Source organism: Erinaceus europaeus, chromosome 3 (assembly GCF_950295315.1).
Source record: "Erinaceus europaeus chromosome 3, mEriEur2.1, whole genome shotgun sequence".
Taxonomy (NCBI): Eukaryota; Metazoa; Chordata; class Mammalia; order Eulipotyphla; family Erinaceidae; genus Erinaceus; species Erinaceus europaeus.
The window spans coordinates 62,728,231-62,799,282 of record NC_080164.1 but is presented as its reverse complement, the minus strand read 5'-3'; the positions used below and the strand labels follow the sequence as shown (position 1 = coordinate 62,799,282).

General features: G+C 44.7%; 2 protein-coding genes across 4 annotated transcripts; one reads left to right on the top strand and one right to left on the bottom strand.

Annotated features, from left to right (window-relative positions):
* The first annotated feature begins 26,411 nt into the window (after window positions 1-26,411).
* On the top strand, window positions 26,412-36,427 carry GPAT2 (glycerol-3-phosphate acyltransferase 2, mitochondrial). Its single transcript, XM_007529879.2, has 21 exons — window positions 26,412-26,531; window positions 26,674-26,787; window positions 27,520-27,593; window positions 28,013-28,117; window positions 28,317-28,445; window positions 30,817-30,916; window positions 31,276-31,409; window positions 31,709-31,808; window positions 31,903-32,115; window positions 32,429-32,548; window positions 32,716-32,798; window positions 33,083-33,201; window positions 33,887-33,957; window positions 34,030-34,288; window positions 34,362-34,510; window positions 34,642-34,719; window positions 35,176-35,307; window positions 35,386-35,506; window positions 35,614-35,679; window positions 35,888-35,943; window positions 36,200-36,427. Exons 1-21 carry the CDS (start codon window positions 26,469-26,471, stop codon window positions 36,314-36,316), a joined length of 2,403 nt encoding a protein of 800 aa, XP_007529941.1. The 5' UTR covers window positions 26,412-26,468; the 3' UTR covers window positions 36,317-36,427.
* Window positions 36,428-36,594: 167 nt separating this feature from the next.
* Window positions 36,595-55,862, bottom strand: LOC103119570 (fumarylacetoacetate hydrolase domain-containing protein 2A). Of its 3 annotated transcripts, XM_060187293.1 has the most exons (9): window positions 55,732-55,862; window positions 54,461-54,553; window positions 44,753-45,000; window positions 41,955-42,171; window positions 38,601-38,660; window positions 38,253-38,415; window positions 37,126-37,234; window positions 36,955-37,042; window positions 36,595-36,837 (listed from the first exon to the last, which is right to left on the bottom strand). In XM_060187293.1, the coding sequence occupies exons 3-9, from the start codon at window positions 44,992-44,994 to the stop codon at window positions 36,775-36,777; spliced, it is 942 nt and encodes a 313-aa protein (XP_060043276.1). In that variant the 5' UTR covers window positions 44,995-45,000; window positions 54,461-54,553; window positions 55,732-55,862; the 3' UTR covers window positions 36,595-36,774. The 3 variants fall into 3 exon arrangements, with proteins under 3 accessions (XP_060043276.1, XP_060043277.1, XP_016046701.1); XM_060187294.1 differs by lacking the exon at window positions 54,461-54,553 and having other exon boundaries at window positions 55,732-55,756; XM_016191215.2 differs by lacking the exons at window positions 54,461-54,553; window positions 55,732-55,862 and adding an exon at window positions 47,698-47,855.
* Window positions 55,863-71,052: the final 15,190 nt, after the last annotated feature.

Sequence of the window (71,052 nt, the reverse complement as noted above, 5' to 3'; positions counted from 1 at the left end):
CTTCACCACTTGTGAAGTGACCCCCCTGCAGGTGGGGAGCCAGGGGATTGAACTGGCATCCTTATGTTGGTCCTTGTGCTTCGCGTTATGTTCACTTAACCCATTGTGCTACCATCCAACCCCCTAAATAACCATTTTTAATAGCTGAGTATTATTTCATGGTATGTATATACACCACAACTTGCTCAACCACTCATCGGTTGTTGGATACCTGTGTTGCTCCCAGGTTTTGGATATTACAAATTGTGCTGCTATGAACATAGGTATACACAAATCTTTTTGGATGGGTGTATTTGGTTCCTTAGGATATATCCCTAGGAGGGGAATTGCAGGGTCATAGGGTAGGTCCTTGTGTAGGAGGTAATGCCACTTTCATCTCCATCTTTACAAAATAAAGGTCCTGGGGGACAGGCAGAGACCTCCCTCCAGACTCCTCACAGCATGACGGAGTGGTGGCCCACAGTACCTGAAATCCCCTCCTTCATCCCCCCAGGCTGGGCATTGCTGGGAAGACAGGGACTCTGGGAAGGCAGTGAGTGGCATCCCCTCCCCAGGTATGGACACAATGGAGCAGGGAGTTGCTTCTGACAGCTGTGCTGATAATCCATCACTGCTAATAGCATGTTTAGCTTGGCCGACTTCTCTGTTTGCCTGTGCCTCCCACAGACCTGGAGCTGGGAGTCTCTCAGCTCCCACTAAGGACAGCTGCAGCACAGAGATGTCCCCATTCCCCAGCCTTGGGATGTGACCCAGACCCCTGACTTTTTGGGCAACCACCTGTAATTTGATGTCTCATCTCCCTCCAGCCTATGGAGCTCTGTCCTGAGGAAGTAGATGCGGGGGCTCTGTTCCTTGACTCTGGGGAAGTGGAAGGTTCTCCTGTTGCCAGAGACCTGGCATCTGTCCCTCTGAGCTCCCTGGATTGAAGAATCTTTTGCCCCACACAGCACCAATGTGAAGGAAGATTATTAGTCTGAAAGACCTCTCTCTCTTTATGTGTGTGTGTAGAGCTGAAGCCCTCAACATGTGCACTTTCACCACTCCCAGGGCTGATTTTATCATGCTATAAAGAGAGAGAAAGAGACACCAAAGCACTGGAGCCTCTCCTGGTGCCATGGTACTCCCAGGCGATGCTTGAACCTGTGCCTTGCACATGCCAAGACAGGTGCCATACTTGGTAAGCTATCTCTCCAGTCCTGAGTGGTCTCCTGCATGGAACAGGCTTTCTGGAGTAGCAGGATAGGGCACACCTTTAGATCACATTTCCATCCCTTCCTCTCACCTTCTCCCTGCCAACCCACCATGGCACATATCCTACATTCACATTTAGCTTATGTGCCAGCCCTCCTGAGCTCTACTTACCAGATCAATAGAAGCCCAGCTGACTCTTAGGGGCTGCTTCTTCCCTGCCCTTTCTCTAGCTTCAGGGTTTTGCTGATCTCTTCAGAGTGGCCTGGCTGACAGTTTAGGAGAAGTCCCTTCAGGCTGACTGTGCCTACTACTCTTTGCCTGGTGCCCCAAACTACATTGTGGCCCTGGATCCCTTGCTTCTGGGCTGAGTTCCTCCCTGACAAAAGGTTTCTTCTTTGGTAGTCTGTGGCCCTCTGCTGGGCTGCTTCTCTGTGACCCACTGGGCCAGCAGTATGAGCTCTACAGCGGGTAGCAGATGACTGCTGGAGGCAGAGAAGTCTTGTCTGTCTACCCATCTCCCATCTTAGTAGGCTCTCACTTGATGATGTTGTTTATTGTTTATCACATGATCACCACCAGAGTGTCCCCTCCAGAAGGGTGGAGACATGGCCACCTCTAGTAGTCTCTCTAACACTTTGACGCTTGTGTGGTCCAGGTGAGGTGCTCACTCACCATCTGCTCACAGACTAAACATGTATGATTTTGTTGTCTCCTTCCCTTTTTTTTTTTTCTTTTGCCTACAGGGTTATCACTGGGGTTTGGTGCCTGCACTATGAATCCACTGCTCCTGGCAGCTATCTTTTTTCCATTGTTGTTGGTGGTGTTGCTGTTTCTGTTATTGTTGTTGTTGATGCTGTTATTGCTGTTGGATAGAATGGAGAAAAATTGATAGAGGAGGGGAAAACAGAGAGGGAGAGAGAAAGATAGACACCTGCAGACCTGCTTCCTGCTTGTGAAGCAACTTCCCTACAGGTGAGGAGCCAGGGGGCTTGAAGTGGGATCCTTGTGTGGGTCCTTGCACTTCACACTATGTGTGCTTAACTATTGCCAGGCCCCCAAGTTTGTCTTCTGTTGCCCCTTAACGTCATTTTGCAAAGAATCTTCCCAGGTTGCCATTTTTCTTGGCCACACAATAAATATTCTGCTTTAGTGACATCTCATTCTCTCCCTTGCAGAGCATTTTTGGCTGATTCCAGGGATTTTTTTTTTTACTAGTATAAATAATGTTGCTATAAACAGTTGTACACATATAGTTATTTTTTCCTTTGCAATTATATCTTTGGGAGGAATTCCAAACAGTGGGATTACTGGGTCAAAAAGCAGGGCATATTTATGGCCCTGGATATGGTGGGACTGAGTAACTCTCAGCCCCAAGGTTTGCTTCTGACAGACGCCCACAAAACTCTTTCTCTATGGCACCTGGGTCAGCCCTGGTGCTCAGAGAGGCTGTGGCGGTGGTACTGGTAGGGGACCTTAAGAAGGCAAGTCAGGGGTGTGGTGTGGGGGAAAGATAAGCATCATTATAGGAAATGGATCTGAGAAGAGATACCAGAGTGGTAATGAACTGGTCTTATAGCCCTGAGGCCTCAGAGTTCTGAGGTTCAATCCCTAGCATTGCCACGTGCCAGAATAAAGCAGTGCTCTGGTGATATTTTCTCTGCACATGTGTGTGTGTGTGTGTGTGTGTGTGTGTGTCTTTCCCTTATAAGAACATATAATTAAAAAAAAAAAAACCAACAACAAAATAGGTCTGAGAGTCAAGTATCTCCTAACATGCCCTGTGTGGCTTCTGACCTTTCTCTTGCCTCAGCTCCCTGAATCTCAAGGAATGTATGGTCTGGGGAAGGGCATTAGTCTTTCTGGGCCCCAACCCATAACCTGCTCCCTGTTGGAGTGGATGGTAGCCAGTGTGTGCCCTCCAAGGCAATCCATCCCTGTTTGGGGTATCTGTGTGGGGTTTGTATGGGGTTTACTCACAGTGTAGTCAGTTGATGCCTGCATTTAAGGACATCTCTCAGACTCTACCCTGTGAAGGAATCAGAGTCAGTAGTCTTACATTGCTAATAATATTGGGCTGGGAGGTCCAAGACATAGCTCATTCACCTGGTAGAGCAGCACGAGGACCTGGGTTTAGGCCCAGCACCACATGGAGATATCATGGATGGTACCAGAAGCTCTGCAGACACTGCAGCAGTGCTGGGGTATTTCTTCTTTCTCTGCCAATCTTTCACTGTCTCAAATAAAAAGAAGAAAAAAGATTGTTGTGGGAGCAGTGGAATCATTTATGTGTAAGATCTGCATGCTATAAGAGAGAGAGAGAGAGAGAGAGAGAGAGAGAGAGAGAGAGAGAGAGAGAAGAGACTGGGAGAGAAAGAAAGAGGACGGAAAAGAAAATTGTGTTGGAGGAGGAGAGGGCAGGTGGTTCCTAAGTGTGGGCCGACACCCCGTAGGCAGCAGGCGAGTTGAAGCTCCCATGTCCCCAGGCTCTCTCCAAAGCAGGCAGCAGGCTCTCTCTCTCTCCAACTCCTTCCCAGCACTTTAGAATTCCAGGTCTCTAGAGGCCAGTAGTTCTGGAAAGCAGTGCAGAAAGGGCACAGAGCTGAGGAGTTGTCATCCTGTCTCTGACACTGACTATACAATATGGCCCTTTGCCTCTCAGTTCTCACACTTGGTGCTGACACACTCAACAACCAGACACTCGGATGACTGAGCTGATACAGCATGAGTCACGTGGGGTAAGAGATCTGATGGAGCCTGCTTCTGCCTTCCAATCCCAGCCCCTGGCCTAGTGCTAGAGCCCCTTTAGGGTTAGAGATGCCAGCCCCCCCCCCCCCAGTAGCCTTCTCCCCTCCCTACCTCTCTTCAGCTTTCCCTTCCTCTCCTCTTGCTCCCCTCTGTTTTACAAAGACAGGGAGATTTTTCTAGCTGATGAGGGGAACAATGGCTGTGGGGGATGAGTGGGTTGTGTGATTTTCCTGGACAGACAGGCATGAGAGGAAGAATAAATTATTCTGTCTAAAATCTCAGAGATGAGCTCCTTTCCAGAGCTGGCAGTGATGGCTTCATGTCTGGCAGGGAAGGCAGGAGATAGGGTAAGCCATTCCCAGGAGAAGGAGCTAGGCAGGGCAGGCCTATCTCATGAGGCTCTACGGGAGTGTCCACGATAAAGGCAACTTTTCATGTTTGCCCAGGAACCGTCCTTACAAAGAGCTGTGATATGTACAAGTGTCACAAGAATCCAGAGGCAGTCAGGTGGGTAGACACCAGTCGGTCCACTTTATAGGTAAGGTAACTAAGGTCCTAAGGGGTTCCTTGACTTTTCCAGGACAAGGAATTAGTTAGCAATAGAGCCAGGACTTGAACCCAAGCCTCTGGATCCTCCAGTTCATATTTGCCTGGCATTTCTGCTTGAAACATGGCAGCTGTTTTGGAAGATGAAGGCAAGGAGAGACTGCCAAAGTAAACAGCTGCTGCACTTTATGTTTCGAAGCTGAATTTGTCAGTGAGCCCACCTATCCCCTGCTCCCTCCCCATTCCACCTTTAGGAGTGTGTCTGTCTTTCATGTTGGAGGAGAGGAAAAGCTGAATTGAGGAAAAAGCTGTCCTAGTGGCACCCCAAGTCCCAGCGGCAGGTTTGAACTCACTGGGATTCACAGGGAAGCTATAGCAATCTGTTTGGGACTCTTAGATCTTAGTCATTACAGCAAAGACTCATCTAACAACAGCTACAAGATGGACTCTCCCCACAAATATTTACCTCCTCTCCCAGAAACATTTCATTTATATTGTGGGAGTTCCTGAAACAAAGGGTTAGCAGGAAGGAAAGTGGGCAGGAATCTTTGGTGATAGCATGTTATAGTAGTCATGGAGGGGGGATTATTCACAAATGTCCAGTTCTCCTTTGTCTTAGACCCATTGGTGAATTGATTTCTCCATTTCAGTTCAGGCCTAGTGATTTGACTCGTTTTGATCAGTAAGATGTAAGTGAAAGCACTACATATGTGACTTCCAGGCAAAAGCTCTAAGAGTCCACATGTGGCTTAGCATGTTCTCTTTCCTTATCCCTGCAGTCCTGGACATACTTGAGATGAAACCTATAACATATTGAGTCAATGAGTAATTCTGATGTACAAAGCCTTCCCACTGACCCCTGGCAGTGAGTCATGTACAAGAAATAAACTTTATTACTTCAAACCATTGAAATTTAGAACCTGTTTGTTACTACTGCATAACTTAGATTATCCTGATGAATAAAGACACACTGGCTAGTATGAACCTTGAATCTGGACTTTAGAATTAGGACCTATGTTTTTCTAATGGGGTTGACTCATATTTTGTAAACCTGTCTGCTGTATTTTTCACTATGGGAATATATGTGAAAGCAAAAAAGAACATCGGATTTTGAGAAAGAAAAATAAACAGGTACACAGTAAAGGGAGAGAGTGGGAAAGGGAGAGAGATTCCCAGCACTCTATAAGATCTGAATGCATAAACATTATCTATACCTTTTACATTGTAACTTAAACCTCTATTCTAAACATGCTATCTGTTCTTGCTCTTTTTTTATTATGTAAGCTTCGACTTATTTAGGTTGCTTTTACCCATGAGTTCTAATACCAGTGATTCAGGACAAAACCCAATTTGCAAATGAAGATGCTGAGGGTCAGAGTGGTCAAATGATCTGTCTATAGTCAAAGAGTCATTGAGGGTAATTTTCACTTTCTTTCTTTCTTGGTGAATTAATTCAGCTAGTAAAGATAAATGTAAATTTTCTTTTCTTCCTTTCCCAAATCACTCTTTCCAAGTATACTTTCTCTATTAATGTGGTGGCATTTCACCAAATCTTACAAAAATGCATTTAGGGGCTAGAAAGTTGGTTGCTGGCAGGTTGAATGCCTTGCATAGATGAGACCCTGTGTTCCATCCTGACACCGCATAGAAAGAAAGACAAGGGAGTTGGTTGGTAGCACAGTGGGTTAAGCGCACGTGGTGCCAAGCGCAAGGACCTGAGTTGAGGATCCCGGTTTGAACCCCCGGCTCCCTACCTGCAGGGAAGTCACTTCACAAGCGATGAAGCAGGTCTGCAAGTGTCTATCCTTCTCTCCCTCTCTCTGCCTTCCCCTCCTCTCTCCATTTCTCTCTGTCCTATCCAACAACAATGGAAGAATAACAACAACAATAATAACCACAACAATAAAAGCAATAAGGGCAACAAAAGGGAATAAATAAATATTTTAAAGATCTTTAAAAAATGAAAGACAAAATGGAATAAATACTGAGGGATTCAGGCTTTCTCTCTCTCTCTTTCTCTGTCTCATATATATACAATTAAAATGGAATCATTAAAAAAAATCTGTTTCACTCATCACCCTTTCAAATTCCATCCCTACCTGGCCTATCCAGTAACATGTCAGGGAGAGAAGTGATGAATGATGTCAGATGTCAGACTCTTAAGGATTGAGATCAGAAAGCCCTCTAAATTGGGGAAGAGACCCAATCCTGATGGGAATCTTTCAAGCATCTGGTACAGCCCCTTTTGAGGCTCCCAGCATCCCTTCCAGGCAGCAAACTCCCCTGGGTAGCTATGCATGATGAGGAGTCTGGTCTTTGTTTAAGTTGAGAGCTGATTTCCCGTTGAGTCCTCCCACGGGCTCAGTACCTCTCCATTAATTCCTGGGGCAAATTGCTTTAACAGCCTTTCTGCCTCCCACAGTGGATCAGGAGGAGTGAGGTGTCTCCTGCAAGCTGTGGGTATAACTGCTCGACTCTCCCACCTGGGCCTTGACAGTCTCAATGACCAGCTCTGCAGAAGGCGGTCACAAATGTTATTTTTGACAAAGGAAGAAATCAAGAACCCAAAGACAGAGGACTAAAGACCTCCAGGGCATGGAGAGAAGCTAGAGGAAACAGAGACAGCCAGTAGGCAAGCTGGCAATTAAAGTTGGGAACTGAGTTTTCAATTAATAATCTCCACCAACAGCAGATAATTAACAGATTAGCAAGGCTGTTAGTAAGGCTGCTGCCAGCAGAGGGTTGGGGCAGGCACTTGTGGGGGAGAGAGGACTGGGCTGACTACTCCTTTCTTGTTCCTTGGGTATGAGATGAAGCACACTCTATCAAACTAAATCCCCATCCACTCTTTTCTCCTACAGATAAGATGCATTACTTTCTATCACTTGAAATCAAAAGAGCCTGCCCAGGTCCCCAAACTGGCACCCTGCCATACTGGGGACCCTTGAGCAGACCAGGCTCTTCTCTACCTTTGAGCCAGGGGGAGATGAGGCTGCTGATTCGAGGCATTAATTGAACTGTCATGCCACAGAGGGCAGAGGAAAACAACACTGAGTTTTCTCACCCCAAATCTGGTAGATTCAATGGCTCTTCCCCCTGTCTCCCCTCTGCCTTAAGGCCTACCAGCTGCTTTGTGGCCAGCTGCTATGGAGCACTGAGGATAAGGCCTCTACTGAGAATGGTAAATCAGGATTCTGAAAGAACCTCACCCCAGCCCCATCAACCTGTCCACAATGGTTTCCCGGCCTCTGGATTTATAACTGGTGGTGGTCATGGGAATCTATATGCTTAAGGCCCTATTGTCAGGTTTGGAGTTTTGATGAAAGATGTACTTTCCTGGTAGGAAGAAAAATGGCTTGGCCTCTCTTCTCTCTCTCTTTTCATCACTTGGCTCTACCTCTTGAGGTCTACATTTTAAAACAGAGACAGATAGAGTAAAGAAAGGGAAAGATATCACAGGACTGATACTTGGTGCGAGTTGGGCTCAAGCCTGGGTTATGTGATGGCAAAGTAGGCACCTTCCCAGGTAAGCTATCCCACTCAAGATTCTCTAGTCTTACCATTTAACCCAGTGTCCATTTTCCTCCCCAGTTTGCAAGGACGGATGGAAGATCAGCAGGAACCTAGTCATCCTCTCAGTAATGTGGTAGGGGAGTTCTACTATCCCCACATCACAGAAAAGGATTACATAGGATATGTTTTTTTAAAAAAATTTTTATTTTTACTTTATTGAGGAGATTAATGGTTTGCAGTCAACAGTAAAATAGAGTACTTTGTACATGTGTAGCATTTCTCAGTTTTCCATATTACAATTCAACTCCCCCTAGGTCCTCCTCTGCCATCATGTTCCAGAACCTGAGCTCCCCTCACCCCAGAGTCTTTTTCTTTTTCTTTCTTTATTGGGGGATTAATGTTTTATAAAACAATTAGTTAATTGTTTTATAGTTGACAGTAAATGCAATAGTTTGTACATGCATAACATTTCCCAGTTTTCCACATAACAATACAACCCCCACTAGGTCCTCTGACATCATGTTCCAGGACCTGAACCCTCCCCACCCACCCAACCCAGAGTCTTTTACTTTGGTGCAATACACCATTCTTTTTTTTTTTTTAATATTTATTTATTTCCTTTTTGTTGCCCTTGTTTTTATTGTTGTTGTAGTTATTATTGTTGTTGATGTCATCGTTGTTGCATAGGACAGAGAGAGAAATGGAGAGAGGAGGGGAAGACAGAGAGGGGGAGAGAAAGATAGACACCTGCAGACCTGCTTCACCACTTGTGAAGCGACCCCCCTGCAGGTGGGGAGCTGGAGGCTCGAACCAAGATCCTTACACCGGTCCTTGAGCTTCGCGCCATGTGCATTTATCCGTTGCGCTACTGTTCGACTCCCACAATACACCATTTTTAAAAATTGTATTGAGGGGGTTGGGTGGTAGCTGCAGCGGGTTAAGTGCATGTGGCGCAAAGCGCAAGGACCGGCCTAAGGATCCGGGTTTGAGCCCCCGGCTCCCTACCTGCAGGGTAGTCGCTTCACAGGTGGTGAAGCAGGTCTGCAGGTGTCTATCTTTCTCTCCCCCCTCTGTCTTCCCCTCCTCTCTCCATTTCTCTCTGTCTTATCGGACAACGAACGACATCAACAATAACAATAATAACTACAACAAGGCTACAACAACAAGGGCAACAAAAGGGGGGAAAAGATGGCTTCCAGGAGCAGTGGATTAATGGTGCAGGCACTGAGCCCCCATAAAAAATTAAAAAATTGTACTGAGGGCACCAGGTGGTAGCTGTATTGGATTAAGCGCACATGGTGTGAAGTGCAAAGACCTGTGTAAAGATCCTAGTTCAAGCCCCTGGCTCCCCACCTGCAGGGGGTTTGCTTCACAAGTGATAAAGCATGTCTGCAGGTGTCTATTCCACCCTTCCACTCCATCTTCCCCTCCTCTCTCAGTTTCTCTCTCCTATCCAACAACAACAACAAAATGGAGAAAATGGCCTCCAGGAGCATTGGATTCCTAGTGCCAGTACTGAGCCCCAGCAATAACCCTGGAGGAAAAAAATACTCTATTGATAAAGTTTTGTGTCAAGATATATATTAATATGATTATAAGTAACGTCAACGAATGGAAGCTTTACAGAACAGTCTATTATATTCTCACAACAAACCCAGGTCCCAGCTCCGTTTTGCAGCTCAGTAAAGTCAAAGCATGGAGTTTGCTGAGTCCAAAATGTTTTTGGTATTTTCCTCACTGTTGTAAAATAGCCACCATGGGTTCACATATCACACCCTCATCTAATGGTCAATAAGTCTGGAAAGGAGAGACTGAGAGAGGGTCTTATTTGTAAAGCAAACTCTCCCAGATGGAAAAGCAGAACCCCCCCTTACTTCACATTACCTTGGAATAGGTTACATGACTATTCAATTTTTTGCCACCAGGGTTCTCGCTGGGGCTTGGTGCACGCACTACAAATCCACTGCTCCAGCTGGCCATTTTTTCCATTTTATTGGCTAGGACAGAGAGAAACTTGGGGGGGGAGAGTTAGAGAAGGAGAGAGACACCTTCAGATCTGCTTCACCACTTGTGAAGTATCCCCCCTGCATATGGGGAGCTGGGGGTTTGAACCCGGATCTTTGTTTTGGTCCTTGAGCTTAACCAGGTGCACCATGGCCCGGCACCCCCAGGAACATATTTACATAGCATGATCACTTCACTCCTGGTAGACTCTTTTTTTACTTTTTTTAAGATGGAGGGTAAGAAAAGGAAGGAGGGAGGGAGGGAGGGAGGGAGGGAGAGAGAGAGACAGAGAAAGAGAGAGAGCGAGAGAGCGCAAGTGAGAAAGCAAGTGAGAGTGAGAGAGAGGCGCATAGGAGGGGCAAGGGTGCTGCTACAACTGTCACACAGTCATGCTCTCCAGACAGGGCATGTTGCCACCAGGCCAAATCAGGGCTGTATTGGCAAGATGTGCAGAGAGAGTGTCTGCCAGATGGGTTGCTGACAGAGATACTTGACTTGCCCAAGGTCTGATAATGACAAAAATTAAGATTAGAACTTCAGTTCTCTCTCCACTGATCTCAGTGGGAAGAACCTCTATGCCTGAATGTAGCACTTGCTGGGAGCATCTGCTGGAGTTTCAGAATTCTGTGCCATTGGGGTAACTAGTCCTTTATGCCAGTGATGGTTTTCCTGTGTCCTCTGCTGGAGACTGACCAGGAAGGGGTTCAGGGTGCAGTTCTGGTCAGTGAGATGGGACAGAAAAGTTGCTAGGGATTCTGGAATAAGCACCTTCTCTTGTCAGACATAGACAGGAAGAAGAGGGCCCTTTTGCTGGGCACTATCAAGCTTGAATGTGATGCCTGAAAGTAGGATCGTAAGAGAGGTGGTCTGAGAACAGAGCTAGCCCACTCAGAAGGGCAGCCTGGACCGTCAGAGGAACCCGGATGCTTGTGTTTTCGCTGCAGCACTGACCTAGCCAGTCCTGGGCTGTCCTACCTCAGGGCTTCTTTGCGAAGGAGACCAGTCTCCCTTTTTATTTAGCTCCCTTTGAGCTAGGCCTCCTGTTTCTTGCAACTGAAAGCACTCCAGCTAATCTACATGGTTCTCTTTGGTTTGATTTACCTTGCCAGTGGCTGGTGCAGGCCAGCACCAAGCAGCCCCACTGCAGGTGGGAGGAGCAGAGCTACATGTTCTCTGCCCCTACAGCTAGAGCTCAGCCTCGTGCAGCTCATTACATAACTTCACTGCCCACCACTGTCACAAACAGGCCAACAACTTTGCTCAAAACCCCAGGCAAGCAGGGTGGAATGGTTAGGAGGGGGACGTCGTGGAGGCTGCATAAAGGAAGGTTATTCCCAACCCTCAGGACCCCCTCAAGCTCCTGAACAGGGTTCCATCCAGTTCAGCACCACCCTCTACCCCTCCCCCAAATGCCAGTAGTTATCCAACAGCTACCTATGGATTGGGTGGGAGTAGAAAGTCTGGTGGCTAATTGCTGGAGCATCCCCAGGTCCTGGGGCTGACCCAGAAGGGTTTCTGTAAAAGGAGTGTCACTATTCCGTCTCCACAGCTTGCCTGGTGCTGGATGAATAGCCCAGCTAAGTACTTTCCTGGCAACTGATTATATAGATTTTCTTCCACATGGGCTCTCTCTTGCAATGACCCAGGACCCCAAGAGGGCCCTCTGCCCAGCAATTTATGTTGAGAACACTCTGAGCATGCTGGTCTCTTAACTCTCTGGGAAAGAGACTCTGGTGGGGAGAAGGGCCTCGAGGGAGGCATTTCTTGTGGCACTCTTTCTTGGAAGAAATGCTAGAGGGCCTGAATACTTTCTTTCCCCAGGCTCCCCACTACTGGCTGCCAAATGAGGCCTGCAGATTACAGATTTGATCAGATTATTCCTCTGCCCCCTGACTCTGATGGTGCCTGCTGTCCCTAGGATTTCTGCCTGAGGCAGCAACTAAATGTTCTGCCGTTCCAGCTTCATGTCACTGAGCTTTTGCTTGCACCATTTCTGTGCCAGAACCCTCAGGTGGGAATCCCATGTGTGACTATCAGAGCCATAGAGATTCATTCAGCCCTGGCTATGTGACACTTTCTGGGTGAAAGAGGGTCAGAACTGGGCCTTTTGTTTATCGTCTGGGAAAGGGACTCCTCTGAGTTTGTTATTTGGAGAGTATACATCTGGCATGACTTGGGACTATCTCTGTCACTCAAGGGGATAAATATAAGAATGGAAACAAGCCAGAAGAAAGCAGATTCTGAAGACATCAACAATAATGTCATAATTTGAACATCTGAATCCACCTATACATGAAACTTACTTCGAACTTTTCAGTTGAATCAATAAATTCTGTTTTAAAAGAACATTTTGAGTGTGACTTTCTGTTGTTTACAAATAAAATTCATTTCTAACATAAATTCATTTCTAACATGGACCTGGGTCTAAGTCTCTAGTAGGCAGAATTTTTAAAATATTTATTTAGGCACAATTTTATTCATATTGCTAAATTCCAAAAGGGGTGTAGTTTGACTAATCTCAATGTGAACACTAATATAGCATTTACTAGATAAGATACACTTTTAATAAGTAAGATTACAAATTGAGCGTACATGTGTATCTTTAATTTTGTTTCATTTTTTGACTAATAGTGAGATACATGATTGTAAGATTACAGGATATAGTTCCCTATCAAATTCACCACCAAGGGGCTGTGTCGCCACCCTTCCACCTCCTAAAGATAACCACCATGGTTCTCACAAGTCTTAGAAACAGTTTGTTGGCTTCTGTTCCCCCCTCCATGTTCATGTGTAGTCAATCTCTAGATTCCATGTACGAGTAAACCATCTAGTAGTTGTCTTTCATCTCTTTACTTATTTTATTAAGCATAACCACCTTCAGTTCCATCCATTTCATTCCAAAGAACACAGTATCATCTTTTTGGATTGCAGAGTAGTATTCCATGAAATGTATATTCCATAGCTTCTTTAGCCAGTTATCTGTTGATGGGCATTTAGGCTGTTTGCACTCTTTGGTTAATACAGCTATAAACATAGAAGTATATGTTCCTTCAATTTGTGCTTGAATATCCACTGGATAAATGTCTAAAAGCGGTATTGCTGGATTATAAGGTAGTTCCATTTTTATATGTTTAAGAACTCTCCATACGGTCTCCAAAGGGGCTGCTTCCGTTCCCACCAGCAATGTGTAGCACAGCTTTTTTTCCCTCGACCTCTCCAACACCTGTCATTTCCTGTTTGTTGATATAGGCCATTCTCACGAGTGTGAGACAATCTCAGTGTAGTCCTAATGTAGATTTTTCTAATAAGTGGAGCATTTTTCAAATGTCTGTGGGCCTCTTTAGAAAACTATTTAGTTCCTTTGCCCACTTTTTTTTTTGTTGAGCTGTATCAAGTCTTTATAAATGTTTGATATCAGTTGCTTGTCCTATGTATGATATGCAAATATCTTTGCCCACTTATGGGTTGCCTGGTTATCCTTGTGTAGTTTGCTTTTGATGTGTATTTCATCTCCCTTAGCTACTTACTTATTCTCTATGGTGTGGATCATTTCTACTTTTCTTTCTACTTTCCCTGACACTGGGGGTGCTTCCAACTACTTTTACTTCCCAGTCCACTACTAAGACCTACAGTGAATATCCTGACACACATATCCTGTGGACCTGTGTTAATTTCTTTTGTTTTTAGACCTGGAAGTGGAACCACAGGGTTGTACAGAATATGTTCTACTGACTCAAGTATCCCCATATTAACTGTTCTGGTTACCTTCCCAATAAGTAGTTCTTACCATCACCCCCACATCACCCTGTATTCAGCTTCATGTGGCCCATCTATCAGATACTACTGTGTAACCAGTTACCAGACTTAGTGGTTTAACACTTTCCCCCTCTCTTTTTGTGGACACAGCTCAGCTGAGACCTCTGCTCAGGCTGTAGTCAAGGTGTTGGCCCAGTCTATAGTCTCATCAGATCTGTTTCCAAGTAACCTCAGGTTGTTGGCAGAATTCATCTCCTTGTGGTTATAGAATCAAGGTGACTTAATTTCGTATTTCTTCATTCATCCATCCATTAATGGATACTTGGCTTGCTTTCACCTTTTGACATCAGGGATAAAGTTGCTAAGAACATGGTTTACAAGAATTTCTTTTGAGATTCTGCTTTCATTTATTTTGGGTATCTGCTTGGAATTGGATATGCTTAAATTTTTGGAAACAACTGTAATATTTCCCATAGTGGTTGTATTATTTTGTATTCTAACCAACAGTATGCAAGCCTTCCAATTTCCTCATATCCTTACAACACCTATAGTTTTCTATTTTCCTGATCGAACTATGCTAACGGGCACAAGGTGCTATCTCACTTTTTCATTTTGCATTTTCTAATGATTAGTAGTGTTAAACATTTCAGGCACTTCTATATGACTTGTCTTTTTTTGTGAAACAGTTGTTCAGGTATCTTACAGTAATTTTCATTTTTCTAGTAATAATTTTGGTCATTTCCTTTGTCTTACTCTTGCAAAACTGCTCATAATCCTCTATTTCTTAGTACAAATTCCTTGTATAATACTACTGATTGAAATTTTAGACTTTTGATTCTGTCATGCTACTTGAAACTGATAGGTTTGCTTTGGACATAATCAAGCTACCCCCTTTTTAGTGACAATTATGGTATATACTTTGAAGCTTTATCTGAGTCTCAAAGGTATTTCACTCCATTATTTCTTTGTTTTTTTTTAAATTTTATTTGTAAAATAGAAAGTATGGACAAAACCATAGAATAAGAGGGGTGAAATTCCACACAATTATCACCACCAGAGTTCTGCATCCCATCCCATCCATTGGAAGCTTCCCTATTCTTCATCTCCCTGGGAGCATGGACCCAGGGCCATTATGGGGTGCAGAAGGTGGGAGGTCTGGCTTCTGTATTTGCTTTTCCTATGGACATGGGCATTGATAGGTTGATCCATACTCTCAGCCTGTCCCTATCTTTCCCTATTGGGGCAGAGTTCTGGAGAGGTGGAGTTCCAGGCTACACTGGTGGAGTTGTTTGCTAGGGTGAGTCAGGATAACATCGTGGTAGCATCTGCAACTTGGTATTTGGGACATGTATTTTTTAGCTTCCTCCTTTCTTGTGGGACTTGGTTCAATAGTTCTTCTAAGGTGGGGTTGATTGTGGCAAATTCCTTTAGTTCTTGAATATTTGAGAAAAACCTTTATTTCTCCCTCATATTTGAAGGGTAATTTTGCAGGATACAATATTCATGGCTGGAATTCCCTCTTCTTTAGAACTCTGAATATGTCATTCTGCTCTCTCCTGGCTTCTAGAGTTAGTAAAGAGAAATCTGATGAAAGTATTATAGCTCTGCCTTTGTATGTAACTTCTTTCCTTTCCCTAGCAGCCAGAAAATTTTTTTCCTTATCATTCTCTTTTGATAGTTTTACAATAATGTGCCTTGGCATTGGTCTTTTTGTATTTATAAATCTGGGTGATCATTCTGCCTCTTCGATGAGAATGTTCTGATGGCTTCCAAAGTGAGGGAAGTTCTCAGCTAAAATTGCTCTGACAATGGACTCTGGGTCTTTGGCCTTGTCCTTCTCTGCAGATATAGGTATCACTCTTATATTAGATCTTTTGATGGAGTCTGCAATTTCACAGAGTTGCTTCAGTCTTTCTAAACCATTCCTCTCCCTCATCTTTGAATTGAAAGAGTGGTCCAACTGTATCTTCTGGACTGAAGATTATTTCTTCTGAATGTGTGGATCTATTTGCTAAGCCTTCTATCTGGGCAGAGATTGCAGTTAGGGTGTCTTTTACTCCCTGGAGTTCTGACTGAAGTTCTTTCAAGAACTTACTAATGTCTGTTATAAGTTCATCTCTCATGCATTTAATTCCATAGTAACATGCACTTTTAATTCTTGCTTAAATTCTTGGGATAGCCCTTATAATGAGCTCTGTGTAGTCCATCTCAGAGAGTCTCTCTGAATCTGTAATTCCATGAATTTCCTGTTTCATTTCTGTCTGGCTGATACAGCATAGTTGGCTGTTTAGTTCCGTTTCTCTGTTTGCGCATTTTTGTGCTGGTTATTGATTGCCAGCAGGTGGTGCTGTTGTGATCGCTAGGTTTTTCTTGCTTGTATGATTTGCTGCGTGTGGGCCGGTGTGTGTGTGTGAGAGGGAGGTGGTTGTTTTAGGCTGTCTTGCAGTCACAAATGCCGTTTTATGTTGTGTCTTTACCTTGAATTCAGAAGGCTAAAGCTCCCAAGTCAAAGACTGAGAGGTTTTAAGCTCCTGTCTTTTTTCTACTGGTTCTAGGAACAATGTTGCTTGCTGTGCTTAAAGTGAAATCACCAAGATGGCGCGGCTCAGCTCCATCGCTCAAAGCTGATTTGACTTTGTTCTTCAACCCACACCACACCCCTTTCCGCTCCAACTGCACACGAGCACCCCACAGGAGGCTGCAGAACTTTCAGTTGTAGATTATGACTTCAGTTGGGTCTCTCATTGTACTTATTTGTTGTTTTGAGAGGAGAGGTGATTTGGTCCCAGTTATTCCATGGTACACCTCCCGGAAGTCCTCCACTCCATTAATTCTTTGTCTATTGATGTTACACTTTGGTTATTCACATTGACTCTTCAATCCACCATTTGAGCACCCACTTTGTATAGGACTATGCTTCTTTCTTTCTAAATGAGTCAGAATATTGCCAATGACTCTTTCTCCAATGGCTTGTGAGACACTTAAAAAAAATCATGTATTAGGGGGCTGAGCGATGGCACACCAGTTCAAAACACACATTGCCATGAGTAAGGATCCAGGTTCAAGTCACCAGTTTCCACTTGCACAGGGTAACTTCATGTGTTGAATCAGTGCTGCAGGTGTCACTCTTTCTCTCTATTTCTCCTTCTTCTCTCAATTTCTCTCTGTCCTGTCAAGTAAATAAACATTTAAGGAGTCAGGCAACTGGTTCACCCAGTAGAGCACATATATTACAATGCACAGTTTTTTCTTTTTAACTCTAATTACATTGACCATAGGATAAGAGGGTACAATTTCACACAGTTCCCACCACCAGAGTACCGTATCCCATCCCCTTCCTTGAAAGCTTTCCTATTCTTTTTTTTTTTAAATTTATTTTTATTGGATAGAGACAGCCAGAAATTGAGAGGAATGGGGAGATACGGAAGAGACACAGAGATACCTGCATCCCTGCTTCACCACTCATGAAGCTTTCCCTCTGCAGGTGGGGACTGGGGGCTTGAACCCAGGACCTTGCACACTGTAACGTGTGCACTTAACCAGGTGCGCTACCACCTGGCCTTGAAAACTTTCCTATTCTTTATCTCTCTGGGAATATGGACACAGGATCACTATGAGGTGCAAAAGGTGGACGGTCTGGCTTCTGTAATTGCTTCTCCACTGAACATGGGTGTTGGCAGGTCGATCTATAATCCCAGCCTTTTTCTATCTTTCCCTAGTGGGGCAGAGATCTGGGGAGGTGGGGTTCCAGGGTACATTGGTGAGGTTGTCTGCCCAGGGAAGTCAGGTAGGCATCATGATAGCATCTGCAACTTGGTGTCTGAGAAGCACTGAGATATAAAGAAAAACAAATTGTTTAATAATATGGAACCTAAAGGCAAGAATATAACATGAAACTTGGGGGTCTCCATTTTGGAAAAAGCTTGTAGGTCTATTTTAGGTATATTCCAAGGGGCCCATGACTTTACTAGTTTTTTTTTTTTTTTTTTTTGCCCGAGTCTGACAGCAACATGCAGGTGGACCAAAGGTACTGTCTAGGGAGATGATGTCAGAATTGGAAACAGGACTAGAAAGCTGGACCAGGAAAGAAATTAGCTCCCAAATATGAGAAAAATATACAAATATTGTTACCTGTAAACCCCATCAATTTGATCTGGGGCTTATATTCTTTGCAGAAGCCTGTGTAACTTCTGCATCCCTGTAGGTCTGAGCTTGCTTTCTGTGGTCATAGCTAGGAACATTCTAGACTGCACTCATTGCTGGACTCATCTTCCTGAGTGGTAGAGTATTTTAGCCCAACTTCCCTTCAGAGAGTGGGGCAGTCCCTACCATTGTTGATGCACATTAAGGGCAAGGTCCTGTAGGGGTCCACAAAGGAGTCCATTATATTGTTCCTGATGGAGGTGACCAGTGACAGTGGAGAGAGGGATCTGTTAGAGATCTAGGCCTATCATGTCTCTGTGGGAATCCCAGGACTCCCTGACTAGAGTCCCAGGTGATGGGGTGGACTGCTAGTAATCAAAAGAACCATCATTAAAGTATGCTGGTCTCTTGCCCTTACCCAGCGTTTGTAGTCCTTACTTTGTCGGACAAGATTAGCCTTGAAGTGACTGAGGGAAGTGAAATAAGAAGTAGGTGAGGAGGGTATCTAGGTCTAATTAGAAACAATCTGATTAAATACTTTATTTATTTATTTTTTGTTCTACTTATTGGGTTACTGCAAACTATTGTGTACTTTTGCTTTAAGGTGTATATTTTCCACTTATGGATACTTATGCACATGTGCTCTGTCTCTTGGGCCCTGTTCCATATCTAGGTGCTGTGGCTTTGTGAGGAAGTGCACCGCCTGAAACAGACTTAAGGAGTCCTATGAGCTAGGAATGGTCTCACCAGAGTAGGAGCTGACGGGCTGACATTGAAGGACCCATATTTGAGCCCTCCCTCACATCCCATGAATGGTGAAGCAGGTCTGCAAGTGTCTATCTGCCTTTCTCCCTCTGTCTTCCTCTTCCCCTCTCAATTTCTATTTTTTCAAATTATACAGAAAGAAATGGGGGAAAAAAGGGGAAAAATGGCCCCCTAGTCACAGCACTGAGTCCAAAACAACCCCGGTGGCAATAATAATAAGCCTTTTAAAAATCATGTATTGTGGGCCATATGGTAGTGCACCAGGTTAAGTGCATATGGTGTGAAACACAGGGACTGGTACAAGGATACAAGTTCAAGCCCCTGGATCCCCACTTGCAGGGGATTGCTTCACAAGCAATGTAGCAGGTCTGTAGATGTCTATCTTTCTCTCTCCCTCTGTCTTCCTCTCCTGTTTCTCTCTGTCCTATCTAATAACAATAACAACACAACAGCAGCAGCAGCACCAACAATGGAAAAAAGAGGCCTCCAGAGCAAAAGATTCATAGTGCAGGCATTGAGACCTAGCAGTAACCCTGGAGGCAAAAATAAATAAATAAAATCATGTATTAAGTTACTCTTAATTTTTTAATTATATTTATTTATTGGATAGAAAAAGCCAGAAATAAAGAGAGGGGATGATAGAGAGGGAGAGACAGAGAGACACCTCCAGCCCTGCTTCACCACTCACAAAGCTTTCCCCTTGCAGGTGGGGACTGGTGGCTTGACCCTGGGTCCTTCAGAATTTTAGCATGTGCACTCAACCAGTACGCCACCACCTGGCCCCTATTAAGTTTCTCTATACCAAGGGATTCATCTCCAATTGGTTGCCCATCCTTTCACTCACACTGTACTAGCTTGTTTGATTGTTTTAAAACAAAGTTATTGAAACATGCCTGAATATCTGAAAGAGCAAGTTGCCTGTCCATTTCTTTACTCAGACATATTTACATATTTACTCAGACATAGATCTGTATTCATACATTTCGCATGAATTTTTTATAGTTGGAGCTTTTCAGATTTCTATGTAGTGGAATTTTTACTGGAATTACAAAGAAGTTATAAATTCATTTAGGTATAACTGATATCTTCATGTATTAGGCCACTCCTCCACAGAGCACAAGATGACTATACTTGGGGACTGTCTATAACTGCACTTAGCTCCTACCCAGGACCTTCTGGGTGATGCAGTCTGACCTGAGGCCAGTTAATCTTGGGTGGACAAAGATTTTTGTTTTTTTGTTTTGCCTAGATCAGGTTATCCATATTCAGTTTGCATTGCAACCAGCCTACAGGTCTTGTGCTGCTTTGCAATAGGAAAACTTCATGTTTTCTGTACATCACTCAAAGGCAAACATACCTGCCTTACCCTCTAGACCTCAGTGTTGAAAGATGCAGCATCAGGGCCCAAGTAAACTAGTAAGTGGATAAGTGGCCTTGTACAAGGACTGGGATTTGAGCCCCCAGTTCCCATGTGCAAGGGGGGTGGGGAACTCATTTATGAGTGCTAGAACAAGCTGTAGTTGCCTTTCTTTCCTTTTCTCTCCCTATGTCATAGGTCTCTGTCTTTATCATAAAAAGATAAATAAATGAACTTTTTAAAATGAAAAAAAATGACCGCCAGAAGCCATGGATTCATCATGCAGGCATCAAGCCCCAGCAATTAATCCTGGTAGAAAAAAAAAAGCACATCACTTCTCAGATATCGATCTGCAAGATGATGTTTAAACTACAATAAACAGTAAAAACAAAATACCTTTCCTCCAACGAATGCAACTGAGGAAAGAACTCAACTCGCTAGCTGATAAGCCAGGTCTCTGCCATGGTCCTCTCTGCAACTTTCTTGTCTGAAGCATCTGTCTCAGGGCTAATTCCAAGCATCAAATCTCCTTAAGGATAGGTGGGCCCTAGTAACAGCTGCAGAACTCAAATGCCTATACAGATGGTGTTCCCAGAACAAAGGGCATTGGGTAAATTCAAGCCTGTACTCTTAGGAGAACATAACTTCTACATGATAACATTTTTAAAACTTATATATACATATATTTTCTTTTTGAAAGAGCGAGAGAAATTGAGAGAAGTGGTTGAGAAAGAGAGGGAGAGAGTGAAAGAGAGACACTTGTAGACCTGCTTCACCACTTGTGAAGCATCCCTGTAATGGGGAGCAGGGGGCTTGAATCCAGGTTCTTGTGCATGGTAATATGTATGCTCAACCAAGTACACCACCGCTTGACCCCCAGAACTGCATTTTTGTTTTTCAGCTTCAGAATCTCAGGGTCCAGTTGTGGTCAGGGCACTGTGGTATAAAAGAAAGGTAACAATTAATGGTAAAATAGATTCTGTGGGTGCTGAAACGACATTGGAGACCTAAGTTAAATTGAGAGGACTCAGACTTAGGGCTTGGGTATATATTGACACAAAGAAGGCAGAGAGACAACTTTGCGCTGTGGGAAGAATGAGAACAGCCACATAAGCAATGGCAAGCCTGAGAAGGGGAAGGCAAATGCCTCTAGCCTTCTGCTGTTGGGTCCAGCCAGGCTCCCAGTTGTCTTTGTTCACTCAGTGCCACATGCTATAACTAGAATTCTCTGGCATGTCAAGTGGGGGCTCATTATGAAACAGAATAGAAACAGGGCTTTAACCCTTCCCTCCTAACTGTCCACACTCTGAGAATCACGACAGTTTCTGGTCACTTATTTCCCTCTAAGCTAAATTCAGAACTTTCCTGGAGAAATCACTGCATAAACCTTGCTGGTGACCTCTATTCTCCCCTCCTATACAGCCCTAGTGAACCCTAGCCTCCACTCTGAGTGTGCTTGTCAAGATACCTGTTCGAATGATATATCCTGAACCTGGGATAACTGACCATCCTTGAGTGGAAGGCTCTGCTGTTCACACAGGAAGCTTATATACTGACTGGAGGACTCAGCCTGATGATGAACCATTTGTTCACTGTTCACTCACCAGACAGTCCTGTCTGAGCACACATACTGCTCATGTGCTGACTCTTGCATTGGCTACATGCATGTCCTTGCCCATTAGTACTGTAAGGGGGGGGCTCCTCTTGGGGTCCTGCTGCCATGGGGCTGGGACCCCTGTGTTGCAATGGTAGGTTCTAAATAAAAACTGTTTTGGGCCAGCAAGATACCTCACCTGGGAGAGAGCCGGCCTTGCCACATGCACAGTGTATTCCCTTTGTTTCTGAAAAATACTTTATTTATTTTAGTGAGAGAAATACATAGAGAAAGATGAGAAAGAGGGAAAGAGAGAGTGTGTGTGTGCATGTGTGCACAAAGCAAGGGTCAGCTCTGGCTCATGGTGGGGCCAGGGATTAAATCTGGGACCTCAGACCCTTAGGCATGAAAGTCTTTGCATAATCATTATACTGTCTCCCTTGCCTCTCTCCACAACCCACCCCCCACAAATAAAAACAAAAATATCATGCCTAGGAATTAACTAGTCTTTTCTTTCTTTCTTTGCCTCTAGGGTTATTGCTGGGGTTCATTGCCCGCACTAGGAATCCACTGCTCCTGGAGGCCTTTTTCTCCATTTTGTTGTTATTGTTGTTTTTATTGTTGTTATTGCTGCTTTTGTTGGATCGGACAGAAGAGAAGCTGAGAGATAACAGGAAGACAGAGAGCAGGAAAGAAAAATAGACACCTGCAGACCTGCTTCACTGCTTATGAGCCAGCCCCCTGAGGAGGGGGGGAACGGGGGCTAGAATCAGGATCCTTGATCCTTATGTGGGTCCTTGAGCTTCGTGCCATGTGTGCTTAACCCACTGCACTACTACTCTTGTCAATTTCTATTGCATCATGGCCTTATAATTTGAGTTTGGTAGCAATTACATAGGTGGCGGAATGCAGGAACAGAGCACAGTCCTTCCCACCCTCATTTTATTATTAATATTTGCTGGTTCCTTCCTGGATATTGGAAACAGTCAAAAGATGAATGAAATAACTTGGACTTCTCTCATTTGCAGCTCAGTGCCAAGACAGGAGTTGATTAATCAACTAACCACAGGGACACTTTGGTTATTGAGCCAGCAAAACCCCAGACATTTATAAGTACAGCACATCCTTGACTATGAGCTAGAGTTCTAGTTAACAAAAGAAAAGACAATGAAGGGGAGAGCAGTAGCACAGGTTAAGCGCACATGGCGCAAAGCCCAAGGACCTGCGTAAGGATCCCAGTTCCACAAGTGGTGAAGCAGGTCTGCAGGTGTCTTTCTCTCCCCCTCTCTGTCTTCCCCTTCTCTCTCCATTTCTCTCCTATCCAACAACAACGACAGGCACCAAGCCCCAGCAACAACCTAGAGCGAAAAAAAAAGAAAAAGAAAAAGAAAAGACAATGGGGGGGCGTTTTGCAGGTAGCTCAGCGGGTTAAGCTCACATGGCCCAAAGCGCAAGGGCCTATGTAAGGATCCTGGCTCGAGCCCCCGGCTCCTACCTGCAGGGGTGGGGGGAGTCACTTCACATGTGGTGAAGCAGGTCTGCAGGTGTTTATCTTTCTCTCCCCGTCTTCCCCCTCTCGATTTCTCTCTGTCCTAGCCAACAACAACAGCAATGACAACGATAATAATTGCAACAATAGTGATAAACAACAAGGGCAACAAAAGGGGAAAACAGCCTCCAGGAGCAGTGGATTCATGGTGTCGGCCCTGAGACCCAGAGATAACCATGGAAGCAAAAAGAAAAAAAAAGATAGAAAGAAAAGACAATGGGGAGACCTGCCTTGTTTTCATATCCCGCACCTGGCTTCTGGTGGGCAAGGAGATTACTCTACCCTGTAGAGAGTCCACTTAAACGCGTGTGAGGACCCAGTCAGCAGTGCCACATGTTCCTTAACTAGAATTCTCTGGCATGTCAATGGGGGCTCATTATGAGACAGAATAGAAACAGGGCTTTAATCTTTCCCTCCTAACTGTCCACACTCTGAGAATCAAGACAATTTCTGGTCATTTATTTCCCATAGGAGAAACTGCACAGGGAAGCTTCACAAGTGGTGGTGCGGTGCATATTATCTTTCTTCTCTGTCTCTGAGATCAATAGGTAAAAGAGTCCATCTTCGTGAAACCCCAGCCAACCAAAAACTGGAACTGGTTTCTAATCATTCTGACTTTTCTAATTCACTCCCAGCTCATAATTTTTTCATATTCTAAGCTCTAGCTTGGTGGTGTGTGTACCCCAGCAACCTCTTCTACTGGATCTTGATGGCCACAAGTGCTTGTCTACCCTTCAGACAGCCCATTCCCCCAGACATTTCCAGGGGTTCTTAGGCACCTGGAGCTTACCTAAGGAAGTGAGCAGCACAGCAAGCAGCCCACCATACAGGCTCAGGGAGGCAGCACAGCCCTTCATACAGCAAGCACGCCAACACCAACACCTACACCTACCGCACAGCCGACTGTACAGGTCACATGGCCACGCAGTGCGTGGGGCGGGACTGGATTCCATGGGGCGTGGTTTCCGGCCCAGCGTGCATCCTTATTGGCTGTCACTACTGCCTTAAGAGGGGTGTGCACATGCGCCAGTCCATGCCTTCCGGCCTCCAGACTAGGTGCTGCTTTGGCGGGAATCGCTGGCGGGTGTGAGGTGAGACACTCAGGCTTGCCCTGGGGCTGGGTCGGGGGCACCAGGCCCAGGGTTATCCAGGAATCTTCCCACTTGGGGAGCTACTCCAGCCTTTTCTGGGAGATGATGCGTGTATGTATGGAGAGTTCTGAAGACCTCCTCTTCTTGGGTGGGTGGGCGGGGGTCGCTGAGGGCAAATGCTTCTTCCTCTGAGGAGGTGTGGGGATAGCACTGAGGAGCTTCACTTGGCTTTGACCTGGGCCTCCCGTGATCCCAGATCCTGAGGAGAGCTTCAGGGGAAGCCTTCCACCCCATTGAGGAAATGCTGGTGATTCTGCTGGGGGGAGAGAGGGCAGTTTCCAAAGGCCCCCCACCCCAGGGGCACTGGCGAGGGGGTTGTGAAACGGTCCTACCCAGCCTGTGGTTCTTCCTCGGGTCCAACATCTCAGAGAGCTGCAAACTCAGGGTGCGCCAAGGCCAGGCGGCAAGTGGCATGCGGGGGGGGGGGGGGGGGGGAGAAGGGAAGGCAGTGCAGCCGGCCTGAAAGGACAGTGGCTGCTGGACCCCGCCCGCCAGGCCCGGTGGGGTGCAAGCTAGAGATGGCCAGCCTTTTTTTTTTAACAACAGCAGCTGGAAACGCCAATGTTTTTATGTAACAAGCACTCCTGCTTTAAATGTTGGTCAAATGAATTCATCAAGTTTTAGAATACTGTATGGTTGAAGGAAATGTTAGCTTAGGATGTAAGTTTACCCCTTGGCGGGAGTGGGGGGAAGATCCAGGAAGAAGCTACAGACTGATAGGGAATCTCATTAGGTGGAATTGTGTGCTAGATATAATCCCAGAACTGACCTCTGAGTCACTTATACTGGGTAATGGGTTTAGTTGGTAATTAGGAATTACTCCTTGTTTTATACATAATCCATCTGCTCAGGGCTAGCAGAGATCTAGTAGAGTTAGTTTAAGAGGTTGATCTGAGACTGGGGAGTAGACACCACATTTGAAAGCTGGCAGGGCACCCCCAACTTGCAGCTTTGGTGTGCCAACTCTCTATGCCAAATGTCTATGAGTGGGGTTGTGGAAACATTTTCAAGAGCTTGTGCTCTGTAAGAATTACGATTTTTTGGTACAATTGAACTTCAAGGTTTTGTGTGCTAATCGAGGAGAGGAGAGACTGAGGAATTCTGGAAGAAGTTACAGTCAATACTATACAATTTTCTGGATCCCTCACTTGTGCAGGGCAGACCATTGGGCATACAGAATTGAGCCAGATGCAGATTTTGCCTTCAGGACACTTTCATATGATGTGGGGAAGTAAAAACCTTAGTTCTGGAAAAGGTTCCCTGTCCAGAACGGTTGGGTGGGGGAACCAAAGATGAGAAGAACAACATTAAAAGTGATGCGAGGTGTTAGGGACTTAGGCCCACAGACAGAATCTGGTGGGGTGATGGGGAGAGCTCCACATTGTGCATAGTGTACTAGAGGGAGGGATAAGAGAAATAACTGGGGCAACCTACCCATTAGGAACCTGGTGAGGAGTTTTTAGGGTCCAATTTGTGGGCTAGGAAGTGTTCAGTACTGCTTTATGGAAGATAGAGGGTTGACACTTACGGGCAATATTATGGTGGGAAGGAGACGGCTGGGGAGATAGCAAGTGAGATCTGCTGTGGTGATTGTTGTGTAAGAAGGAATTGATTATAGAAGTGCCTGTTTTGTCCCCAAGCAGCCAAATATTCCTTGGAAACAGGCCTGAGTAGTATTTCTCTCTGTGTTTTGATCCTTTACCCATCCCTCATTTAGTACCTGGTACCATATTCATTTAGTACCATATTCTTATACTGCTTGAGTGGATAAAGGGCCTTCCTCTATAGTGGAGAAGGACATTAAGCAAGACCTAGTGGCCTTTCATGTTTTTCTTATGCCTCCTTCCTGATAATCCAGTCTTATTCTTTCCCTCTTCATAGAGGAGTCTGAATGTCTAGTATAGCCCCCAGCTGGCCTGGGAGATGCAGGTGGGTGTTGATGGTAAGACAACCAATCACCTTCCTTTTAGCCTGGGAGAACCTCTGATCTGGACTTTGTGAGACCTGGGGGTAGGAATATAGGAGTCACCCTAGAAGCCCCTGATTGAGACTCAGAATTCAGTACCAATTCCATTCTTCAACTTCTCTCCAAGGCAGGTTCCTGTGAAGAGAGGAAAAGAGACAGAGGTGGTGGTTCTTCAGATCTTAGAGGTTATGGACATGGTGGTGGAAACCAAACTCAAAACTCAACAGAGAAGCAGCCAGAATGGCCGGGAGGTAATATGAGATTCTGAGAGTATTTAGTGCCTTCCTATCTCCACTGCCTATGTCCCTCATCCTATGTCCCTCATTTCTGGAGTCTCACTCCCTCTGCCAAAGACTGTGAGTCCCCTCATCTCTTCTTGTGGCCCTATTCCAGACAAGCCTGTGGTCCTCAGGCTTTGGGATGAAGCTGGAGGCTGTCACCCCATTCCTGGGGAAGTATCGCCCCTTTGTAGGCCGTTGCTGCCAGACCTGCACTCCGAAGAGCTGGGTGAGCTATTTTGACCCCTGAAGTGGCCTGCACTTTATATCTGATATAGGGACAGGGCCTACCCTGGAAATCTTGGGCAACTTAGACTTGAGAGCAATGGCTTTATGTCCTTTCAAACTCTGCTCTCCTCTGCCCATGCCTTTGCTCTTTGAGGAGAATGGATGCACTGGTTTTGATTGTATTGTTGGGTGGAGGCTGTCTCCTAGACCCAGAAAAGTTAGGTGGGGAAAGTGCAGAGGGGCCTGAGAGGAGTGTATAGTCCATAGTTTGGGGTCTGACTTTTCCTGCATGCTTTCTGCTGTTCAATTTTGAAGACACTTTCGGTTAAGCATTCCCCAGTATTCATTACATGTACACAGGTCTCTTGTGCATCCATGTCATGTGCTGGCGCTGTGAGGACCCAGGGTTTTGTTGGGTGTGCAAGTTAGTTATGTGCCATTTACTACTGACAGAGAAGTTCTTAGAGACAGTCTATGCTACTATTTTAAAGAGCAGTCTGCAGAGAAGGTTTTTTTTTTGTTTTTTTTTCATTTTGACCATGGAACCCATTTTCCTGAGTGAGCTTCAGGATCTGGGTCTGAACATCTTTTGGAAACACTGTGTTATAATCTTGACCCCTGCAAGTCTTGATAGTCCACTAGGCAAAGGCCACAGATGACAGAGCAGGGGTTTTCCTTTGCCAGTTTGCGAAGGGCCCCCAAAGACATTCTGTCCCTGCCCTCTCTTGAGCAGGAGTCCCTCTTCCACAGAAGCATAATGGACCTAGGCTTCTGCAATGTGATCATGGTGAAGGAGGAGAACACCAGGTAGTCAGAGGTGGGGGTGGGTAGCATGGGCAGGGCCCTTGGGTGATGGGCTGCTGGGACCCTATTATGCTGTGGTGTCATTTTCTTCTTTTGATATAAAAAGAAGGCACCCTGCTTTCTGATCTGTACCCATAGACAAAGGCAGGCTTGAAGCTTTTTGACAGCTTTCTACGTGAGCTCTGTAGAGTGCTCACTGTGTGTCATGCCCTGAAATTGTACCCCATGAAGTAGAGAAAGGTGTGGGAATGGGGATGCAGTGAGCAAGTATATCTCAAAGTGTCCTTTGATAAACCAAGTTCAGGTATTCCTGGGCCATGGGACTCGGGTGTGCTCCCTTCCTGATGGAATGGCCTTCTGTAGGCCTTAGATGGGAGTGTGCCTTCTGAAAGTTCTCCCCTCTTATCTGGGGCTGTGTCTAGGTTTCGGGGTTGGCTAGTTCGGAGGCTCTGCTATTTCTTGTGGTCAATGGAGCAACACATACCCCCCTGCCAGGATGCCCCACAGAAGATCATGGAAAGCACTGGGTAAGCAGATAGAGACTGGGATCTGGTCGGCACTTCTGAGATCCCTGAAAGAGCAACAAGGGTACTAGGCAGGGGTGGTTGGAAGGGCCAGCTTCTCAAGTGGTAGCTTTACCTGAGGCCTTTCAGATTGAGAGTGAACACTGGAGGCTGCCTCCGAAGAGGCTTTCCCAAGTCTGATGCCAGTCTTCTTATATCACAGGGTGCAGAATGTCATTTCAGGGAGGGCTCCAGGAGGGGCTGGAGAAGGCCAGGTGCCTGCTCTTGTGAAGAAAGAGGTGCAGCGCATCCTGGGTCACATTCAGGCCCCACTCCAATCCTTCTTGTTCAGGTAACTCTGCTGGGGGGGTACTCATCTCTGAACTGGGACTTCTGTCCTTCTGGAGAATGGGTGTTGGGTGGGCTTGGGGAAGGACTGACTACCCTCCTGGGGAGTGGAATAGTGTGCTTTCCAGAGCCTGGGGGAACCCCTGATCTGGATACTGTGAAACTTTTGGACAACCAAGGAAACTCAGGCGTGGGCTGGGGCTTTGCTAGGAGCCAGTTCCCAGGTTCCAGTTCATATTCTTTTTTGTTTGTTTGTTAATGAGGAAGAGAACCAGATCATCACTCTGGCATATGTGTTGTCAGAGATCAAATTCAGGATCTCATGTTTTATCCATTATGCTGCTACCAGAACCTTGCTAGTCTAGTCATCTGTTGTTTGTTTGTCTTGGGGGTAGGAATTTGGTGATAACTTCAGGAACCTCTGATACACAGTATCCCCTACATCCTTCTACTTCTCCAGAGGTAGAGGTCAGATTTATGTGAAGGAGAAAGACAAGTGGTTGATCAACCCTCTTATGCTACTGGTATTTGACACAGGCTTGAGATGACACAGGCTTAGATGCAAGCGACTGTTCCAGAGAATGAAGGGCAGAGTGAACAGAGATACATATGGTTGCAAGAAGACAAGGGAGCCGGGTCATGGCGCACCTGATTAAGTGTGCAAGGACCCGGGTTAGAGCCCCGATCCCCACCTGCAGGGGCATGCCTCACCAGAGGTGAAACAGGTCTGCAGGTGTCTATCTTTTTCCCTCTCTATCTCCCCTCCCCTCTCAATTTCTCTCTGTCCTATCAAATATAATAGAAAAAAAGCGGCCACTAGGAATAGTGAATTCATAGTGTCAGCACCAAGCCCCAGCAATAACCATGGTGGCAGTAATAAATAATAAAAATAAAATAACAACAAAAAAGAAGACAAGGGATAAGCATGGCAAAGCCTGGAGAGAAGGAAGACACTTGTAAACCAAGGATATAAGAGGGAAAGGAGCCAATCAGGGGTACAAGAATGAAGAAAAATGTCCCACTAGCAGGAAAAGCAGGAACTGTGCTTCCAGGAAATGGCCCAGTGTGCTCAGGAAGCTGATGTGGCCAGAGGCTAGCAAGAAGGGAGAGTCATTGGAGTTGAAACTGAAAGGCAAAAGGACCAGATATGCAGTCATAGATGTTTGGATTGATTTCTAAGAGCAATGAAAACCAGTGGAAAGGTTTTAAACAGAGATTAACAGCAAGACTGATTGGGATTAAAGAACAGAAGGCCATCTAGCGGCTATTTTATTAGTCCAGGTGAAATATGATGACTACTGGATAGTGAGTGACAACAGGTTGGAAAAATGGGCTGAGACACTAATGTGAAGTTGACCTTACTCATGGATGGGTTGGGTGGTAGAGGTGTTGGCAGTGAGGAAAACAGAAAGTCACAGGAGAGCCAGGTTTGTAACTGAGTGCCTGATAGTATGGACAGAGAGGGTAGACTTGGGGAAGTGAACTGGGTCCACAGAAGAGATTTTAGACACCTAGCATGCTGACACTGAGAAGATAATTACTTATATGAGCCTGAAACTTGGAAGAGAGGTTTGGGACCAAGAATGTACATTTGTAAAGCTTCAGCATGTAGATGATGTTTATAATTAGGGAATATATGCATCTGTGAGGATAACGGCTCAGGGCCGTGTGTGACAAGCTCAGCTGGCTTACAAGTGCCGATGTGCAAGAATCGGCTTCCTGCCTTCTTTGTACCTAAGCAGCAGGAGAATAACACACCAAGTGGGCTGGTTTCTTTCATGAGTGCAGTTCTCAAAGGCACACACAGTTCCCACCAAGGCTCCAGTCCAGTCTGCTTTTCTCAAACTCCTTACTTCCAACTGGTACCCCATCTCATGCTTCATGGAGAAATTGAAGCCTTCAGATGGGGTCATGCTGTTGTCCACCATATCACCTCGTTTCCTACATATATACACCTATACTTTCATCCTAACTAAAGCTAATCCCTGGGAAACCCCTCAGGATCTCTGCCCTTCTAGCTACCCTCTTCCCTGCATATATCACTAAATCCTCCTTTTATTTCACTAGAGAGCTAGAGAGTTCTTTGATCCTCTAACCTTTGGGGGAAATGGAGTCTGGGAGCTACTCTGAAACTGATATGAGGCAGCTGCACCATGAATTCTTCTTGAGAGTCTCGGCACCACCACTCCTCAGCTTTCTCTGCTGTTCAGCAGCTTCTGTAACCTCACCGAGCTTCACTGTCTGCTTCTGTAGGGGGGATGGTAGCAGCACCGGTCTTGGAGGAGCGCTAGGTGGTTGGCTGGCTCCCTGAGAAGCTGTGGCCTGTGCCTCCTGGGCAGTGCCCACCACATCTTAGACTAGGCATTGCTTCCTAGGATCTTCAGCTGGGCACTACTGCGGATTCTGAACTGCCTCTTCTTGAATGTGCAGCTCCACAAGGGCCAAATGAAGATGGTCCACAAAGCAGCACAGGCGGTAAGGCCCACCCTCCACTGTGATGGGGGTGGCTCAAGAGGCTCCGCCAAGCTCTTGAGTCAGGACAAGACCCATCAGCTGGTGGGAAAAATCCACTGGTCTTTGATGACCTTCTCTTCATGTCTCACGGTCTTGCTCCCACGAGGTTTTCTCTTAACGTCTTTTCATCATGTTCTTAACCATTACGTCAGTGTGTTACCTTAAAATTGTTGATACAGCCCTTCACTTGTGAGGAAAGTGCTCAGAGAAAGTATTGTTTGGCTGCACCATCCTGCCCTCTGGGGCCGCCCTGGGTCTGGAGGTACAGTTTCCGGGGTGGTGGGTGAGTGGGCACTTCCCCCTTCCTCTCTCCTAAGCAGGGCTCACCACTCATCCTCCTCTCTACGCACAAGTCACTCTTGGATGGAATCCTGCTGCCCTTTGTTCTGCTCTCCCAGGGCCTGGGCGTGCTTCGTGTGGCTTGGGACCCCCGTTTCTTCTCCCCTACTCTCAGGTAAAAGCTTTGTAGCACTAGTAATACATGGGAGAACTTCTCAGCCTGGGGCAGCTAGATGTATAGGAAGTGTGTTGCCAGCTGTTCCCTTGGGCCCTTTTCCTTCTTTTCTCCCAACCTTTGCCAGCCCAGACTTTGGAACTTAGATGGAAGGTCAGCTTTTGGTAGTAGGGTCATGCTTGACCTTGGTGTTCAGTAATGCTGTGGGGTGATCCTGAGTGAGACAAGGCTCTCACTACTTCTTGCTTTGTCCCTGGCCCTGAGCTCCTTCTCTCACCAGGCTCTTCCCTGCTCCACAGGGCTCTGCTGAGAAAGCTCGGGGGGCTTTTCCTGCCTCTAGAGGCCAACTTCTCACTGGACAGTCCTGAAGGGGCCCTTGCAAGGGCTGTGGTCCATGCGGTGAGTTTCCCCAGTTGTTGTGCATGATGCCGGGCCAAAGGTACAGGGGTCTATTGCTGATCTGACCTTGACACCTGCCACCCTCCCTCTCCAGGCTATGGAGCAGCTGCTACTCAGCAGGCAACCCCTACTCATCTTCCTTGAGGAACCCCCTTGGGCCCAGGGGCCACGGCTATCAGCTCTGGGTCAGGCCTGGCTGGGACTGGTGGTCCAGGCAGTCCAGCTGGGCATTGTTCCAGATGCTATGCTGGTACCAGTGGCTATCACCTATGACCTTGTTCCAAATGCACCCCGTGGTGCACACCATGTGAGACCCTTCTACCCCTGGAGACCCGAAGAGAACACTGTCTCCAAAGAGGAGCACTGTTGTATCCTATGGCCAAGTCCCACTGAGGGCTGGGATGGGGGGGAGGGGAAAGGAATTCTATTCTCTATAATTATCCTGTGGCATTTTCCAAGGCTATTGCTATCATTTTCTTCTCAAAAGGCTCTACTAAGAAGGGGTTTCTTTTGTGGGTGAGAAAACAGGAGAGTTGAGGTCATAAAACATTTTTAAAAGATAAGAATTGAGCAGTAGTGCCCCGCTGAAGCTGGTTTACTTGATTTGTCTTTCCCTGCAGGCCTCTGCCCCTCTGGGGCTGTGGACTGCAGCATTTGCTGTTTTGCGGAGCCTGCGAGGCTGGGGCTGCAGCCACCGGGCCTGTGTCCGTGTGCACCTGGCCCAGCCCTTCTCACTGCAGGTATGAAGTCTTAAGGGCAAGGCTTAAGATACCCGTGATCTATCCTGGGACTTCTGGCAGCTTGGCCCTCAAAACCTCTGCAGGAGTATCCTTACCTATCTCAGGTGGACTCTGTACAAGTTTCCTCTGGGCTACAGCAGGTCACCTAAAATCCTTGTCCTGAGCAGGAATATACCATCAATGCCAGAAGCTGCTGGGGCAGCAGGCAGACCTTGGAGCAACTACTGCAGCCCATTGTGCTGGGCCAATGGTACGGGCAGGGATGCAAGGCTGGCAGCCCTTTGGCCCCTCATAACACTAACACATCAGTAGTTCTAGCCTTCCCTTACCAAATAACCTTGGGTCATCTATAACAGCTCTAGACAGCCCTCACTGCCTATACTGAGCGTGGGGTGTGGCGAACAGGGTCAAAGGCTGTCCCCTGCCCTGGTGCTGGGGTTGGATAGCACCCTCACCTTTGAGTAAACTCTGGATTCCCCCACAACTGAATTTAGGTGTGGTTCCTTCATTGTGTAATCTATGTTTCTATCCCAGTAATGTCGTCCCAGACACTGAAAAGGAGCAGGAGTGGACTCCAGTAACCGGGCCCCTTCTGGACTTCAAGGAAGAGGACCAGCTTCTGGTCAGAAGGCTGAGTCGTCATGTGCTGAATGGTGAGTGGGAATTTGCTCCAGGCATTTGGGGGAGGGTCCTGAGACGTCCCTTCTCTCTGGGTTGGTCAGTTGTCAGGGTCCTCTATTCCAAGTGAATTTTTGTACCTGACATCCCCCTGCCTGAGTTCAAGCAAGCTGTGCAAGGGCACATGCCTTCCTGAGCCATCAGCCTAAGGTCACATCCAGGACATCTTGGGTTCTTCATACAGCCTCTCTGAGCCATTGTGCATGATGACATGGTCTCTGTTGTCTGTACCACCCCTTTTTCTTTTTCTTCTTCTTTTTTACCAGAGCTCTGCTCAGCTCTGACTCATGGTGGTGTTGAGGACAGAACCTGAGACCTCTGTACCTCAGGCATCATATTCTCTGGCCTCAGAATGTGCTCTTAATAAAATTAACACTACCATCGTCTCAAGTGTTCTGTGGTACAGAGAAGGTCCTTGAGCTTCTCACCTGTCACTTTGTATTTGGTCAATGCTGATTTTCTACTGTGAGACTGACACTCAAAAGACCATGCTTGTGCTCCCCTTTCCTGGACGGAGCAGTATCTGGGGTGGGGGTGTCAGGGGAAGACAATTCATGACTGGGAAGACTGTGACAGAGGGACTGTTAGGCTTCTGAGCCTGGGCCCCTCACCAGCATCCCTGCACCTATGCCTCTTTATTACCCTTTCTGCCCACCTTAGCCAGCGTAGCCAGCTCAGCAGTCATGAGCACAACTATTATGGCAACACTGCTGCTGTTCAAGCACCAGAAGGTAGGCACAGTGTGGTGAGGGGATGGGCATAGAGGTTGGACCTTCTGCTTAGCTCCTGCACCGTCCACCCAGGGCGTGTACCTGTCACGACTCCTGGGGGAGTTCTCCTGGCTGGCAGAGGAGACACTGTTGCGTGGCTTTGACGTGGGATTCTCAGGACAGTTACGGTGCCTGGTGCAGCACACGCTGAGCCTGCTGCGGGAGCACGTGACGCTGCTGCGTGTCCACCAGGGAGACTTGCTGGTGGTCCCACGGCCTGGTCCAGGCATCACACATCTAGCACGTCTGAGTGCAGAGCTGCTGCCTGCCTTCTTGAGTGAAGCAGTTGGTGGTGAGTTCCCAGGGTAGGATGCATGCAGGGCTGAGAGTAATGGCTTCCCTCCTCACACCCAGCCCCTTCCCAGCCTGTGCTGTGCGAGGGCTGTTGGCAGGCAGAGTGCCCCCTGAGGGGCCCTGGGAGCTGCAGGGCATTGAGCTTCTGAGCCAGAGTGAGCTGTACCGCCAGATCCTGCTGCTGATGCACCTGCTGCCACAGGATCTGCTACTGCTCCAGGTCAGGCCTCCCCTCTCGGTTGCCCACCTTATCCCTAAGGCCTCTTATAGTAGTAGGTCTGCCCTGCCTGTCTTCCTCTGGCCAGTCCCCTATCACCTGGTTCAAGGCCATGTGGGTATCTTTCTCCCCAGCCCTGTCAGTCTTCCTATTGCTACTGTCAGGAGGTGCTGGACCGGCTCATTCAGTGTGGGCTCCTGGTTGCTGAAGAGGTAGGTAGGGCCTCAAGCCTCCCACCCTTAATGACAGATGCCCTGGGTACTTCCTAGCCCATATAGCATGGGGTGGGCAGCCCCATGGCCCAACACAGGTGGTTCTGCCTCTGCCACCACTTTAGGATTTGACAGACAATACCTGCCCTGACAAGTATACCCATTATGGCCAGAATGGACAAGTATGCCTCTGAGCTTTGCAGCACACCTCCTGTCCCCCTGCTCCACTGCTAGTTCACAGGATGGTGGTCTTTGAGGATGAGTGGTCACTCCTCCCCTTGCAAAATGGGTCATTTGGTGTCATAGTCTTGTGTGGCCATGAATGTTCTCTTAGGAGTTCCTAGGTCTGCTTTTACTGTCTTTATCTCTGTGTACCTAGTATGCCAATTCTTGGTCTGGGGGCCAAGGAATGACCTGACAAGTCTGCTGGGGCTCAATCATTCTTATGGTCCCCAGACCCCAGGTTCCCGGCCAGCCTGTGACACAGGGCGTCAGCGTTTAAGTGCAAAACTTTTGTGGAAACCGAGTGGTGACTTTACTGATAGTGACAGTGATGACTTTGAGGAGGCTGAAGGCCGGTATTTCAGGGTACGTTGGGAGAAGCCACTAGGGAAGGAGGCAGTAGAGGGAGGCCTGCTCTCCCTCACCCTATTGGTCCTGCTTTAGCTCAGCCAGCAGTCACGCTGCCCAGACTTCTTCCTCTTCCTCTGCCGCCTGCTCAGCCCAATACTCAAGGCCTTTGCACAAGCTGCTACCTTCCTCCACCAGGGGCAGCTACCTGACACTGGTGAGGCCTGCAAGGCACTCTGGTCATCCTCAGGGAGAGGCTGAGCTCAGGGAAGGGGCTCTGCCTGTATGGGTGGAACTGAGGTTTAGGCCTTTTCTCTCCTGCAGAGTCTGGCTATGTGGAGCAGCTGTTCCAGTTTCTGCAGGCCACTGCCCAGGAGGATGGTTTTTTTGGTGAGTCCTATGAACCAGCATAGGCTCCCAGGTGGCAGGGGAGAAGCTGCTGTTAGCTACTGCCCTCTGCTGGGCAGTGACAGACCAAATCCAGGAAAGAGAGCTACAGAAGACGGCCTTTGGTGATTCCTTCTTTCAATGAGAGGGAGAAAGACCTGTGTTCAGTAGCTCCCTAACCTCTTTATACTTTCCACATCTCTTCCCTCAGAATGTGCAGACCCAAATCTTGCCATCAGTGCTATCTGGACCTTCAGAGACTTGGGGGTGAGTGGGGCCAGACTCACCATCTTCCTATTCCCTTGCCTTCTATTTCTAACCTGAGAGTAGGTATGGTGGAAGCAGTTTGGTAGGATGGTTTTCTCACCCTTCTTGATCTCCCAAACTCCTAGTCCCTATTTCCAGATGGATTATGACACCATACCCCAGCACTAAGGCAAAAGGGTTTAGAGGTTTCTGCATTTTTCTGGGGATAGGCCCAGGCCCCTTTGGGAAGCACTCACAGCTCTTCTCTGTGGTTCAGGTGCTGCAGTGTACACCTAGCCCTGAAGGCCCTATGCTCCAACTGTCTCCTATATTTGCCAGCCGTGAAAATCAAGAAAAACTGGAACAGTTCATTCAGCAATTCATTTGTAACTAGAACTGTGAGATGGAATCTGCGCAGAGACTTCTCAGCCCCATGCCCAGGACCCAGAAGATCAGAAGGCAGGAGTGCATCCTTAGTTGGGCTATAAAATCTTTTGAGATTTGATATTCCTTTGCCAGCTTATACTTTCTCTCAGCAGTGACCTTTTGGAGTGAGTGTGTGTTTGTGTGTGTGTGTGTGTGTCCTCTCCTTCCCTACTTCAAGAGAATGTCCTCTCTTGGTCCTAGAAGCAAACTTTAAAAGGAGACAAATGGTATCAAAAGCCAACTAGCTATTTGGGCCTGAGAAATTTTATTGAAGGGAAGCCATCCATTTCCTCTTCCTCCCTTTGGAAGAGGAGCCTTGAAGAGGCTGGTCCAATTCCAGGGCTGCTCTGGGCATCTTCCTGTGCTGGACATCCTGACAGCATGCTCATATCTCTTGTCAAAGTCTAGGGTCTGTGGCAGGAGCTGTCACACCACCCTGTTGATGATGGAACCTAGTTCTTCAATCTCACACTGAACCTTATCACCTTTCTGCAACAGAGCAGATTGCAGGGGTGTAGTCCTTGGTTTATACACATATAGGTCTCAAGGTTAGGCCAAGTCTACCAGGCTCTGGATTGTGGCTCCCTTTCTTTTTAGACAACCTACCTTGAGAAAGACAGGAGGTTTCCTGAAAACACCAACGCCTGGGGGAGTCCCAGTTAGGATAACATCCCCTGGGTAAAGAGTGACAAACCTGGGGCAAAAGAGTCAGATAAGACCAGGGTTGAGGAGGCAACAGCCAGAGATGGTGCACGGGTTGGGGTTCCATTCACTTACTGGGAGACCCAGGCTATTAGCTCCTCTGTCTTAAACACCATTTGGTTGGTATTGCTGCTCTGGACCACCTCTCCATTGACTTGACAGCAGATCTTTAAATTGTGTGGATCTGAAATGCAAAATGAACACCGTGAGCGTTTCCCTTTTTGCTCCATCAAATTCCTCTAGTCAGCTAGAAAGTAAAAGCATAGTCTATGTGACTTGTCAAGTGGCCAAGCTGTCTGCTGGGCTCCCTGCACATGTACACTGGAACTTCCTGTTTAGATACTTCCTCAGGCCTCTGTATCCACTACCTGGCACAACAGCTGCAGTGATCATTTGGGTAAACTAAGGAAGGATATTCCAGAAGCTGAAGGAGACATCTTTAAAAATGTCCATCCATAGCAGAGACTGGTAACTGCAAATACAAAAATGACTCAGCATGTACAGAGCAACAGGGGGACAACATGGACAGGGGCAGTGACATCACCTGCACCTGATGCTGGCTGGGAACAGCTTGCCTGTAAGAGCTTGGCTTTTTTTTCAATTGGTTTTTATCCTTTACACACCCTTAAGAGCAGCTAGCAGTTTACTGTTGTCTATGACTGCATATAGTGGTGAACCACCTGGATGTGTTCCTCCCCGTGTGGCTGTCTTCTGCCCTCTTGACCATCCTGCCTCATTGTGCCCTTATTGCTTGCAGCTGATGCTGCTCTAATGGGAGTGAACAGTGCTTTTGTCTCTCTTGCTGCAGAAAGTTTATGAGCTTTGTGATAGTCATTCATTAAGCTGCTCAAGTGTCAGCTTTGTTATCATCCAGAGGGTGGCAATTAGAGGAAGCCTGGCCATCTGTCAGGAGAGTGCTGGTCTTTATAATTCACTTCCCACGTGCTTATCTACCACCTCTGTAGGAGTAGTCCTCTAAGGGTTAAAGGGACACAAGAAGAGAAGTCTGCTGGCCCAGGTTGACAGGCATGCTATATGAGGAATCAGCAAGTGGGGTGTGTGTATGTGTGTGTATGTGGGGGGTGTATGGGAGAAGGCACAGAGCTCTTTACTCCGACAATTCTACTTCTTGAAATGCTGTTTTTTTTCTTTACTCATGCGCAAGGGCAGAAGGAGAGACATCATATGGTCAAAAGACCTACCTGGAACACTGTCCTTGGTCACCAAGGCAGGGCCCAGGGGGCAGAAGGTGTCAAAGGTTTTTCCCAGAAGCCACTGTTTTCCATTGCGTCTCATTTGCCAATCACGAGCACTTACGTCATGTGCCACAGTGAAACCTGCTACATGAGCCATGGCATCTGTGGCCTATAGGTAGCAGGAATTTACTAGATTGGAGATTAGATCAGTGATACCAACCCCTATAACAAAGGATCTCAAGCTTTATCCCATATTATGGTCATAGTTAAGTCAAAGGAGGTAGGTAAGGACAAGGCAGAATCGGAATAGATATGTGTTGACCAGAGATTGTTGCCACCACATTTCTGTCTCACCTTGATATGCTTGCCTTTTTTCCCAATGACCACGGCCAGCTCCACCTCCCAGTCCACTTCCTGTAGAGTGGGAAAGGAACAGAGAACTTCCTCACCTTGTGGTCATGCATCAGGGCCTGGGGCTCTAATAGGGGGTTAGCTGGCTACATTTGTAATCACCAACAACTTAAGTGAATGACCAGTGAAGTAACTTGAAGAGTCATCAGCTTTGGGCAGCAGCAGCAGTACCAGAAGGTAACTCCCCACTGTAACTTTAGAAGAGCAACACACTTGAAAGACCGAGTGTTAAAAGTTACTCCACTCCAAAAAAGGATAGATAATAGGTAGTAATAGTTAACCCACTGTACCAGGCACTATGCTAAGTGCATTAGTATATTGGGCCAAAGGCTTAAATAAGCAATTCACATACAGAGAATACACATGGCCAAAATAAATAAATAAATAAGGCAACATGCTCAGTTCATGATTAGCACAATGCTACTATAGCAGATACAACTTAGCATCAAAAAGTGGCTGCTCTAATAACTAAAGTAATAATAGAGCTGTTGCTAGGAACACACCTGATACCAGGTTTTGGTCTCTTAATACCACTATATTCAAGAAAGATCTAGCTGGCTTCATGGGGGGAAAGTGGCTAATTTCAGGTCCAGGGCAGAGATGAGCCTGAAGCACCTGGGAAAATAGCTCAATTGGTAGAGCATTGGACTTCAGTGCCTAAGGTTCTGGTTCAATTGCTAGCATAGCTAGCATGTTCCAAAGTGGTGCTCTGGCTCTTCTCTCTCATGTGAAGCTTTCTCTCATATGTAATAATAATAATAAAAAAGCCCAAAATATACTGGTTAGAAAGAAAGTGCTCAAATTGTGATGGGAGGAAAAGGTTAGCCTGAAGTCCCATACTATCCAATAAGAGATCACTTCAGTACCAAAAAGAATGTGATAGCTTACCAAATATTGAATACAAATAAAGTCAAGAGTTCACAGTGATACTTAAAGAGACAGTGTTTCTTCACAGAACACCAGCTAATGAGAGTAGAAGGCACAGTGGGGGGGGGGGCAGCATATTGGTTATGGAAAAAACTTGCATGCCTGAGGTTCTGAAGTCATAAATTCAATCCCTGACATCATTAATAAGCAAGAGCTGTGTAGTGCTCCGGTAATTAATAAAACCCCTAAAGAGTAGGAAGAAAATAGATCTTTCTCTAACCATCAAAGCAATGATGGGTCCAGGTATGAGTGACCAGAGAATCCCTGGGAAAAAAAAGGGGGGAGCCAATAAGATAGTAACATTGACTCAGATACTAACCTACAAATTATGAATTACCAGAGTGAAATGTACCTTTATAATGGAGAGATCTAGTGAACATCAAGTAAAACAAGTGATCAAAGGACCACTGACATGACTGTCTCAAAGGGATTCAACACAAGTACACATCAGTTTCTATGGATTGAATATCTGTGTCCCTTGCACATTTCCATGTTGAAACCTAACCCCTGATGTGATAGTATCAGGAAGTGGTGCCTTTGGAAGGTGATTAGATCATGAGGGTGGAGTCAACATGAATAAGATTAGTACACTTATAAAAAAAGACTCCAAAGAGTTCCATTGCCCTTTGTATCTTGTGAGGGAGGCTCCAGAAGAAAAGACTGTGTAACAGGAAGGGGGCCCTCACCAGGCACCAAATACAATGACACCCAGTCTCAGCCTTGCCAGCTTCTAGAACTTATAAACGGCTTATAAATGACCCACTCTGTTTTGTAATAGCAACGCAAAGACACCTGTGTAGAACTCTTGACAAATGTTTGATCTGAATCTAATCCTGAGGAAACAGACAAATCCAGAGAGTGGAGCATAAGTGTCATGTGAAGCTCTCATATGTAATTTAAAGAAGAAAAAAAAGTATGTGTGCATAAGAGGAGAAAGAAGGGAGAAGATGAAGTAAATGTGCAAAATATTAAGAGTCAATACAAGTGAAGCATGATGTTCAGTGCATTATTTTTTCAACTCTTCTATGGTTTCCAGACTTGAAAATAAAAATTTTGAGGGGGCTGGGATATAGTTCAGTAGGTATAGCAAAAGCTTTACTGTACATGAGGCCCTGGGTTTTACACTTGGCAGTACACATGCTAGAGTAGATCTGGCCTTTCATAAGATAAACACATCTTATACAAGAATTTTGAGAAAAAAAAAAAACCAAACTAATGTAAGGGTACATAACTTTTATAACTTCTGAAAGTTACTTTGAATTTTTTTTTTTTTTTTTTTTTGCCACCAGGGTTATTGCCGGGGCTGGGTGCCTGCACCATGAATCCACTGCTCCTGGAGACCATTTTTTCCCCTTTTGTTACCCTGTTTGTTTTACCATTGTTGTGGTCATTATTATTATTGTTATTGATGTCATTGTTGTTGGATAGGACAGAGAGAAATGGAGAGAGCAGGGGAAGACAGAGGGGGAGAGAAAGACAGACACCTGCAGACCTGCTTCACTGCCTGTGAAGAACTCCCCTGAAGGTGGGGAGCTGGGGGCCCGAACCGGGATCCTTCTGCCGGTCCTTGCACTTTGCACCATGTGAGCTTAACCCACTGCTCTACCGCCCGACCCCCTGAATTTCTAAAGTTTCTGAAACACTCTACACTTTGATACAATCAAATTCTAAAATTTTGTTCAAAGGAAATAATCATGAACAAGTAAAATTTTTTCTATAAGGACATTTCACTGCAACATTTTTAATAATAATAATAAAAGCCTGGGCAGGGGTAGATAGCATAATGGTTATGCAAGCAGACTGCCATGCCTGAGGCTTTGAAGCTAAGTCCCAGGTTCAATCCCCTGCACACCATAAACCAGAGCTGATCAGTGCTCTGGTAAAAAACAAACAAACAAAAAAACCAAGACTAGAAAACAACATAAATATATATCAACAGAATTAAGGCCATTGAAAACTAATCAGTAATCTAAAATGTCTCAGAAAAGAATATTTAATAGTATAAAAAATTATGGGGTCTTTTTTAAGCAATTGGTAGATTTATGCAATACATATATATGAATAGGAAAACATTTAGAAGATACATTTAACAAAATATTGACATTGCAAACCCTGGGCAGTGGGAAAATGGGTGAGTCTGTACTTAAGTCTATCTGAATTGTATTAATTTTCTACAGTGAAGCTGTTAATTTTGTTATAGGAATGGATAATAAATTCTGCCTCTCTAAAGCCATTATTATTACTGTATAATACTGTTGCTTCTGTTTAACACACAGTTGAGTGACAGATTTCTCCTGTAGGCTGGATGCTGAATGCTGAGCACCCTAGGCACAGGCTAGGAACTCAGGAGGGCAGTGGGGAGGCACTAACCTGGCTTTCAGGTGGGAGGATGATATCATCGTAGGGCCCCACAATGGAACTGGCAAACTTGCTGAAGATGATGGGCTCCTTGGGCACAGGCACATTCTGCTCTTTGCAGTGGTCCACATAATTCATGCCTACACACACCACCTTGTCTGGCCGAGTGACTGGAGCCAGCAAGCTGACCTCTGTCCGTGGCAGAACTGGCAGCTGGGCAGCAAGGGCTCTGCAGATATCACCGAGAGGGGTGAGTTGGGAGCAGGCCAGAAAGGCTGTGGTACACTGGGGGAGTTTTCCAGTGGCTACAAATTTTGCTTTTAAAATACAGTCTGTAGATCAACTAATGAACACAGTGAGTATGAATATCAAGCACATCCTATTGTCCTTTGAGAATGGAGCACTGTTTTTTTTTTTTATTATAAAATTTCTTACTCCCTTTTGTTGCCCTTGGATAACACAGAGAAAAATGGAGGAGGGGAAAACAGAGAGGGGGCGAGAAACACAAGATACCTGCAGACCTGCTTCACCACCTGTGAAGCGACTCTCCTGTAGGTGGGGAGCTGGGGGCTCGAACCGGGATCCTTACGCCGGTCCTTGTGCTTTGCGCCACCTGCGCCTAACCCGCTGCACTACTGCCCGACTCCCCGTTTGTTATTTTTATCCAGTACTGAATAATTCTTTTTTTTAAGGATATTTATTATTTATTCATGGCAGAAAGGAGAACTAGAGCATTATTATGGCACATGTAATGTCAGGGATTGAACTCAGGACCTCACACTTGAGAGTCCAACGCTTTATCTACTTCTCAGACTGCGAGTATTCTTTTCCCTTCTTAGGTAAGTCTTTTTTTTTTGGTTAGGCAGTTCTTTTTTTTTGCCTCCAGGGTTATTGCTGTGCCTGCGCCATGAATCCCCTGCTCCTGGAGGCCATTTCCCCCCCCTCTTTTGTTACCCTTGTTATTATAGCCTTGTTGTGGTTATTATTGTTGTTGCTGTTGTTCACTGTTGGACAGGACAGAGAGAAATGGAGAGAGGAGGGGAAGACAGAGAAGAGGAGAGAAAGATAGACACCTGCAGACCTGCTTCACTGCCTGTGAAGCGACTCCCCTGCAGGTGGGGAGCCAGGGGCTCAAACCGGGATCCTTATGCGGGTCCTTGTGCTTTGCGCCCTGTGCGCTTAATCTGCTGCATTACCGCCCGACCCCCTCTTAGGCAATTCTTATAAATTAGGTAAGAGGATTCAAAAAATATAAACGAGAATAATGGAAAGGTCTCTCTCCTCTTCACCCTTTTAGTCATCCTTCTCTACCCTTGGAGATAGTCACTGTGCCCTTCCCACCCACTATAGGTGTCTTTCTTCTATACCTTTTAATCTGAATGATAACACACTATACATATGCATATTATATACATACAAATATCTACATATTTATGTAAAATATCCCAACATAGCAGTTTATACCTTCCATTTTCCTTGCATGGGATATATATTGCTGCACTGCAGAGAGACAACCTATTCCCTAGTGAGGGATAATAGTATTGTGATCAACACTGTTAAACTCTTGATTTTTTTTGACAACTTAACAGGCGAAAATGGTATCTCAAGGTGGCTTTTACTGGTCATCAATACCTTTAGACTAGATATCACAGGACTCCTCGTTTCAGAATGTTCAAATTACATTTAGCCAAGCTCAAGTTTTTGCTTGGTTTGGTTTTTTTGGTGGAGCTGGGAACTAATGCACACATGATCTCACCAATCCCAGACTGCTATTTTCATTCAGATAGTGAGATACCACAGCACTAGAGCTTCCCCTGGTGCCATAGCACTCCCACATGGTGCTGGGGCTTGAACTGAGCCATGGGCATGGCGAGGCATGAGACCCACCAGGTGAGCTACCTCTCTGTCCCCCAAGAACCATCTTTTTTTCCCTTTCAACTTCAGTATCACTTTATTGAGCAAATGTTGACTTACAGGATTGCTGTTGTCATAGGGCAGATTCCCACATTTCTCCAAGATAGATGTAGGACACCTTGCCCTCCAAACTATCCTCCTCCTCTGTGATAAGACACTAAATCCCCAATCCTAAAAATAGCATTGCACTCTACCAAGAACCATCTTTAAGAAAGTATCTTTGCAGTCCTCATTATTCTAAGGAACAAAGAGTCCAAGCATTCCCCCTGATTCCCAAGATGCTTGTAAGGGGACCAGGGTGCCAGATCCCTTGGGCAGACAGAAACTTAATTCCCAGGGAAAGCAGTGTAATATATAGTCTTAAGGTCTTAGTCACCCTTCCTGGGGTTCACTTTCCCTTCTGTGAATTGTGAGAATATTTTTCATAAAAGATTTCTACGGCTTTTCAGTAAGAGAATTGTAAGGGGCACCAGGATGAGTACATTCTTTAGCATGCACAAGGAACTGGGTCTGAGCCCCTGATCCCTACCTACAGGGGGGATACTTCACAAATGGTGAAGCAGGTCTGCAGGTGTCTTTCTCTCTCTCTCTCCCTCTCTCTCTCTCTCCCTCTATCCACTCCCCCCTTAATTTCTCTCTGACCTATCAAATAAAATATAGAAAGAAAAAAAAGGAAAAAATGGCCACCATGAGTGGTCATAATGCTGGCACCAAGTCTCAGCATTAATGCTGGTGTCTATGGAAAATAGGAAGAAAGGAAGAAAAAAAGAATTGCAAGGCAAGGTGGAGTTACCCTGCCCTTGTGAAAGAGATGCCTACAGGTTCTATTTCCCAGGGCAGAGATGATATGGAAAGAGGGAGATGAGGGACAGGGTGGATGCTGTCTGTTAACTTACCTTCTAGCTACTGAGAGTGTGGCCTCTCCCTGCTCCAGGAACTCCATCATAGTCTTGGGCAATGTGGGGTCAAAGGCATTGAGGTTGATTATTCCCCCACCATTCCCTGACTCCAAGCCCAGGTGAGGCCCCCTCAGGTGGGGTGTCTGGAACTGCACCAGTCTCATGTCTCTGGAGGGTTGACAGGGCCACCTCTGAGCCTGCAGCAGAGCTGTAAGCAACCTTCCACCAGAGACCAGCATCAGAACCTGTGGAGAAATGCATGCACCCTGTGGACAGAAGGAACTCAGAACCCTTATTAGGATCCTCAAAATTCTTTGAGCTTCAGTACAAATTTCTTCAACCTGTCAGTCATTCCTGGCATACCACACAGAAAGTGGTTTGGATCTATAAATTGTTTCACCCTGACACACACACACACACACACACACACACACACACACAGTCATGCACAAACCTGAGCTGTGTGCATGACAAGGTCTGGTCCCAACCCAAGGAATCATCTCTCCACCTTTATGAAGTGATTTTTCTGCTTAGTTCAATGCATGTAATTCAGTTTTCAGTTCCCAGGAGAGCAACTACTTTATGTCAGGCACTAAGCTAAGTGCCAGGGAGTCCCGCATTCCTCCAACCAGTGCTATCTGGAAGTTTACACTGTACCTGTCACCACTGAATTATTGGGAAAACATGTAAATCAGACACACTCAGCCTTTATTCTACTCGCAAGGGAGCCCAAATGCTAACAACTAATGCCCTAAGCAAGAGCTAGCAATTGGGACTACTGTTGTGGAGACCCTGGGTCTTCCTTTCTGTAGCTTTTTCATGAAGCAAGGTTGAGCTGAACTGGGCTGCTAAAATGAGGACTAGGGACCACCTACAAGTAGGGTCGTGCATGGGCAAGTGATCACTGGTGGAACTGGTTTCACATCTTCCATAACCAGTACTTAAAATGCTTCCTACTGCTCATATGATCAAGTCAGACCCTAACAGTCTGTCCTACCTAGCCTTCTAGGAATTGGCACCATCTCTCCAGTGGTAATTATTTTACCCTTCTAGAACTCAGGGTGCCTGAGTGAAGAGGTTGCAGACACAGGGTGGGGCCTAGGCCTGACAGGCAACACTGGGTTATGTTCCCTCTGGGTTCCAGGGTCTGTCTCTCTCACTGCTGAGTCCACAGTTTTGCTAGCACTTTGCCTGACACACAGGAACTCTCAGCTTCTTTCTGTTGAGTGAACAAATAGAAGCAGGAAAGTCTGGTGACTATCAACCTTAGAAGGTGACAGTGCCCTCCCTTCTCAGATCAGCTAGGATTAAGACCCGGTTTTGAATTCCAGGCTTCACTCAAAGACAAACACCATTATCTTGTTTTGTCTTTAAGTCTGGCTTCATTCCTAATAGTATATCCTTTGCTTGGTCCCTTACTGCCGGGCTGGCTTTGAGGGCAGGAGACAGACAACCAGGGACTCATGGCTGGGAAGCAGTATCTCTTTATTCATGTGGAATGCGCAGTCTAAGCCAAGCTATCCCTAATCACAGTCCTGTCCTTATATACATACTCGCCAAGTAGGGTGGAAACAGGATGTGAAGTAGAGAGGGTGGAGCGAAAAGAGATTGGTGAAAATCAGGGTGTGACGAGAGGGGGCAGAGCAAAAAGACATCGTGAACCAGTGGGGATTAAGCCAATGCCCTGGAGGAAGGTTGGTGCTTAGTTAACAGGGGTTTATGTAAATAGAATACAGTATTAATCAGGGGGGATTAAACCAATGAAACAGAAGGGGTCTTAGAAGCATGCCAACACCTTACCTTTAAAAGTTAACCGTTTGGGGAGATAGCATATGGCTATGCAAAAGACTTTCATGCCTGAGGCTCTGAAGACTCAGATTCAATCTGCCACACCACTATATGCCAGAGCTGTGCAGTGCTCTGGTTTAAAAAAAAAAAAATTAAAGTTTGTGCTCAGACACATGGAGGTAATCCCAGACTTAGTTCTCACCTAAATGAGTCAATCTTTGTTGTTCAGTTAAAGATTCACTGGACTCAAGTCACTGATCTGACCACTATGTTGGTATTGAGTCTGACCAGAAAACTAGCATCTTTGAACCTCTTATCTTACATAAGCAGGGAGAGTGCCATTGTCAAAAGACTGTTCAAGTCTAGGTGCATGCACTTCACAGGCTAAAATAAAATGCCACGTCTTATTTTAAGTGTTTTCCCTAGTCCCATCTTGAAGATAAACAGAACAACCAAAGGCTTAGAGAAGCTTGGAAATTTGTCCAAGTTCCCAATAAGAGGAGAGAGATAACTTAATAAGCCAAGGAGACTCGAAGTTTCTGATTTGGGTCTAGTTTTCTAGGGTGGTGGGAGAGGTGAGAAACTTCCAACTGAGAGCCTCTAGAGGTCCATGGACACCCTGTCTGGGGAGGCTTGGTGGCTTGCTGACTGCTGCCTCAGGATGAAGGCTGGTTATCTGGTCACCAAGACAACCTCTGGTCCCACTGACCTGACACAGAGGCTCTCATCCTGGGTCACTGCAATTCCCTCAGGCAGTGTCGCATACTACAGAAAAGAGTCCTGAAGCTTACAGAGGTGATGTTAACTGCCCAAGTACCAGACAGAAAGTGACCCACGTGCTTCTGCAGCAACAGGGTACGAATTCAATTCAACTCTGAAAAGGGGCTTTTCTGCAATGAGATGGAGACACGAGGCAAACACAGCACAGTCGAGCCCCACAGCCTGAGACGAGAATCTATCTGCATGTAGGAAGGTGGCCCACCAGGCGTCGCCTGAGACCCTGTGTCAGTTTCCCCAGACGTCCAGTTCTGATCCTACATAAGTGAGTGCTGAGGCCCTCCCAGCTAATGCTTGTAATCCGGTACCGTCATCTAGGGAGGCTGAGGCTTTCCTGTGCGGAGGAAACCTCCTGATCGGGCCCAGATCCAACCTACCTGGGGAAGCGGCGGGTCCCGCTGGCTGCTTGCAGGGCTAATGTTACGAATGCTCCCAGTGACCGTGACCCCTCCTGGGGACCAATAGCCACCACACACTTTCAAGGGCCAATTAAATTAACACTCGGACAGGGGCGGGCGCTCACTGTTTACGTCACGAAGAAACGACCAATAGAAGGGCGCCTCCTTCAGTCCCAGAAGTCACGTGGGAGACGGGCCCCGAGCTAGGAGCGGGTTTTTCCCCCAGCCCCGCCCACTCCGGTGTGGCTCGACTGTTGCACTTGGACGCGGGAGCGAAAGTTTGGCACATGGTTTCAAGGAAGTTTTGGGTAGAAATGCTGCCCCTTGGGTGCCTCTCTGCCATTTCAACTTCTGGGCCCAGAAATATGCTGAATGTTGGTCATGCGAAGATTTGACATCTCTGGAGCCTTTTTTTTTTTTTTCTTTTTCTGGACCCATTTTAAAATAGGGTCAGAACAAGCCACTGCTGATAAAAGTGCTTTGCTGGTCCCTTTAAATGAACTAAATTCCAGTACTGGGCCAAACTGCTACTTCTGCAAGCAAGAACTGGAATAACTTGTTTAAATGGACTGACAGTGAAGTTTTACCTACTTTAATTTGTGACACCCCTACACCCGACCTTTTTATTTTATGATACTTTCACCTGACCAGTGCCTAATCCATCACTTCATCTTCCACTATCCCACCCTTCTTTTTCTATTAGGAAGCACCCCCCCCCCATCCTTTAGTCACATCTTGGGTTTCTAAGACGAGCCTGTGCTTCCTAACTTGGTATTATTTGATCTCAAGTAAAGGCACTATGCCTCTTGAATATTTAGGTTAACAGGCAGTGCAGTGGAGACCCAGATACAGAGTTCTGGTAGGCAGAAACATTTTTCCCCTTATGATTATGCCAGATTATTGAGGAGAAGAGGTATTACTGCACCCATTTTGTTTATGGAGAATCTGAAGCAGGAAGTATTTTGTTGAAGATAATACAGTGAGTAATGAAACAAACATTTTTTTTTTTTTTTTTTACTTTTAGCCTTCAGTTTTATTTATGTTCTTTAAGTCACTGTATATTTCATGGTCACAACAGAAGTGACTATTGGCATTTCTCTGATTTCTTTTTTTTTCTTTAATGGGGCGATTAATAGTCTACAGTCAACAGTAAAATACAGTCGTTGGCACACGTATAACATTTCTCAGTTTTCTGCACAACACTTTAACCCCCCCAATCTAGGTCCTCCTTCACCATCATGTTCCAGGACCCAAACACTCCCCCGCTCCTGCCCCAGAGTCCATTACTTTGATACAATACACTATGAAACCAGCATTCTTATTTATTTACCCTTTTGTTGCCCTTTTTTTTTTTTATTGTTGGAGTTACTATTGTTGTTGTTACTGATGTCATTGTTAGACAGGACATAGAGAAATGGAGTGAGGAGGGGAAGACAGAAAGGGGGAGAGAAAGACACCTGCAGACCTGCTTCACCGTCTGCGAAGCAGGTCTGCAGGTGCGCTTCTTCTTCTAGCGTTTGCCAGGTGCGCTTAACCCGCTGCGCAGGTCTGCGTCATGTGCGCTTAACCCGCTGTGCTACCGTCCAACTCCCAAACCCAACGTTCTTGACCTCAGTCTTTTACATCTACTCTCAGCATCCCTGAATTCATATGCATAATGTTGAATTCAGGACCAGATGGTGAGAGACATAATCAACAGAGTCATAAAAGTCTTCCTAATGGAGACATTGTTTAATTAAAAAGGCAGTTACAACCCAACTCTCCAGGCCTCTGGCCTATGAAGATATATGAAGGATTCTGGGCAAATATCCAAATAGTTAATCAAGGAATATATCCATGTGTGATTTCAACACCCTGACTACCTTTTCATTTAGCAAGAGAAAGAAATATAAAGAAAACACAGTATCAGCTCATCCTCCAGTGCCAGAGCACAGTCCATGTGCCAGGACTCAGATTTGAGTCACACACATGGCAAGGTACATGCCCTACCTGAAGAGGTATCTCTCTAGTTCTAATATATATTTTTATGAGAATGAGACTCAAAAGCACCACACCATCAACCATGGAGTTCCACCTGTTCTCATCCCTGGTCCTGATTGTGGTGCTCTCATGTGGTGCTGGGGGTTGAATCCAGGACCTTAGGCTCCTAGATATGTACTTTACCTGCTTAATCACCTCCCTGGCCCCAATATAGACCAGATAGTCAAGGAATTTGAAAAGTTGTAAGAACGTTCTAACAGGGGGTGCTGTGATGAGATCTGTGTTTGAGCTTTGCTCTGGCCACTTCTCCAAGGAAAGATACCTGAATAAAACTGGTATAGATAAAAATAATTATGACTTGATATAAAACAGAGATGGTGAGATTCCAGAGATACTTAGAACATGGAATTGATAGCCCTCGGGGATCATAGGAAATGGAAATGAAGGGGAAGGAGGTATAAGAGGAACTCCTAGGTCTTTTGTCTAATAGATGACAATGCCATTCTTGGGAGGGCAGTAGGCAGTAGGGGAGAGACAGAGAGACTCCTGCAGCCCTGCTTCACAACTTGCAAAGTTTTCCCCCTGCAGGTGGGGACTGAGGGCTTGAACCCAGGTCCTTTATACATTGTAACATGTTCATTCAACCAGGTGTGCCAACACCCAGCCCCAGAATTTATGTATTTTTCTTTCAGCATAAAAAGTTCTAAATATATGTTAAGTTCATTTCAAAAAAAATTTTTTTTGAATCTATTTCTATTCAGTGTGTTACTAGGACATTCAAGGGAGCTCTGTTGGGTGAAAGTTGGCCATATGGCTCTGGAACGTTAGTCTGGCTTGAAAATAGAAGTTAGCATATAGAAATGGAATGTGTAGGTGTAAGTTTGATCATGGGGGTATACTAGAGGGTCTCGTATAAATCTCAGTCATAGACCCATCATGAAAGAGTGGGAAGCCCCAAGGAAAGGATAAGAGTCATGGGAATGATAACCTACACAGAGGTCAGGAGATGATGCTTTCCAAATGCCAAGGAGAGAGCTTGTGCTTCTTGATAAAATATGACAGGGGCAGGATATATCCTCTTGCATGGAAGTAGAAACTCAGGCAAAGTATACAGAACACAAGTTTTAAATTAAGTGGGCCTCCCACCTATGGGGTGGGTTCACAAGTGGTGAAGCAGTACTACAGGTATCTCTCTGCTTCTCTCCCTTTCTCCTCTCAATTTCTGTCTGTCCTTTCAAATAAAGAATAATAAGTATTTTAAAAGATGGGCTCAGGCAGTGGCACAGCTGGTTGAGTACACTTGTTACCAGGCACAAAGACCCAGGTTTGAGGCCTCAGTTCCCACCTGCAGGAGGGAACTGAGCTTCAAACAAGTGGTGAGGCAGTGCTGCAGGTGTCTCTGTCTTTCTGCCTCTCCATCTCATCTTTCCCTTTCAATTTTTGTCCATCCTATCAAATAAAATATAATAAATAAATATTAAAGTAAGTGGGCCTCAGATAATGAAGAAAAGTGTTTTCATATAGGCAACAAGTGAGGCAAGTTTTAGATAATAGTACTTTAATGTTTTCAGAGATTTCAGTTTAGTGGAGGGCGAGGGGCGAGGAAGGTAAGTTCCTAATGAGACCAAGAATGTCAGATGTTGAGGACAGAATGTAAGAGTGGGCAGAAAGGGAAGTTAGAGGTTCCCATTCAAACACAGTGATGTAATAGGAATAAATTCTGTTGGTTTTTTTTTTTTTTGGTGTGTTTGTCATTAGGTGACTTTGAGATAGTGTAAGTGTCCAGGGTATAATAGTAACAAACCTAGATGGTAAAGCCTAGGTTCTGTGTAGGTACCATCACTGTCCATATAATCAGTCATTGATAGAAACATCTTATGCCATGCAGGACTGCATTCAACGTAGTACTAAGCAGTGTATGCCTGCAAAACCATGGAGATAATCATCAGGAGAAACCAAAGAAATCTGTGTGAAGATGTAGCACAGTGTCAGGAACATTGCATCTTCCACTAGCAGATTGGGAATACACCAAATTCACAGGATGCTGAGGGTGGTTGTAAAAATCTGAACTCCTGGGGGCCAAGTGATGGTGTACCTGGTTAAGAGCATACGTTATAGCACACAAGGACTCAGGCTCAAGCCCCTGGTCCCCATCTGCAGGAGGAAAGCTTCACGTGGAGCTGGGCTACAGGTGTCTCTCTATTTCTTTCCCTCTCTATCCCCCCTCCCCTCTAAATTTCTCTGTCTCTATCCAATACTAAATAAATACATAAATTAATTAATTTAATTAAATATTTGAAAATAATATGAACTTCCTAGTGGGGATTAATGGACCCACTAAGTTCTGTCTGACAAATCACAAAATGAAGATCCAAAAGGAGCAAGCTGTCTCCAAGTATCTTAACTACCGTCATACATGAGGTTCAGTAATATATATATATATATGATCTGCCAAAATGACCAACTCAAAGGGAAAGAGGAGAGGAATAAGATCTACATTCTTTTGGCCTTTTAGAAAATGTGGTGCTGTACCTTTGGTCATGAGCACAAGAATCTACAAGAATGGTGCTACTGAAAACATCAAAGAATTGCTCATTATTCGAAAGGAATACCTTCAAATGTACTGTGGCAAAACTGGAAGAGTCTACAGTGTTAGTCCACATGCTATTAGCATTACTCTAAACAAACAAAGGGCAGGAGACTTGTAGAGAGAAGTTAAGTATATTAAGCACTCTGAGAACTGAGATAGTTTTCTGAAGGGTGTGTGTGTATCAGCAAAAGAAAGAAATCAAAGAGAAAGGTACAGGACTTGATTTCAGCTGAAGCACCAACATACTTTACCCAGAGAAATGGAGACATTAATTACTTTTGTTAAAAAAAAAAAAAAAAACAATGGCAAGAAGCCTGAACTGCTGGAACCCATTCCCTTTGAATTCTGGCATGATAGGTGGGAGGTAGGAGTAGGAGGAAGAGAGAGGAAAAGGAGGAAAAGTAAGAAGAATTCTGGACTCTCTTAATGTTCCTCTCACTAGAGTAGAAGCATGGCGTTTTTCCCTTCCCCCAAAGAAGTATTTAAAGCAAATGAAAAAAAAAAAGTAGGAACTGTTCCAAATAAAATACAGAGTGAAAATGAACTTAAGCATGATGAAAAGATCATCAGGGATCTGTAGGGGAATTGAAAGCATCTTAACCTGTGCAATTGGAGTCTCTGAAGTACAGGAGGAGAGAGGAGCAGAAAATAAAAATATTTGAAGAAATAACTGCTAGTGGCTGGGGAAAAGCTTGACTGGTAGAGTATAGGACTTGCCTGAGGTTTTTGGTTCAGTTCCTGTCTTCTCTCTCATATGAAGCTGTGTTACATATAAAATAAAATTATAAAAAAAGAAATAATTGGCCTCAAATCTCTAAACTTGATGAAAGCTATAAACATACTATTTAAAAACTCTTAACAAACCGGAAGCTACATAAAGAAAGCTGCACCATAACATATCATAAATTTTTCAAGGCTAGTGATAAATATATATATATATATTTTTTTTTCTCTCAGGTTATCTCTGAGGCTCAGTGCCTACACTATGAATCCATTGCTCCTGTGGCCATTTTTTGCCATTTTGTTGGATAGGACAGAGAGAAATTGAGAAGGGAGGGGAAATAGAAAGGGAGAGAGATAGACACCTGCAGATCTGCTTCTCCACTTGTGAAGTGATCCCCCCGGCAGGTGGGGAACCGGGGGCTTGAACCAGGATCTTTGCGTGGGTACTTGTGCTTCATACTATGTGCACTTAACCCAGTGAACCACCTCCCGGCTCCCTCCCATTTTTTAATTTGTGATTAATAGTTGATGACAAGATTGTAAGATTACAGTGTACAGTTCATACCATACCTACCACCAAAATTCTGTGTCACCACCCTCCCACCTCCCAAAGATAACCACCCTAATTCTCACAAGTCTTAGAAACAGCTTGCTTGCTTCTGTTTTTTTTTGTTTTGTTTTCCAAGTTCATGTGTATAAATTCTTTAGATACCACATATGAGTGAGGCTCCATTCTTCTTACTAAGTACACTTGAAAATCTGTTCAAAACAAGCACAAGAAGACCCTGAAAAGTTGTAAGAAGAAAGCAGATAGGTCTGGGGCTTGCACAACTTCGAGATGATATAGTAGTGAATTTTCTGAGCTTTAATTTGTTTTTTCTCCTTATAAGTTCCAAATTTGGCAGCCTGGAAATGCCAGTGGGGGGTGCATATCAAAATAGCATCAAGGAAATCTACCCTCTTTAGTCAAACAACTAGGAAAGGGTAGTTTAATAAAATAGAAAAATTTGACTGCTAGACTGTGACCAAATGACATAGAACACTCAGTAAAGGTTGAGTGGGAACCCATATTTTCAACCCCTTGCCATCCTGAAATGAGGTGATGTGTGAGTGTGTGTGTGTGTGTGTGTGTGTGTGTGTGTGTGGAGAGAGAGAGAGAGACCGAGAGACCCGCTACACTGCTTCAACACTCATGAACATCCATCCTTGCAGATGGGGATCGGGGCTTTGAACCCACGTCCTTGCTCATGGTGATGTATGTAATTTACTAGATGAACCATCACCTGGCCCCTGAAATGAGGTGTCTTAATCCTCTTACCAAAGTAATGAATTGGTGGGTCAGAGAAGAGCAAGTGGGGAGCCTGAACTGGAACTGGTCTCCCTGCCCGGCTGTAACAGTCACCTGCCGTAGTAGAGACCATTTGGGAAACATTAACAACGCATTTGTACCGTTGCATCCAAGGTGTCACTAGTGGAGATTTATGAGAAGCTGGTAACCCATCTCCTCTCAGTAATAACAAGAAGCCTCTCTTACTGAGGTGTCTGTGGAAAATGAAGGGGTTAGAATGTGGCCAGTGCCCCCTTCCCCACTCCCTTGTTCTACTGAAGCAATATCATAGGAGACTTGCCAAAGAGAAGATCTTTGTAAGATCCAGAGTCTTATACTAAAAACTATTTGGGCTTCAATGAAAAAAAAATAACTTATCACACTAAGAATCAGAAAAACACTGAATATGAAGACAGTAAACATATCTCAATTCTGAGATCATAGAACTGTTAGAATATCTGACATAATGTCAAAATCAGCCATCATAAAAACGGTTCAGTGAGTAGTTATAAGCATGCCTGAAAAAATACAAAGTCTCAAAGGAACTAAATGGAGATCTTAAAGCAGAAAAAACCATAACAGTTAAAAATTGGCAAATGGAGGGTTGGGCGGTAGTGCACTGGGTTAAGCACACATAGTGCGAAGCTCAAGGACCTGCACAAGGATCCTGGTTCAAACCTTTGGCTCCCCACTTGCAAGGGGGTTGCTTCACAAACAGTGAAGCAGGTCTGCAAGTGTCTTTCTCTCCTCCTCTCTGTCTTCCGCTCCCCTCTCAATTTCTCTCTGTCCTATCCAACAACAATAGCAGCAACAACAATAATAACAGCAACAACAACAACAATGGAAAAAGATTGCCTCCAGAAGCACTGGATTTGTGGCGCCGAGCCCCAGAAATAACCCTGGAGGGAAAAAAAATTGGCAAATGGGCTCAATATCAGGATAGAAGATAGCAAAGTGGTTATGCAAACAGACTCTCATGCTTGAGGCTCCAAGGTACCAGGTTCAGTCCCCTGTACTACCATAAGCCAGAGTTAAGCAGTGCTCTGATACAGAACACACACACACACACACACACACAGAGAGAGAGAGAGAGAGAGAGCGAGAGAGAGAGAGAATGGAATAGAGGAGACAGATAAAAGCTTAAGGGGTAGAACAATAGAAATTATTCAACCCGAAGAGAAAAAAATAGACTAAAATAAGTGAAACAGTTTCTAAAGGGCCTTGTGGGATTATAACAAAACATATAACATTCATGACATGAGAATCCTAGAGAGGATAATAATAAAAAACAGTGTGAAGAAAAAGTTGCAGAAGTCCCTTAAATTTGACAAAGACATACATCCATAGACTCAAGACACGAGCTGGGTGATGGCACACTTGGTTGAGCATATACCTTACTATGCGCAAAGACCCAGTGTCAAGTCCCTGGTCTCCACCTGCAGGGAGAAAGCTTCAAAGTGGTGAGGAGTGCTGCTGGTCTCTCTCTTTCTCCTTCTCTATCTTCCTCTGTTGCTATCCAAAAACAAACAAATAATCAAATTAACCAAAACCAAAAAAACCTAAAAAAATTAAAAAGGAAAAAAATCATGGCTACCAGGAGTGGTGGATTTGTTGTGCAGGCAATGAGCCCTAACCATAACCCTGGTGGCAATAAAAAAAGAAAAAAAGAAAATCACAATACACCAAAAAAAAAAAAATTAAAGAAACTAAGTGAACCTTGAACAGGACAAACCAAAAACCAAACCAAACCAAACCAAAGTTTTTTTACAAAATTGAAAGAAATAAGAGGAAAATAGTTAACCAGAGGAGAAAAATAATCTGAATTGAATGACTTTCTGAGCAGAAACTATTAGTAAAGGAGGTGACCTGACACTTTTCAAGCGCCAAAAGAACAACTGCCAACCCACAGTTCTGCTTCTAACAGAAATGCCCTCCCAACAATGTGTCCTGGAGCTCCACTTCCCCAGAGCCCTTCCCCACTAGGGAAAGAGAGAGGCAGGCTAGGAGTATGGGTCGACCCTTCAATGCCCATGTTCAGCGGGGAAGCAATTACAGAAGCCAGACCTTCAACCTTCTGCATCCCACAATGACCTTGGGTCCCTACTCCCAGAAGGTTAAAGAACAGGAAAGCTATCAGGGGAGGGAATGGGATATGGAGTTCTAGTGGTGGGAACTGTGTGGAGTTTTACCCCCTCTGACCCTATGGTTTAGTCAATGTTTCCTTTTTATAAATAAAAAAATTTTAAAAAGCATTTGAAAGAAAAGAAAATAAAAGAAAAATAAAATAAGTTAAAAAAATAAAATAAAAATAAAAGGGAAAACAAGACATTCTCAGATGAAACAAAGGGAGGGAATTTGTTGTCAGCAGACTTACTATAAAAGAATGGTCACAGGGTATGCTCTAAACAGATGGGAAATGAGAAAGGAAGAAATTTGTAAAGATGTGAAGAATAAGGGATATAGTAAAACTATGGAGACATACTATATACTTCCTTTAAATTTTCTAAATAATGCTTGAGAAGTGAAGCAAATGTTACACTATCTGATATGATTTTTGAATGTATATAAATATTTAAGACAGTTATAAATGGGGGAGTAAATTAAGTGCACATGGTGCAAAGCGCAAGGACCGGTGGAAGGATCCTGGTTTGAGCCCCTGGCTCCCCACCTGCAGGGGAGTTGCTTCACAAGTGGTGAAGCAGGTCTGCAGGTGTCTGTCTTTCTCTCCCCCTCTCTGTCTTCTCCTCCTTTCTCCATTTCTCTCTGTCCTATCCAATAATGATGACATCAAGAACAACAACAACTACAAAAAATAAACAAACAAGGACAACAAAAGAGAATAAATAAATAAATCTAAAAAAAAGGAGAATTAAAAAAGGATGTAATGGGAAATATAGTTTCTATGCTTCATTAGGTTGATAAATGGATCTACTAGTATACTGTGATAGTTGTGTATATATAATGTAATATTTAAAGAGACCACCAATATATGGGATATACATTTTTTTTTTCTCCACGGAATACTGCTCTACAATTTAAAAGACAATATCATGTTCTTTGGGACATAATGGATAGAACTGGAGTGATTATGCTTTGTGAAGTAAGTAGAGGTGAAAGACAACCATTGGATGGTTTCACACATAAATGAAATCTAGAAAATTAAAACACATGTACTTTCAAAAAATAAAACAAAAAAACAAGAATAACCGAACTATCTTATGGACTTTGTGAGAATGATAGTCGTTATTATAGGGATGGTGAGAGTGTGGAACTTTGGTGACAGGTGCCTGTGTGGAACTGTAATATTCTAATCTTGTAAACCACTATTAAATCACAGATATTTTTAACTAAAAATAAAAATATAAAGAAACCACTAATAAAATAATAATGAGGGGCATTCGACTTCCGGAGGCGGAGCTACGAGCAGCAGATCGCTTTCTCTCCTCTCCTCTCCTCTCCCGGATCAACTAGGAATACCAAAGAAGACCACCCGGACCGAAACAAGACAGGACTAGAATGACCACAGAAACCCAGTAAATCACCCGTGAGTACAAACACGCGTGGCTGGTGACAGAGAGGAGAGAGGGGCCTAAGGAGAGATTAAGTGACTGCTAACAGTTCGACAGTTTGTCAGTGGAGACACCACCTTCAGTCTGCTCCACCAACAAGGGGACAGCTGAAGGGAGGAAAGGACTCCCCAGAGACTCACCAAGTGCAACTCTGAATCTCCATTGCTACTACCCTCAGAATCTGGAGCAGCAACAGGGAGGGACACCAGGGTACAGAGATCTAACCGGGAAACTCAGAAGACCTATACCTCGGTGGCATAGCTGAGGGGCTGTGAAAGTCTCTTTGCATAACCACTGGATTATCTCTGCCACACCCTGCTTTATCTCTTGGTCAGGAGTCAGTGATTAAGCTAAGAAGCCTATTGATAGTTTAAAAGCCCTCAGGCTCCCATAGCCTACAGGGGAAAAAAAAAAAGGCTTTTACACCACTGAACTCCAACTCAGGGATTGAAAAAACTGTTAACTTATTTAAAATGGTTAAAACAACAAGAAAAAATATTGGAGACTCGAACCAGGACAAGAGTCCAGCTAAAAGTCCTCCAGAGGGTGAAGCACAAAACAACGAGTTCAACATCCAAACATTAGCTAAGGAAATAATAACAGGAGTGAGTAAAGAATTTGAAAAAATTGTAATCAGAAATGCAGGAACAACAAATGAGAATATGGAAGAAAATTCTAATTATCTCATGGTTATTAGAGAGCTGAAAGCTGAAATCGCTGAGCTAAGAAGACAACTAGCTGAACAAGCTAAAACAGTATCAGAGCAGGGCAACAAAATAGATGAACTCCAGAAAGCAGTAGAGGGCAGAGAGAATAGAATCAATGAGGCTGAAGACAGAATTAGCAAGATTGAGGATGAATTGGAGACAACTAAAAAAGAAGTAAGAGATCTCAAAAAGAGATTAAGAGATGCTGAAAACAACAACAGAGTCCTATGGGATGACTTCAAAAGAAACAATATACGCATTATTGGCTTACCAGAGGAAGAAAGAGAAGGGGAGGAAGAAAGCGTTCTCCAGGCCATAATAGCTGAAAATTTCTCTAGTCTAGACAACACCAAAGACATAAAGATTCAAGAAGCCTAGAGGGTCCCAAACAGAATTAACCCAGACCTAAAGACACCAAGACATGTCATACTTAGATTGGAAAGGAATAAGGATAAAGAAAGGATCCTCAAGGCTGCAAGAGAAAAACAAAGAGTCACCTACAAAGGAAAACCCATAAGATTAGCAGCAGACTTCTCCATACAAACACTACAGGCCAGAAGAGAATGGCAAGATATCTATCGAGTGCTCAATGAGAAAGGCTTTCAGCCAAGAATACTATATCCTGCTAGATTGTCATTCAGACTAGATGGAAGCATCAAAACCTTCTCAGACAAGCAACAGTTGAAGGAAGCAACCATCACCAAGCCTGCCCTGAAAGAAGTTCTGAAAGGTCTCCTATAAACAGTCAGACCACCACAAATAGGACATATATCAAAACACTCTAAAACTCTACAAGAATGGCGTTAAAATATCTTCAATCTTTGATATCAATAAATGTCAATGGCCTGAATTCACCTATTCAAAGACACAGAGTAGGAAGATGGATCAGAAAACACAACCCAACAATATGTTGTCTACAGGAAACTCACCTAACTCAACAAGACAAACACAGACTTAAAGTGAAAGGATGGAAAACTATCATTCAAGCCAATGGCCCACAAAAAAGGGCAGGAACAACTATTCTCATATCTGACATGATAGACTTTAAAATAGATAAGATTAAAAAAGATAGGAATGGACACTACTTAATGCTCAGAGGATCAGTCAATCAAGAGGACTTAACAATTATTAATATCTATGCACCCAATGAGAAGCCATCTAAATACATCAAACTTCTACTGAAAGAGCTACAGCAATATATTAAATGGACCTACCCTATGACCCTGCAATTCCCCTCCTGGGGATATATCCTAAGGAACCCAACACATCCATCCAAAAAGATCTGTATACACATATGTTCTTGGCAGCACAATTTGTAATAGCCAAAACTTGGAAGCAACCCAGGTGTCCAACAACAGATGAGTGGCTGAGCAAGTTGTGGTATATATACACAATGGAATACTACTCAGCTGTAAAAAATGGTGACTTCACCGTTTTCAGCCCATCTTGGATGGACCTTGAAAAAATCATGTTGAGTGAAATAAGTCAGAAAGTGAAGGATGAATATGGGATGATCTCACTCTCAGGCCGAAGTTGAAAAACAAGATTAGAAAAGAAAACACAAGTCGAACCTGAAATGGAATTGGAGTATTACACCAAAGTAAAAGACTCTGGGGTGGGTGGGTGGGTGGGTGGGGAGAATACAGGTCCATGAAAAATGATGTATGAAATAGTGGGGGTTGTATTGTTAAATGGGAATCTGGGGAATGTTATGCATGTACAAACCATTGTATTTACTGTTGAATGTAAAGCATTAATTCCCCAATAAAGAAATAAATTATTTAAAAAAAATAATGAAATATGATTCAAGAGGATTACTGATAAGTTAAAATTCAATTCTAAAGATTATATATGTAGGTCACAGAAAAAGAGAAACAAGGGGGTTGGGTGGTAGCGCAGTGAATTAAGCACACATGGCGCAAAGCGGAAGGACCGGTATAAGGATCCCGGTTCGAGCCTCCAGCTCCCCACCTGCAGGGGGGTCACTTCATAAATGGTGAAGCAGGTGTTTATCTTCCTCTCCCGTCTCTGCCTTCCCTCCTCTCTCCATTTCTCTCTGTCCTATCTAACAATGACGACATCAATAACAACAATAATAATAACTATAACAACAATAAAATAACAAGGGCAACAAAAGGGGGGAAGCCTCCAGGAGGAGTGGATTCATGGTGCAGACACCGAGCCCCAGAAATAACCCTGGGGGCAAAAAATAAAAAAGAAAGAAAAAGAGAAACACCTCCACACCTATGGGCATCTAATCTTTGACAAAAGGGCTCAGACTATTAAATGGGGAAAGCTCTTCAACAAATGGTGTTGGAAACAATGGGTTGAAGAATGAAACTGAACCACTGTATTTCATCAAATACAAAAGTAAATTCCAAGTGGATCAAGGACTTGGATATTAGACCACAAACTATCAGATACTTAGAAGAAAATATTGGTAGAACTCTTTTCCGCATAAATTTTAAAGACATCTTCAATGAAACGAATCCAATTACAAAGAAGACTAAGGCAAGTATAAACCTATGGGACTACATCAAATTAAAAAGCTTCTGCACAGCTAAAGAAACCATGACCCAAACCAAGAGACCCCTCACAGAATGGGAGAAGATCTTTACATGCCATACATCAGATAAGAGTTTAATAACCAACATATATAAAGAGCTTGCCAAACTCAACAACAAGACAACAAATAACCCCATCCAAAAATGGGGGTAGGACATGGACAGAAGATTCACTACACAAGAGATCCAAAAGGCTGAGAAACACATGAAAAAATGCTCCAAGTCTCTGATTGTCAGAGAAATGCAAATAAAGACAACAACGAGATACCACTTCACTCCTGTGAGAATGTCATACATCAGAAAAGGTAACAGCAGCAAATGCTGGTGAGGGTGTGGGGTCAAAGGAACCCTCCTACATTGCTGGTGGGAATGTCAGTTGGTCCCACCTCTGTGGAGAACAGTCTGGAGAACTCTAAGAAGGCTAGAAATGGACCTACCCTATGATCCTGCAATTCCTCTCCTGGGGATATATCCTAAGGAACCCAACATATCCATCCAAAAAGATCTGTGTACACATATGTTCTTGGCAGCACAATTTGTAATAGCCAAAACCTGGAAACAACCCAGGTGATGAGTGGCTGAGCAAGTTGTGTTATATATACACAATGGAATCCTACTCAGCTGTAAAAATGGTGACTTCACCATTTTCAGCTGATCTTGGATGGACCTTGAAAAAATCATGTTGAGTGAAATAAGTCAGAAACAGAAGGATGAATATGGGATGATCTCACTCTCAGGCCAAAGAATACAGGTCCAAGAAGGATTCAGAGGACCTAGTGGGGGTTGTATTGTTATATGGGAAACTGGGGAATGTTATGCATGTAAAAACTATTGTACCTACTGTTGAATGTAAAACATTAATTCCCCAATAAAAAAAAAGACCTTTTGTCAGGGTTTGCTGTACAGTACCCAGTATCTTGTATATAGCTGTGCTATTGGATGCTTCTGATCTACTTGGTCTAGACTTTTGAGAGAGTCCGCATATCAAATATACAGCCTATATATTAAAAAGATTCAGTTTGTGTTTTGAAAAACTTTGAGACATACAATTGATTTTCCCCTCTTATATTAATTAACTAGTGATTTATATGTCTACATTTTGCTAGGAGTGTACATAAACACCATTCCCACCACCAAAAGACTGTGACCCATCCCTCCCACCCACTCCCACCCCCCACTGGCCCAGGAAGCTGCATGTCTACCCCTCACCACAGGGTTTTGACTTTGGTGCCCTACTTACAATTTGATCAGGTCCTGCTTTTAGTTTCCCTTTCAGATCTTCTTACTCAACTTCTGTTGATGAGTGGGATCATCCCATACTCATCTTTATCTTTCTGACTTAGCTCACTTAACATAATTCCTTCTAGCTCTATCCAAGATGGGTCAGAGAAGGTGGGTTCATTGTTCTTGATAGCTGCATAGTATTCCATTGTGTATATATACCACCCTGAGAAAAGGACTTTTCAAAGTTAACCCAATTACCAAATAATGTGATGATAACATTAACTATCGATTGTCTTTTTGAACCCTAAGACAGCAGGAACCTCACATCTCCACTATAGAGCCCTTACTTCCCCCAGTCCTGGAACCCTTGGGTAGGGCCCACTTTCCCGTATGCCTCTTCCAATCCATATCAAATAATATTGCATCCGCCGATCACAACCTAACCAACGCAACGATTGCCACCTCAACATGCTTCACTTCAGACTGTGTCCAGAGACTTCACGTGTGGAATGACAACCTTTCAGCTTCATTACTCAGGTGAGACCTTTCCTTTCATAGTATACTCTAATTTCATCTCAGGTGGTTCACTTTCTAACAAAGTCCCCAAACCTAGATATATACCAGTTTCTGTGAGAGAGAGAATATGTTCACACGTATCTATAAACTACTGCAAAATATATACCTGAAAGCAGAAGTACACTAGAGTTTGCAGTGAGTACCCCCCTAACACTTCCTCTCCACTATTCCAAGCTTTGGGTCCATGATTGCTCAACAATTTGTTTGGCTTCGTATGTTAACTCTCTTTTCAGTCACCAGGTTCCAGATGTCATCAGGATGCCGGCCAGGCTTCCCTGGACTGAAGACCCCACCAATGTGTCCTGGAGCTCTGCTTCCCCAGAGACCCACCCTACTAGGGAAAGAGAGAGGCAGACTGGGAGTATGGACCAACTAGTCAACGCCCATGTTCAGCGGGGAAGCAATTAAAGAAGCCAGACCTTCTACCTTCTGCAACCCACAATGACCCTGGGTCCATGCTCCCAGAGGGATAGAGAATGAGAAAGCTATCAGGGGAGGGGGTGGGATATGGAGATTGGGTGGTGGGAATTGTGTGGAGTTGTACCCCTCCTCCTACCCTATGGTTTTGTTAATTAATCCTTTCTTAAATAAAAAAAAAAAAAAGACATACTATAAAAAAAAAAAAGAAAGAAAAAAAGAAAAGTACAGCAGCTGGAACTCTTCCTCTTTGGCTGTTGCTGCTTCTCCTGGTCAGAAGCATCTCGGGGTGGAGGTGCACCAGGTTCTGCCATGGCTACTTCTCCTGGGAACTGAACACGTGTGACTCTGCTAGCTGGTAAGCTTTCAGACCCCTCTACAGCCATGAGCAACCTTTACCAGAGCTGATAATTGTTTATCTTATGGGACTAAACTTTTTATAACTATACTCAAATTTTATGGACCTAGCATACTCTTAACCCTTGATGATAAGTGCTTATTTGCCTTTTACCTGTTTCACCCTAATAAACCTTGTATTGTTTAAACCAAAAAAAAAAAAAAAAGAGAAACAAAAACAATGAAACAAATGGTTGGTTGATTTATACTTTAATATGACAATATTAATATTAAGTGTAAATGATAACTAAATATAAATGTATTATATATTAAGTATAATAAGTAATAAAGTATAATTCAATATTTTTAATTTTATCAAATATAATCATATTAAATATCTAAATACACCCATGATAAAGAAATGATTTTTAGAAAAGATAAAAACAAAACACATTGAGTGAAGCATAAACAAATAGATAAGTAAATAAACAAAACACATTACCTGGATAGCTTGTACAAATCTCACAATAAGCATAAAAGTATAAAGTGAAGTATGTGGGAGTAGTATAGCATGACTAGCTACAATAACATCAGATAACGTAGAACAAAGGAAATTACCATCAACAGATTAAGTCACTACATAAAGAGAAAGGAGACAATCAACTGAAAAGATACTGCTGTAGAATAGCTTACCTAGTCGGGTGAGTGTCTTGCCATGCATATGACCTGGGTTTGAGCTCCAGCAACACATGGGAGTGTCACAACACTGAAGGAAACTCAGGTGTCTAGTAAAGTTTTTCCTCTCTCACTGACGCTCTGTCTCTCTCTCTCTAAATATCTGAAATAAAAGTCAGCCAGAGAGTGGTGAAATCATGCATTCATGAGGTCTCAGTGCTGCAAAAATAACATCATCAACAGAAAACAACTAAGAAGACATCGCAATCCTAAATGAGTAAGTGACAAGTGACAGAGGCACAAAATATGTGAAGCAAATACTGACAGAACTGAAAGGGGATACAGGACAATTCTCAAGTCAACAAGTTTAATTCTCTCTAGATAGGAAGGAAGGAAAGAAGGAAGGAAGGGAGGGAGGAAAAAAGAAAAGAAATTGAAGGAAGAGGAGAACAACAACAACAAATCAATGAGACTGAAGCCAGAGGAGAGAGAGAGAGAGAGAGAGAGAGAGAGAGAGGGCCCGTGTGCCCACATATGGTCCAGGCACAAGCCCCAGAACCACATGGGAATGTTTCTCTGGCACAGTGGTGTCTTCCCTTCTGTCTTTCTGTCTGTCTCTGCCTCTTTAAACGAGAAAGTCTTCCTGGAAGCAACAAAATAACGCATGCATCAGGCCCTGGCTCCAAAAAAAAAAAAAAATGAAAGAAAGAGAGGAAGAAAGAAAGAAAGGAAGGAAGGAAGAAAGGAGAAAGAAAGAAAGATAGGAAGGAAGGAAGGGAAAGGGAAGGAAGAAACAGAGAACAGAAGGAGGAGAAGGACGGAAGAAAGGAAGGAAGAAAAGAAAAAAGGGAAGGAGGAGAGAGAAAAGGAGAAGAGGGAGGGAGGAAGGGTGGAGTAAAGAAGAGAAAGGGAGGGAGAGAGAAAAGAAAGAAGGAAGGAAAGAAGGAAGGAGGGAAGGAAACCAGTAAAACAGTAAGACTGAAAAAATCAAACAGATAAATAAGTTGACTATTTGAATAGATAACAACAAATTAATAACATTCTGCCAAGAATGACAGGACAAAAGAAGAAAACCCCCAAATTAGGAATGGTACAGGTGGGAACATTAATAACCCTGAAGGTTTCAACCAGATACGAAGAGGAACTATGAACAAATCCTTGGCAACCTCATGAAATGGACTAGTTCCTTGAAAGATAAAACTAGTGCAATTCATGCAATGTGAAATAGATAATTTAAATATCAATAGTACAAAAGGGGACCAACTTAAGGAAATTAAATCTGGGATTTCAGAACTCTGGGAGTAAGGGACCAGGAGGTAGCTCACCCTGTAGAATCCACACTTTACCCATGCCAAAGGACCCAGGTTTGAGTCACTGGCCACCATATGGGGAGCACTATGCAAAAAGGAAGCTTCATGAGTAATGGAATATTGTTATGGTGTTTATCTCTTTCTACTCCTCTCTACCACTCTGTCTCTCTTTGTCTCTTTCCTTCTACAAGAACGTGATAGGTAAATGAGCAGGCAGGTCAATACATAGACAGACAGATAGATAGATAGATAGATAGATAGATAGATAGATAGATAGATAGATAGATAGGGATAGGAAGGGGAAGGGAGAGTTAGAAAGAGGAGGGAAAGGGAGAGGCGAGCTGCTGGGAGCACAGGATGTAAAGCTCCAACTAGAAACCTGGGGGTAGTAGTGGTTTTGGGAACTAGTATCAGAATTTCATGCAAACCAATTTATATACCATGTTTTCATCCTCAAATTTGCATCTGCAGTAAACTTCTAGAGAACATCCCAGAAATCCACAGGCAGGAGTTGAAGGAGAGTAAGTGACTGGCTCAGTTTGAACTGAATCTTAGCCACTTACCTGCTCCAGCAATTTATACCTTTCATGCCTGCTTGAGCTTAGCTTCTTATTTATCATTCCCAGTTGATGACAGATTACGGCTGCATTTAGCAGTTGCACTTAGGTGATAACTAGCCCCATTTTATGACTTGGAGGGGAAGTTTCAAAAAACTTGAAAGCTTGGACCACATGATCACCTGATAACTCATAATTAGGTGCTCAGTCTCTACCAAAGTCCCAAGAGCATGGCAGAGCTGTTTTTTAAATGAAAAAGAAGTAAACAGGGCTGGGAAGTGGTGGCGCACCTGGCTGAGTGCACACATGACAGTGCACAGGGACTCAGATTCAAGACCCTGGCCCCCACCTGCGGGGGGAAACTTCACAAGTGGAGCAACGGTGCTGCAGTCCCACCCCCTCTCCCTCTTCCCTCTTGATTTCTCTCTCTACCCTGTGAGCAAAATAAATAAAAATTATTAAAAAATGAAAAGCTAATGAAAAAGAGAATATAGACATGTATACTCCTAGAGTTTGGCATGTGATGAGTCTTTCTTTTCTTTCTTTCTTTCTTTCTTTCTTTTCAACTTCAATGCCAATTTACTAAGGAAATGTTGATTTACAAGACTGTTGTTGTAACAGGGGCACATTTCCATATTTTCCCAAGATTGAGGTCAGGACATCTCCACCAAACCATCCTCCTCCTCCCCCACAGGACACTAGAGCACCAGCCTCCTCCTCAGCATCTCTCCCTTCCCCTTTCTGAGTCTCCACGTCTGCTGCAATAGAACACAGTCCACTAAGGTTTCATCCTCTTATCTATTCTGGCTTTGCTTCTTGGGTCCCACATATGAGTGGGATTATCCTGTATTCATTCTTCTCTTGTGTGGTAATTCAGAGAGAGAGAGAGAGAGAGAGAGACAGAGAGAGAGAGAGAGAAAGATTGAGGGAGGGGAGATTAAGAGGGAAAGAGGCAGAGAGAAACCTGCAGCTCTGCTTTCTCCCTGCAGGTGGGAACAAGGGGCTTGAACCCAGGTCCTTGCCTGCTGTAATGTATGTGCTTAACCAGGTGTGCCACCACCCAGCCCCATGGTTCTCTTACTGATAATTTCTAGAAGCTCTATGTAGTGTACCAATTTGTCATAAATGTCATCTGTGAGATGACACCTTCCTCAATCACTGTCTGGCTACAAATGTATGAGAAACTTTGGACCAGAACCACTTGTCTGGGCCTCTGAGATGTAATACTAGTCGATGACTGCTGTATAGTAATAATTGACCACAATAGCCTCCTCATTCAGTTTCTAGCACTTACTCTGCCTGCCTCCAATCCAATGTTCATGTTTCAGGCAAAGGGAGGACTTTCGAAACACTGATTTAGCAGTATACTCGTCAGTGGCTTCCCACTGGTCTTGGGATGAGGCTGAAGTCTCGAGTGGACATGGCCCCCTACCTGCTTTGCTCTGTCAATTTTCTGATTTCACCTGCATTTGTGTTCAGGATTTCAGACTTTGAGCCCACAAACTCAGTCTGATTGTGGATACTACCATCTCCCTCATCACCCACACTCTTTTACTTGGCTCACACCTACTCTTCCTTCAGTTCTGCTCAAATGGTGTTTCCCTCAAGAAAACTTCTAAGCTCACAGTTCCTCTCGAAAGGTTCCCATGGAAGCAGACTTCAATTTTGTGGCTGTGGTACTGGGCATATATTTATGCTCTTTGCTGCACTTAACTTTAACATCTTGTATAAATCTCTATTAGGGAAGGGTTGGAAAATGTTCTACTGGGGCTGGGTGGTGACACACCTGGTTGAGCATTCATATTACAGAGTTACAAAGACCCGGGTTCAAGCTCCCAGTCCCCACCCACAGGGGGAAAGCTTCAGGAGTGGTGAAGCAGAACTACAGGTGTGTCTCTGCCTCTCTTCCTCTCTATCTCCCCTCCCCTTTCTATCTCTGGTGTCTCTATCAAATAAGTAAAGATAATAAAAAATTTTAAAAAGAAAATATTCTGCCATTTTATTCCCAAATCCTGGTATAGAGCTGGGAACACAGACCCCCCCACCCCAAATGAGTGAATGGTAAAGCAGTGGGCCTGGGTATTGGGGTGGGAGGGAACTGTTAGAAAGATGTCTTTACATGAGCTTCATAATGCTGTTTCATACATAGAGAACTGGGCCTGGGGTGGGAGCACAAATTCATGAACAGAGTTTCCTGCCTTTTGGACTTCATCACTCTGCCCAGGACAAAGTTCTCCTTGGGGCTGGCAGAGCTGATGAACAAAACAGAGAACTTGCAGATTGCGCAATCTTGGTTGGCTGGCAGTTGGCTGCAGGGGGCCTACTGATGGCCTGCTCTTTGGGGCCTTATTTTTAGTTTCTGGATATTTTACTGTATTTGGTGATTTTTTTCAAAACTTGGAAAAAGCACTGCCTGGCTTAATTTGCTATGCTCTTGGAGTTGGGGCATAGCCAGAACTGCTCAAGAAAGGAAAGTAGATGGAAGGAGCACAAAGCTGGGTTGAATTTGGCTTGGGATGATGTGGGGTGTGTGTGTGTGTGTGTGTGCACATGCGCATGCGTGCACACATGCGCACGTGTACTCAAACTAAGACTCCCTACAGGGAAGGTCAGAGACTTTGACCTGGTGCCACTAGGGAGCTGGCTACATGACCCAACAAGCTCAAGCCCCAAGACTCCTGACCCCACTTTGGGCTATCTCTGGCACTGCAGTGGCTGCCTTTCCTAAAACTTTCAGTTTAGCAGCTTTACTGTCCACTTTTCTCCAGGCCCCACTTCAGTGCCAGAACCAGGGCTGCAAGATTTAACACCATGAATCCTGCTCACAAGGCACCCAGAGTCTGGTGGGGGAGATAGCACTAGGCATGGTGATCCTACCCACCTACCCCCTTTCTCCAGGGCCCTTCAAGAGTCTGGAAAGCGTGTTCACTAGCCTACAATTGAACTTGACATTAGGGGTAGTAGCAGTTGAGACTTTTTCAAGTAAAGTGTCAGACAGCCCAGTTCCAACTGACTTAAGGTATGTGTATGGGGAGATTGATTGTGTGGGATCCTAGTAGCAGCTCTTGTGTCTATAGACTGGGATGAACTTGCTTAAAGGTGGTCTTTGATTTGGAGCTAAAGGTCCCCCATCCCCTTAGGCCTTATTTTCTTTTTCTTCATCCTTGATTAAACTTCCCTGGGTACTGACTTATTCCCGCTGCTTCAACAGTGTGGCAAAGACGAAGGTGACAACTTGGAACTCACATCTCCTCCACAACTTACCTGGTTGTGGCCTCCATTTCAAGTCAGTGCAGAGTGAGCAACTTTTCCCAACATCCCCAGCAGAGTTCTCCCTGGACCTCATGGGCTCTGATGGAATTAGTATCTGTCCCCTTTCCCTCCGTCAGCCATTCTGACTGGGGAAGACAGTGCACTATTGGTTTAGGTCTGTTCTTCTAAGTAAGGGGACACCCCCAAGAGTTCCAAGTATAGAGAATGAAGGACCTCCCCTTCACCCATCCACCTCATCCTCCAAGAGATTAGAGGAGGAGGAGGAGAGGCAAAGATCAGGCCCCATCGCTACCATCTGGAATATTTCCACCCAGGACAGCAGGACAGCTGGGAGATAAAAAGGCTCCCAAACAACCCACATGGGCAAATACTTCACATACTAAGGAAATCTCCTGCCCTGCCATTCTCCACACTGGGTCTAATTCCTCTTGTTTTGTTTGGGAAATCTTTAAAAATTTGTTCTTAATTTATGATTAATAGTGGTTTACAAGATTATAAGATTCTAGTGTATACTGTAGTTCCACATCACATTCAATACCAAAATTCTGTGCCCCCAGCCTATGGAAAATTACATATATATATGAAAGGCAGAAATTGAGAGGGAAGAGGGGCGTAGAGGAGAAAGACACTTGCAACACTGCTTCACCACTTGTAAAGACTCCTCCTTGCAGGTGGGAACCAAGGACTTGAAACTGGCTCCTTGTGCACTATAACGTGTGTGTTCAACCAGGAATGCCACCACCTGGCCCTTCCCTTATGGGAAAGATTTAAAGCCTTCCTGTGAGCTTGTCCTGTCTCAACCTATGTCCCATGATAACATTCCTTGTGCTCCTAATCACTGCCTTAGACTTTGTTCTTTGGGGAGTCAAGAGACTAAGTTCAACAGGTTACTTTCCTCATTGCTCCTGTGGTGCCAGGCAGAGGCAGCAGGAACAGAGACGTTCCTGAAATCCTTTCATAGCCAGAGATATGGAAGGGTCACCTCCATGTAGGAAGAGGAGACTCCTCTGCACGCACAGCAAGGTTCAGTAGTGTCCCAAACTAGGTGAGAGAGCCAAGCAAGGGGGCCCTGTGGGTGAATCAAGGTGCAACAGAAAAGCTATGGAGGACTTGGGCAGGTGAGGGAACTGGAGGAACAGACAGAATGAAAAAGGCACACAGCTGACAGGGAGCTCCGTTTTAAGACTGACAGTCCTTGGAAGCTGCAAAAACTTCTGTGTGTGTGTGTGTGTGTGTGTGTGTGTATAGGCTGGGGGGGGGGGGCTGGGGATTTGTGAGTTGGAAGGTTCCTAATTGGTGCCTGCTCACTTTGCAGCTAGTCTGTACACTCCTGAGACAATCAAGTTATTCTGACAAAGCTGGTTGTCATTGGCCCATGTGTAGCTAGAGATGAGCTTAGGGTGAGGATTGTGGGCAATTTCTGCTATGGACTGGCCACAGAGTAGCCATGGGGGCTTGTCTGAGACAGAGAAAGCTAACAAGCAATAAGGAATCATGTCCATAATT

Bases quoted from the DNA above. Each gene is read 5' to 3' on its own strand.
- GPAT2 (XM_007529879.2), top strand. From the start codon at position 26,469: ATGGACATGGTGGTGGAAACCAAACTCAAAACTCAACAGAGAAGCAGC. The intron at 28,446-30,816 runs GTAACTCTGCTG...ATTGCTTCCTAG, and splicing joins CTCCAATCCTTCTTGTTCAG to GATCTTCAGCTGGGCACTAC. The intron at 34,511-34,641 runs GTCAGGCCTCCC...CTTTCTCCCCAG, and splicing joins AGGATCTGCTACTGCTCCAG to CCCTGTCAGTCTTCCTATTG.
- LOC103119570 (XM_060187293.1), bottom strand. From the start codon at position 44,994: ATGCTGGTCTCTGGTGGAAGGTTGCTTACAGCTCTGCTGCAGGCTCAG. The intron at 37,235-38,252 runs GTAGGTCTTTTG...TTTGCATTTCAG, and splicing joins GACCAAGGACAGTGTTCCAG to ATCCACACAATTTAAAGATC. The intron at 37,043-37,125 runs GTAAGTGAATGG...CTTTTGCCCCAG, and splicing joins CTAATAGCCTGGGTCTCCCA to GTTTGTCACTCTTTACCCAG.